General features: G+C 45.6%; 3 protein-coding genes and 1 pseudogene across 3 annotated transcripts; 2 read left to right on the top strand and 2 right to left on the bottom strand.

Moving 5' to 3' along the window:
• Positions 1–2969: 2969 nt before the first annotated feature.
• On the top strand, positions 2970–5666 carry LOC123117907 (4-hydroxyphenylacetaldehyde oxime monooxygenase-like). Its single transcript, XM_044538571.1, has 3 exons — positions 2970–3597; positions 4218–4658; positions 4776–5666. The coding sequence occupies exons 1-3, from the start codon at positions 3103–3105 to the stop codon at positions 5382–5384; spliced, it is 1545 nt and encodes a 514-aa protein (XP_044394506.1). The 5' UTR covers positions 2970–3102; the 3' UTR covers positions 5385–5666.
• Positions 5667–20675: 15009 nt separating this feature from the next.
• On the top strand, positions 20676–23372 carry LOC123117905 (4-hydroxyphenylacetaldehyde oxime monooxygenase-like). The gene is made up of 3 exons (XM_044538570.1): positions 20676–21303; positions 21924–22364; positions 22482–23372. Exons 1-3 carry the CDS (start codon positions 20809–20811, stop codon positions 23088–23090), a joined length of 1545 nt encoding a protein of 514 aa, XP_044394505.1. The 5' UTR covers positions 20676–20808; the 3' UTR covers positions 23091–23372.
• An 11062-nt stretch (positions 23373–34434) lies between these two features.
• On the bottom strand, positions 34435–38079 carry LOC123117904 (4-coumarate--CoA ligase-like 7). Its single transcript, XM_044538569.1, has 5 exons — positions 37023–38079; positions 35443–35629; positions 35203–35348; positions 35057–35124; positions 34435–34903 (listed from the first exon to the last, which is right to left on the bottom strand). Exons 1-5 carry the CDS (start codon positions 38055–38057, stop codon positions 34675–34677), a joined length of 1665 nt encoding a protein of 554 aa, XP_044394504.1. The 5' UTR covers positions 38058–38079; the 3' UTR covers positions 34435–34674.
• Positions 38080–59219: 21140 nt separating this feature from the next.
• On the bottom strand, positions 59220–71248 carry LOC123114508 (putative disease resistance protein RGA1; annotated as a pseudogene).
• Between the last annotated feature and the right edge of the window lie 438 nt (positions 71249–71686).

Genomic DNA, 71686 nt, shown 5'->3' with positions numbered 1-71686 from the left:
CTACCGTTAAGATCACAATTAATAACTTTGAATGTAATGCTCTAAGTGATTTAGGTGCTAGTGTTTCCACCATGCCTAAAGCCTTATACGATGTACTTGGTTTAAAGCCTATGTCTGAATGTTCTTTAAGTTTGCACGTAGATGATTCTACCATTAAGAAAACTTTGGGGAGAATAGATAATGTACCTATCATAGCTAATAGAAATTATGTCCCTGTTGGTTCATAATAATGGATACAGAATGCAATCCTTCATGTCCTATAATACTTGGTAGACCGTTCTTGGGAACGATATGTCATGTAATTTACATGAAGGAAGGTAATATAAAATTTTAGTTCCCTATGAGAAAAGGAATGGAACACTTGCCAAGTTAGATAATTAAACTAGTTTATGAATCCATCATCAGAGCACCATATTCTTTGGGAACACTTGATGAGAAAACTTGAAAACTACACCAAAATTACTATGCCTAGCTAAAAGGCAATGAAAAAAGCGCTTATCGGACGCAACGCACAATTAATCTTTTATTTGTTTTGTGCGCCAATGAGGTTGATGCTACTGTAAAAACTTCATTATGCATCTTTTCTTTCGATAGAGTGCCAGGAATTGCCATTAGTATTGTTAATTTGCAAGTTTATGTGTTGTTGTGCTTAAACGTAAACTTTGCAGCTACTAAAACAATCAGATCAATTCAATAGTATCTGTTAGAATTACGAATTATTTACACAGTACACATTTGCAAGTTCTCTGTCACGCCCTAATTTTCCAGAATGTTTTGAGTTACAGAATTATAAATATTATTCACATATTTACAGACTGTTCCATTTTGACAGAGTGCTGCTGTAGTTTCTTTAACTGTGTATAATTGCCTTTTATTGTTCCTTTTTTTTTGGGGGGGGGGGGGGGGGGTTCAGAATTTAATTTCTTTTGTTCGCATACAGTATCTAATGATGAATTATAATTATACAACCATGTTACAGCAAGGCATGAATATGATTGAACATTGTTTGTAGTAAACCCTCTAATGAAGTTCTGCAATGTTTTGTGTGGAGGAAGTTTTTAAGATCAGCGGTGGAGCTATGTGGTGAGCTGGGGGGGGGGGGTGTGCCCCCCCAGCCTTGTATATATTCCTGAAGAGTTTTTTATTTCAAGGGCTTAGCTTAGGGGAAAATTAGCGTTTGCCCCCCCCCCCCAACTCTTCATCTTTTGCGTTTGGCCCCCCCAATGCTTTCTGTCTAGCTCCGCCGCTGTTTAAGACTCAGGTGAGATAGTGAGATGAGAAGAATAAGGAGATGCAAGCAGTCAAGCTTGGGGGTGCACAATGCACCCCATGGAAATATTCATCCCCTTCTTCATCAACAATTATTGGTTTGTCTCGGTCGGACCTATGTTTTTATTTGTTCACATGATATGTGTTATTCTTGGAGTGTCCTTTACTTTTGTTTGCTGATCATTACTATCATCATATCTAAATAAATATGCTTTTGGAGAGACATGAATGGTCATGAATTTATAGAATTGCTCTTTTGCTTCAATTATACTTGTTAGAGCATTGCGGTAGTCCTAACAGAAACGATAAGAACTCTTTTGCTTCACTTATATCTTTTTAGAGAGTTGAATAGTAATTGGTTGCTGTCATGGATTAGAGTAATGCTAGAGCTACAGGCTTGTTTTACAGGGTTTATCGTACAGGCTGATGTGGAGCAAATTGATTAGCTTAGGATTAGCAGCAGGGCCCCCACCCCCTGAAATCAGGGGGGGCGAGCGAATTAGCGAGAGGGGGTCCGTCACAGACGCGTAAAACACCTGTACGTCTAGGATTGTCTCTAAAATTGATAGGCGTGCATTAGTGGTATGAATAAAAACTTGCATGAATTGTCTCTAAAAGTTAGAAACTTGAAAACTGTATTCCTTGCAGTTGTTTTGAGACATCGAGGAAGTAATAGGTTGGTACTGACTAGTGGAAGGATCTTATTGAAGTTTGCAAGTACTGTACTGATTCTTCATTAATCAATATAAGTTGGGAACTTTAAGTACTATTTAAGTGAATCCATGTCAAAGGGTATATGATAAGTAAATTGGAGACTTTGCTTTAGGTCGGCATGTGCAATGTAATTTATTCCGTCAAACTACCCCCTTGGAGTACTTGATTTCGTAGTCCTATGATAATGCCACAAGATGCTTGTAATATGTAGCCCTGCGCGCGCCCAAGATCAGCGCCATCCATCTCGGCCCCGTGAGAAACGGGTTTACTGTTGAGCCGGCAACGAGGACTACGGCCGCGGGCGCGGTAGAACCGGCTACGACGGCAACAGCCGCGGCGCAGCGGTGCCGATGATGCCGGTTGCAGCCATGGTGGAGGCAGCGACGGCGGCTACGTTGCGGACGTGGCCGAGATAGGCGGCAGTGGAGCCGTCGACGGTAATCGGTGGCGGCACGGTGGATGGAGCGGCGGTGGAGCCGGTGATGGCCACATGATCCAGGGATAGGTGACGGTGATGGCGGTGGCTGTGGGGAGGTGGAGGCGGCGCGGTGACACGGCAGTGGCGGATGTGGGGAGATGAGGTGTGTCGACGGTGACTGCTAGGGCTTTTTTGAGTCGAGGCGTACTCCGCGCATCTGTTATTTGAGGAAGACGAAGGGGCAGGGCTTTGCCGAGTTCTATATTGCGGGTACTCGGCAAAGGTGGGACGCCTGGCCTTCCTCATTAAAGAAAGGAAAATACAATTTTTTGCCGAGTTCCTGCTAGTGGAAACTCGGCAAAGGTCGCCACGCCGTCACGTTGCCTTCGTTAGGTCTGTGTGGGGCCCATCTATCAGGTCTTTGCCAGATCGAGTTTGTCTGGAAAGTAACTCAGCAAATGAAGACGTTGTCGAGTTTCTTTTTGTCATCACTGGGCAAACCTCTCAATTTGCCGAGTTTCCTGTCTTTGCTGAGTTTACAAAAAAATCGGGGTCGAGGGGAAGACAAAAATCAAGACCACCTACTTTATATAGCCAGTCTATCCCGGTGCGCCTGCAAAATCAAAACCAGTGCTGCTAGCATCTCGATTGTTCCCAGCACAAGGACAAGGCGCTAGCTATAGCAGTTAGTAGTGCCAAAAATGTTGGTCACACTCACCACCCTGCTGCTCTCCCTAATCCAGCAATGGGAGCTCATCCTCCTAGCACTCGTTTCTGTTGTTACCCTCCTGCTGTTGACACGGAGCCGGAGCAGGTGTTCCCAGAAAGAGATGAAGCTGCCACCAGGTCCAGCGCCGGTGCCTTTCCTGGGCAACCTGCACCAGCTGGGTCGGCTTCCGCATCGAACTTTGCGTGATCTGGCACGGCTTCACGGGCCGGTGATGCAGCTTCAGCTCGGCAAAGCACCGACCGTGGTTTTGTCGTCGCCGGATGCGGCATGGGAGGGGCTCAAGGTGCATGACCTCGACTGCTGCACACGGCCTGTGTCCCCCGGGCCGAAGCGCCTCACCTATGACCTCAAGAACGTGGCATTCGCACCATTTGGCTCATATTGGCGCAACATTCGTAAGCTCCTGGTGGTCGAACTTCTCAGCGGGCGCCGCGTTAAGGCCGCATGGTACGCACGGCAGGAGCAGGTACACAAGAAATGGATGTCGTTTAAATTTCTTGTTGGTACTGTTACTTAATAACTAGCCGGCCGGATAACCGGTGCACTCGCGTGGACAGATTTAATTTACTATGTGTTGATATATTTGATATTTGGGCGTGACCAATTCTTATTCACTTCAGTTCTTAGTTACTACATAGATAAGCAATGATGTATTAAAATTACTGCTTTTGTAAATGAAACCTCCCTGTACGACCAGGAAGGGTTGTGTTCCATACCAGTTGACTCATCCGTCATGTCATACGGAGCTTTAATCTCAACTAATATAGACAAGAATACACTATAAAAATGATGGAGCATATTATTTTGTCTATGTCGACGAGTGTGGTGTCTCAACCACTATATTATTTCATGGTTTGTATGGACAAATGTGAAGCCTAGTTCGCCTCCTTTTAATAATATGTGGATACATTAGCTATACTGTATTCTTTTTTATGCGGTGGGAATTTTTTTCATTATCTATATAAGGGTTAACACCCTAGTTACTTAGCTAAGTAGTGGCTAAGATTATTCAGTTCACGTCTTAAACTCACGATCGACCAGAACGCAACATGCGTTTGAAATTACATATATTGTATTCTTGATCAGGTGGACAAACTAATAAGCACCCTTATGCGTGCGGGAGGGAAGCCAGTGGCGCTGGACGAGCACATCTTGAGCCTCTCCGATGGCATCATCGGCACAGTGGCTTTTGGCAACATCTACGGCAGCGATAAGTTCACACAGAATAACAACTTCCAGCACGCGCTGGACGAGGCAGCAGAGGTGTTATCCAGCTCCTCGGCCGAGGACTTCTTCCCCAAAGCCATCGGCCGGCTCATCGACCATATCACCGGCGCCTTTGCCCGGCGCGAGCGCATCTTCAAGCAACTCGACGCCTTCTTCGAGATGGTCATTGAGCAACACCTGGACCCTAAGCGCACCAAGCCCGACAACGGCGGGGATCTCGTCGACGTGCTCATCACCCACTGGAAGGAGCATCGTGGCAAACTCAACTTCACTAGGGACCATGTCAAGGCCCTAATCTTCGTACGTTAATTAACTTCAAATCCTCGGGCCATAACCAATTGGTAGCTAATAGTAGAGCTGGTATTCTAGTAATCTCACCATCTTCGTGCTTTAACTGGCATTTTTATTTAATTTCAGGACACGTTCATTGCTGGTGTTGACACGAGCTCTGTGACGATTCTGTGGGCGATGTCCGAGCTGATCCGCAGTCCGCGTGTGCTAAGCAAGGTGCAAGCCGAGATCTGGGCTGTTGTGGGCAGGAACGATAGGGTGCGGTCAGAAGATGTGTCCAAACTCGAGTACCTTAAACTAGTGGTGAAGGAGACCCTGCGGCTGCACCCACCGGCACCACTGCTAGTGCCGAGAGAAACCATGCGGCACATCCAGATTGGCGGCTACGATGTGCCAGCAAAGACACGGATCTACGTAAATGCATGGGCGATTGGTAGAGACCCAACAAGCTGGCCTAACCACCCAGAAGAGTTCAACCCTGAGAGGTTTGAGGGGAACGAGATTGACTTCAAGGGGGAGCATCCTCAGATGCTGCCGTTCGGCACGGGGCGACGGATATGCCCAGGCATATCAATGGGCATTGCCACTGTGGAGTTTACGCTTGCCAATATGCTATGCTGCTTCCAGTGGGCGCTTCCTGATGGGATGGAGCCTGAAGATGTCAGCATGGAGGAGGAAGGAAAAATAAACTTCCACCGCAAAACCCCGCTCATACTAGTGCCCACCATACGTTAGGGTAACTAGCACAATGTCCGTGTATGTGTATTGCTGCGGAGCAATATAATAAGGGTGTGTCTATGGCTCATATAGATGTGACATAACAATGTCACATCTAAGTGATGTCTATGCACAAAGTGTGCTCCCATTTTACTCCGTAGTTCCTCTTTTCTCTTGTCATTTGTAGTTGTTGTGATTGTCCACCGATGTTCTACTTGTTGTCTGCAAACCTTTTGCTGAGCCTACTGGGCTTTTTGTTTTCGGTTGTCTGCAAAAAAAATATGTGAAGTGCTTGTATCATATGTTATCCCACTTGCAGACTTGTAGTGGCAGACACAAAAATGCATGTACCTAGGTGATGTGTAAAACCACTTGTAAATCTCAAGCTACCCAGATATATTGCAGATGGCCAAAGGCGAAAAGGGAAACCATAGGAAAATCAGAACATGTCTTTCAAGAAAACACAAACAAAAACAGGATACCCTCCTGCAATTTTGTCTTCGGAGGGACAAAAAAGTGGTCTAACAAATGAATGAACGTTATGGTGCATGCACGGTTTGCCTGTTATTCTGCAAACAACACCTCCTAATTGAAGCATGCCATAACACATAAGTTATATGTGATATGTGATACCATATTTCTACACATTATGTTGTTTTTTGGTGCTATAATTTTGTTCTAAGATGATTTAAATTAGACTTAGACTTTACATATTACTACCTCCGTCTTGGTTTATTGGTCTCCTTCGTATTTTATGCAAAATTTTGATCTTAAGTTTAACTAATAAATTGTTTAATGCATGTCACCAAAAATAATATCATTGAAATCATGTTCAAATATGAAACTAACTATATGATTTTTGGTGACACACATTAATATTTTGTTAGTTAGATCTATGGTCAAAATTTAGCACAAAATACGAAGGGGACCAATAAACCAGGACGGAGGTAGTAGTACTAAGTTCTCACAACGAGTCACGAAGTGAACCCAATGGCCAAATATTCTGGGTCTGCCCCTGCATAAGTCATTAGGGCCGAAAGGAGGCAACGTTGTATCCATCCAAACCATTTTACCATCAGAAGACACATTGCGATTCTCACAGATTATACTGTTATAGGACAAAGTGAACATTCCCTGAAAGCTCTGCCAAAAAGAAATACTTGTGCTCCCCAACTGTAGAAACAAAACATATAACAAGATTAACACACCTGGTCATTTCTTTTACAAAAACTATCATAGTATCTTTGCTTAAAACATTACCGCACAAAAGTTAACCATACCCATGGAGGTAACGGTGTATGCACAACAGAAAATCTCATGGAAGCAAACATGCAACTCGGTCGGGCACGAGTTGCTTTGGAGGGTGGACATGAAAAAGGGTCAGGGGTAGGTTGCGTGTTGAGGGCGGACTTGCACTGGGTCGGGCGCGAGTTTTATGCCAAGCGTGAACATGCAACTGGATCGGGTGAGTTGCGTGTTCGATTTGGACATGCAAGTAGGTAGGAGAGCACAAGCAAGTTACGTGTCAAGGGTGGACATACAACTAGGTCGGGCGAGTTGCATTTTGGAGTTTACATGCAACTAGATAGGGGAGGGACAAGTTACATGTCGAGGGTGGACATGCAACTGGATCGGACGAGTTGTGTGTTGGTCTTGGACATGCAACTAGATTGGGGACGAGACAAGTTGCCTGTGAGGGTTAGACATGCAACTGGGTCAGGCATGAGTTGTGTGTTGGGGTTGGATATGCGACTAGATAGGTGTTACGTCCCCGATTCAATCGTACACTAATCATACACGCAAATGTGTACGATCAACATCAAGGACTCACGGAAAGATATCAAAACAACTCGAGACACAAATTAAAATAATACAAGCCTTATATTACAAGCCAGGGGCCTCGAGGGCTCGAATACATCAGCTCGAAAACATAAGAGTCAGTGGAAGCAATAATATCTGAGTACAGACATAAGTTATACAAGTTTGCCTTAAGAAGGCTAGCACAAAAGCAACATCGATCGAAAAGGCAAGGCCTCCTGCCTGGGAGCCTCCTAACTACTCATGGTCGTCGGCGGCCTCCACGTAGTAGTAGGCACCCTCAGTGTAGTAGCAGTCGTCGTCGAATGTGGCATCTGGATCCTGGGCTCCACCATCTGGTTGTGACGTCCGAGAAGAATGGAAAAGGGGGGAAAGGGGGGAGCAAAGCAACCGTGAGTACTCATCCAAAGTACTCGCAAGTAAGGATCTACACTACATATGCATCGGTGTCAATGAAATTGGTAGTATATGTGGACTAAACTGCAGAATGCCAGAAGAGAAGGGGAAAGCCTAGCCTATCGAAGACTAGCATCTTCAAGCAACTTCAAGCATCTTGCAAAATCAGAAGAGATAAGAGTAGCATAAAGTAAAGTAGTAGCGGAGTTATCAACCTTGGCCGGAGATCCTTTCTCGACTCCCTGCGAGAAAGCAATCCCAGAGCCATACTATCCAGTTATCACCTCAAGTATCCAGTTTTAGTTGTATCAATCGGGATACAACTCCAAGTGTCCATTACCGTAGGACAGGCTATCGATAGATGTTTTCTTCCCTGCAGGGGTGCACCAACTTACCCATCACGCTCGATTAACTCCGGCCGGACACACTTTCCTGGGTCATACCCGGCCTCGGTCAAACAATACGCCGCAACCCGACCTAGGCTTAATAGAGAGGTCAGCACGCCGGACTAAACCTATGCCCCCAGGGGTCATGGGTCATCGCCCCGGGAACTCCAGCACGTTGCGTGGGCGGCCGGTGAGCAAACCTATTTACCTCCTTAAAAAAGGCAGGAGCTTACCAGTCCAACCCGGCGCACGTCGTTCAGTCGCTGACGTCTAATAAGCTTCGGCTGATGCATGTGACGCAGAACGACCATACTATGCCCACATGATGGTTAGTGCTATCAGGCCAGAGGCCCCTCAGATCAAATATCCAAACCGTTAGTGTGTTGGTAGTGCGGTCACGAGCAGAGACTCAAGAAAGATGTGACCCCGTCGCCCCGTCTCGAGGACTTGCGGCAAGGGCTAGGAATGCCCGGCCACGCCTCGTATTCAGCTCTCGTGTACCGACCAAGTCAACCCATCTCCACATCACTCGTGGGTACCCCTCAGGGTCGACCTGCCTTTCCAAGTAACAGTTGCAAAGTCCAAGTATCCGTGTGTCCAAACACCAAGGGGAAATTCCGAGAAACCACCCTCAGTGTATTCCACTTAAGGGGTTCACACTTGAGGGGTTGCACGACAGAGTCGTATCGGAAGTGGTTAAGGAGGAAATCACCCTCAATGACCACGACCGAAAAGCTACACTACAGAGATCTCATCAGGAGTGATGTATGAGGTTCCACCCTCGGCACTCGATGGTAACTCTGCAGAGTCGAGCAACAAAAGGGGCGTGATGTGATGTAAGGTGTCGGGCTCTGGTCGTCGATCATGTTGATCGAGTCGTCGATGATGAAGCAGGGGCAACAAGGACCAGGTTGGGGTCACTGATGGATCACTAACCAACCTATACTAAGAAGTTTAGGATAAGCAGGTAGGTAACAATAAGTAGGCTATGCATCAGAATAGGAGCCAACAATAACAGTAGCAAAATCTAATGCAAACATGAGAGAATGGAATGGGCGATATCGGGATGATCAAAAGGGGGGCTTGCCTGGAAGCTCCGCTGAAAAGGAAGAAGGGTCATTGTCGACGTAGTCGATCATAGGGGCGGCATCGGTCTCGGGGTCTACCGAGAGAAGAGGGGGAAGAAATAATAAATATAAAGCAAACAAAGCATCACAAAGCATAACATGGCAATATGATGTGCCGGGTGTGACCTAACGTATGGCTACACGATAAAGGTGAAGGGGGAAATCAACCGAGAATGTTTTCCCGGTTCCGGACCTGTGTCAGACAGATGACCGGAGGGGGAATGTTCCATGTTCAGATAGTTAGAAACATCTGACAGGTAAACGGACCGCGTATACGGATTCGTCTCGTTTTTCTGAGCAACTTTCATGTAGAAAACATTTTCATCCGAGTTACGGTTTATTTCCTAGTAATTTTCAAAGATTAAATGATTTTCAGTAATTTCTGGACTTATTTAAATTCGAAAATAAAGTAAAAGGAAAAGGTTAGATGCACCCGAAAGTGTACCCAGCACTGACCAGCAAGGTCAGGTCAACTGTTGACCCAGCAGTCAACAGTTGACTGTTCAGTTGTGGGCCCCAGGTGTCATTGTAACAAGTTTAACAATGTATTAAGGGGGGGGGTTAATTAGAGGAGTGGGGCCACCTATCATACGGTAGTTAGAGTATTTAGAAGGGGGGTAGCTTTTTTTTTGAGACAACCTCGCGAAACTCTTTATTAACCCGTCACCACGTTTACAGGGACGAAAGAGAGGTTTCTGGGATGCCCTAACCAAACATGGCGGCCATCACCGAGAGTAAGAGCATGTTTCGCTAAGTTGTGAGCTTCATAGTTCAAGCTCCTAAACTCATAACTAAATTTACAGAAATCAAAAGACAAAGAGTGGTCTACTATTTCATGAATAATTGCTCCATAATTTGCTGCATTTTTCTTCCGTACTTCCTCGACCACCCCCTTATAGTCCGATGCGACATGGATCCTCCGAAGATAAAGGTCGTCTGAGAGAGCTAAAGCCTCCCTTATCGCAAGCGCCTCGAGGGTGTGTGGATCATCTATATTTATGAAAAAAAGGGAGGACGCTCCCAGGAAAATCCCGTCCTGATCCCTGCATATGGCGCCAACCGCACCGAAGCCGCGTCGAGAGACAGCGGCATCCACATTCACCTTTGCTGTATCCTCAACCGGCCTGATCCATCGAGTGGACCTAGTAGCTGCAGCATCGCTTGGTATCTGATGCTTGGGTTTCATAACAGGGAGATCCCTCAAGTAGCTATTGATGAAACCATTAGTGGCGCTTGGAGACTGAAAAATATCCTCATGGATAGCCTTTCTCCTCACTCCCCAGATTGCCCAAAGTGTCACTATGAGCCTTTCAAATAAATCTGTCGGCAACGTTTTATGTATAGCAAAGAGCCAGTCCTTGGCCCTGTCCTCTTGCCGCTCACTCATGGCCTGCACAAGATCATCAGGGGCCAATGCCCACACACCGCCCGCCATTGGGCATTTCAATAAAGCATGTTTCCAAGTATCCATCGCCCCACACAGCATACAAGTGTCAGTCGTTGCCATATTACGATGCTTTAGAACCTCCCCACAGGGCATGGAATGCCTAGCAAGGCGCCATACAAACATTCTCAATTTGGACGGAACCTGAATGTGCCATATCATACTCCACATATTGCTCTCATTCTGGCCAACTGAGGTTCCCTCCTCTTCGTGTATCCACGCTTCTCGACCCAGCTTCGTCCGCATTATCATTCGGTATGCTGACCTCACACTGAATATACCTCGACTCTCCTCGTGCCAGGCCCAAAAATCTGGAATCCTCCGTGTACATAAAGGTATCTTCAAGATCACTGCAGCATCAAAAGGTGTGAATATAGTGCGTATATACTCCTCATTCCATGAGGCCGTAGCTGCATTGATCAGCTGCGCCACCTTGGTGGGGGGATTAGGCATGAGTGACGTGATGGGCCTCTTGTAGTTATCCCTAGGAATCCAGTTATGCAGCCATATATCTGTAGTCTTCCCGTCTCCAATCCTCCGTACTATCCCCTGTGATAGGATGTCTCGGCCATCAAGAATCGCCCTCCAAATCTGAGACTGATGAGGACCTAGCTCGGCTTCCAGTAGCGAGTTGTCAGGGAAATATACAGCTTTCAGCAATCGTGTACCGAGAGACGACTCGTCATTCATAGTCCGCCATGCTTGACGTGCGAGTAATGCCAAGTTGAAAACCTCCAGGTCACGAAAACCCAGACCTCCCAGGTGTTTTGGCCTAGTCATAATATCCCACGCCACCCAGCTCGGTTTCCTTCTTCCTTGTTTACTCCCCCACCAAAATTGCCTGATAATTGAAGTCATGTTCTCGCACAGTCCTCTCGGCAACCTGAAACATGACTCGGCCACCGACGTGTAGGGGGTTGCTATTTTAATTCTATAAAAAATCGAGGGGAACCAGAAAATCATGAGACTTGTTATGGTGTCGTGATATGTCAATTACACGCTTTTTAAAAATTTGAGAATGTTTCGTGTAGGTTAATCAAAATAGTTTTCACGTAGAGTTCATATAAATAGTACTAAATACCAATGATGGGCATGCCTTTGCCCCATTGCCTGGCGTTGGTAAAGATCCATCTATAAGAAGTTTCCCAGTAGTGACTGCCTACATCATGCATCTTTCAATGTGTCTTGTAAACACTTCTATCGACATGGAGGGACCCCGCGTCGGCTTGCCCAGTGCGGCTCGGGCGTGCCTTGTTGAACCCTAGCGAAGCCCGTGTAGCCAATTGCGACAACGGGGATTCTTCTCGCGGTGGCACCTAGATCTGGTGCACACCGATATGGGCAGCACATCAGCACAAGCTCAGATGCGAGGTCCTGGCGGGACTCGGTGGCTGGGTGGACGCGGGCAGCGGTCCCTAGCAGCGGGTCTTGAACAACGATGGTGAGTGCTGGATGGGGTGTTGTGGCAAGCCAAGTTTGGACTTGTTCCTGGCGTGGATGGGCGAGCGCTGGATGAGGTGGTGCCGTGGCCGGGATTTGATTTGTTCCAGTGGTTGTGTGCGTCCCCCGATGGCGCTTGGGGAGTCAGGCCATGATGGACTACGGCTTGGCCTCCCCTCATCGGCACACGGGGCTTCTGGCGGTAGCGGTGGCTGCAGACTGTGCATCGACCTCCCACGGCTCCATGATGTCGGTGGCCAGTGGAATATCTTTGGGACAATTCGTCTCTCTATATTCGGTGGTTGAGTTCGGCGATTATATGTAAACTATGAATGAGTACTTGACGTAGAGGGATGGTTGTGCGGTGGCGGCGGTCACATCGTATGTACTTGCAGGGATTGCGGAAAATGGTGGCGACATCACATGAGTGACTTCGATGGTGGTGCTTCTCGAGCACCCAATTTCTTAAGGAAAGCCCAGGTTTGACACGAGTTGGTCATAGCTTGCAACGAAGATGTTTATATGCCATTACCTTGTTGAAGTCATTGCTCGGATATGTTTAGATTGTTTCTTCATAAGGAAAACCTTGATTCTGGCAGACTAATTGGATTTAGTGACTGTGGCGATTAATTGTCATTCCCTTCTTGAAGGTGTTGCTGTTGAAGAACCTCATCGTCCATGTGGTGTTATGAAATGGTTGGTTCAGATATGGTCTTTCCTGTAGTTTGTCGATCACATATCATATCACTTTGGGGGGGAGGGGTTCTTTCTTTTTTCCTCGCCTATGGTGTTATGACTTTGCTCTTTGTTGGCGTGGTTTTTGTGTGCGTTGATATTGATTGTGTGCATCCTTGCTATGCAGTGGCAGAAAGTTTGCTCATCATGTTTGTACCTTCTTGATTCTTCACTTTGAGCCAATAAAATCCACCCTTCAAGAATGTCACCTTCAAGAAGGGGGGGGGGGTTCTTTCTTTTTTCCTCGCCTATGGTGTTATGACTTTGCTCTTTGTTGGCGTGGTTTTTGTGTGCGTTGATATTGATTGTGTGCATCCTTGCTATGCAGTGGCAGAAAGTGTGCTCATCGTGTTTGTACCCTCTTGATGCTTCACTTTGAGCCAATAAAATCCACCCTTCAAAAAAACTAGAGATCCGTTCCTTAAGAAATATATTTTCATGGGCTAAAACAGGTTGCCACCTTCTCACCTCTCTTATCTCACTGCAGTTGGCCCTTGTGGGCAACATGGACCAAAGTTATACTATGGAGGAAATTATTAAGGGGAAAATGACATGCCAAGATTTACTTCCATCTCCTGTGATCAAGGTCTCACCACAGCCCCCGCCGTGGCCACAACCCCCTGTAGATCATGTGGCCCTCTCGGTGGACGGAGCATTTTCAGAGGCCGACGGGTCTGCGGCCACCGGTATGGTCCTACGGAGACAGGATGGGAGTGTTATTTTTTAGGCATATAAGTTCTTGTTTAACTGTAATGATGCTTTGGAGGCCGAGATTCACACTTTGATGCAAGGTATGGCAGTAGCAAAACAACACTTTGAAGGCCCGATCATTGTGCAGTCTGATTCGTCGACAGCATTGGCTTCTCTCAAGGGTGATAATCTGGATCGCTCTCCGTATGGTCATCTAGTTGCTGAGATAAAGTTTTTGATGATTGATAGGGAGTTTATTCCCCAGAAAATTTCCCATGACCAAAATAGGGTAGCAGATCGTTTGGCTAGTTATAGTCGCTCTATATGTACTACTATTGTATGGCTACACCGTGGTCCTTTCGTGTATTGAGGCACTACTGCCACTAGACTGTAACCCTATCATTATGGAATGAAACTCCTATTTACCCCGCAAAAGAAAAACATGGAGTGAAGTTACTCTGAAAAAAAAGGACTAAAGTTGAGTGGTCTCTGCTTGCAAACAAAACTACCGCGTTGCATATTCGCAAAAAAGAAAAAGCTATGGTGTTGCAAAACATTTTTAAAGGACGCCACAAAAAAACATTTATAATATCACTGCAACATTTTTCCCATGACTGCCAAAAATCATCCAAGTGTAAATAAAATATTCTTTTGACAGGTGCAAGGTAAATAATTTTGGCAGCGTCAGCGTTCGACCTTCCAGCAGGGGGGGGGGGGGGGGGCAGCTCTTCAGGGCCGAAGAACCGTGATAATCGCTTGCATGTTGTGTGCTTCCACTGACGTAGGTGTTCTCGGCACATTCCCATGTAGCTACGTGGCAATAAAAACGCATTGCTGGCAGAACTCAAAAGGGAAACACGTCAAGAAGCTACGGTCATGGAAACACACCAAGAAGCTACACGAGTTGCGATTCGACAGTTCAGCACGCGACGGTCATGGAGACACATCAAGAAGCTACATGAGTTGCGATTCGACAGTTCCGCGCGCGACAGATACGACAATGGCAGCCGGCTGACACAGATCATTTTCCAGTTACTATATACGATCGATAATGCTTGTAGTTTTGTCGACTGTTTGAAACAATCCAATTGCAGATTATATGATAATAAAGATCGTTACAAAAGTTGGCAACATATGACGCATCATGAACTGGGGCACGTATTATTATTGTCTGTGGCTGCCATATGCGCCTAACATGAAACATTCCGTCATCTAATTAACTAGATGCCAATAGTAGAAAGTATATATCTTATCTGTCATGCCCATGTCTTCTCTTATTCGCCACTCTATAAACAATGTATCCAATTGCAGATTATATGATAATAAAGATCATTTCAAAAGTTGGTAACCTATCACGCACCATGACCTGGCGCAGGTACTTTTATTTTCTATAAACAATAAATGATCAAGTTTGTCTATCATATGCACCTAACACGCAGTATTCCATCATATAACTAGATGCCAAAAGTATGTAGTATATCTTATCTGTCATGCCCAAGTCTTCTCTCATTCGCCACTCTATAAACATTGTATTCAATTGCAGATTATGTGATAATAAAGATTGTTTCAAAAGTTGGTAACCTATCACGCATCATGACCTGGCGCGGGTATTTTTATTGTCTATAAACAATAAATGGTTAAGTTTGGCTGCCCTATGCACCTTTTTTTTTAAAACTGCCCAATGCACCAAACATGCAGTATTCTGTCATATAACTAGATGGCAATAGTACAAAGTATACCTTATCTGTCATGCACAAGTCTTCTATTATTCGCCACTCTATAAGCAATGTATCCAATTGCAGATTATAAGATAATAAATATTGTTTCAAAAGTTGGTAACCTATCACACACCATGACCTATGCGCCTAACTTGCAGTATTCCGTCATATAACTAGATTCCAATAGTACAAAGTATATCTTATCTGTCGTGCCCAAAGAACGTATTATTATTGTCGATAAACAATGAATGGTTAAGTTTTAGCTGCCATATGCACCTAACTTTCCAGTGGAGGTTAACCACAAACGACTAGTAGGGCCCACAGAAGACCAGTGCTATATTGTTCATGTCTTTGTTGGACGAAGAGAATAACACAAACAATATGAATTGGATGCCCTTCCTGCTGCTTAATCAAGTATACTTTTATTTAAAAGAAGAGGACAATACACTTGCCAGCAATCAAGTATACTTTTATTTAATCGCGGTTGAAATTCATTTCTTCTACAATAACGTGTTCATGCAGCGTGCATGCGATCAGCAACGGGACCCACATGCCATGCGCGACTATGACCTGACGGCAGCCAAAATCAAGACAAAACCATGGCGGTGGAATCAAAGGACATCATGTTACTTGGGATCGATATTGAACATAGTAATAGCTTGAGAAGAAATCCGATATATATATATATATATATATATATACGTGAGTATTTTTTTAATGGATCAGATTAGTTGTATATTGTCATAGAGTGGCATTAAGAGTACTCCAACAATAAAAGTTATAGGCCGACAAATAGCAAGGTGTGTGCTTTCTTTGCCGACCAAGAAGCACAGGATTATGCTTTAACTACCACCCAGCATAGCAAAGCTACTTAGCACAAGCTGTTCGATTAAACGGTCATTTGTAAAAACATTATCTGAATCCACAAATTTGCCTAGCGTCGAGTAGTTTGCCAACTGTATTTTATCAGGCGCTTGGCAACAACCCCTCTGTCGATTATGGCAGTAAAACTCTCTATAAAAAAAGGGACAATCGGCATATTTGTGGTTTGTCGAGTGTTTTTCGGACAAAACACCCAGGTGAAAATTTTGGACAAGTGTCCATTTCAGTCGTGGTTGAAGATAGACTTGCAGCGGGACAGGTTTTGACGAATGGTTTTTGTAAAACACTGGGCAAAAAAGTAAAAACAATTCGGGGATGCATCCGTTAGAAATCATTATGTACAACCCAAGTTCCCTGAAATTGTCATGGTGTCATAATATGACCTCAATAGGTTGTGGTTTAAGTTGTGACGTACACTACTTAGATAGTTGCTTCATCGTTTGATCTGGATTTTATTTTCTACACTAACAATATTGTAGGACTTCTTAGAGGTGTGAGATTACTAGGGCGGGCAAGCATGTGCACCCGCCACTGGTAATCTGGTCACTTATTAGTTGTGGGCTTCATTATGCGCTCTCCACTATTAATCTGGGCCCAAATTTACCATGGGCGCCACATACCACTCGTGGGTCCATCATCTTGCCCGCCACTGGTAACTCAAGTATCAGTGGAGGTCAAGCTAACCCACCCTCCACTGATAAGTTGGCCAAGACTAGCCATGGGTGCCACTTACCAGTGGCAGGTGTATCATTGTGCATATCACTGGTAAATGACACCCACGTTTATAAGCCAGGTTGTACTGTCCATTTCTCTCCTTCTTCTTCTCTCCTTACTAGAGGATTGGCTGCTCCTCTTCCACACTCTAGACCTCCCTACTCTCCTCTCCTATGGATCCACTCCTCTAGGTAGCTCCTCTACCAACTTCTAAAGATGACTTTGACTCCCTTGCAAAATGAGTTAAAGCCTTAAAGGTTTCTGAAATCTTTGTGTCACCATATGAGAGTTTACCTGAAATTGAACCTTTCACTTTTGATTACATTAATCTTAATAAGTTGGTGTAGGCTGCGAAAGGCACCCAGAGGGAAACATTAGGTTAAATATAATCTCCCCCGAAAGACACAACTTATATAATCTAAAGTCGAAAGAGAATCCTAATTTATGAGAAACGTCAATCTATGGTGATTGTTGTGAATACTTGTATGCTAGAAGGAAGAGGGAGAGAGGGAGAGCAACAATGAAGAGAGGCTAAAAATGCTGAAATTTATGCTGCCAGGGGTATGGAAGAGGTCAAAACTTTAGGTATTGTTGAAACCCCTTTGGTGGACAGGCTTTCTAATTTGTTTAGAGGTATTAGTTATGTTGACAATAAAGGTGGCTTCGAGAGGTCATGACTATAGGTAGATAATCCCGCGAATTCGAGGAGTGTTCAATCTTGTAATAATAATGTCAAAAGTTTGCTTGAAGAAGTCAAAACATTAGGTAATATTTATCCCACTGCCTTTGATGGTATGACTTTTAGTTATGATAATTGCACTCGTACTGAAGTTATTAAGCTCTTGTAAGCCATGGTCAGTTCACCTAATGCTCTTGAACAAAACAAAGCCTTTACAAAAGATATTGCTGAAGCTGTAATAACGACTAGTGAAGAAAAAATAGAACAACAATCGTCTATCCCTAGGAAAATTGAAGATGGATGGGAACCTACCGTTAAGATCACAATTAATAACTTTGAATGTAATGCTCTAAGTGATTTAGGTGCTAGTGCTTCCACCATGCCTAAAGCCTTATACGATGTACTTGGTTTAAAGCCTATGTCTGAATGTTCTTTAAGTTTGCACGTAGATGATTCTACCATTAAGAAAACTTTGGGGAGAATAGATAATGTACCTATCATAGCTAATAGAAATTATGTCCCTGTTGGTTCATAATAATGGATACAGAATGCAATCCTTCATGTCCTATAATACTTGGTAGACCGTTCTTGGGAACGATATGTCATGTAATTTACATGAAGGAAGGTAATATAAAATTTTAGTTCCCTATGAGAAAAGGAATGGAACACTTGCCAAGTTAGATAATTAAACTAGTTTATGAATCCATCATCAGAGCACCATATTCTTTGGGAACACTTGATGAGAAAACTTGAAAACTACACCAAAATTACTATGCCTAGCTAAAAGGCAATGAAAAAAGCGCTTATCGGACGCAACGCACAATTAATCTTTTATTTGTTTTGTGCGCCAATGAGGTTGATGCTACTGTAAAAACTTCATTATGCATCTTTTCTTTCGATAGAGTGCCAGGAATTGCCATTAGTATTGTTAATTTGCAAGTTTATGTGTTGTTGTGCTTAAACGTAAACTTTGCAGCTACTAAAACAATCAGATCAATTCAATAGTATCTGTTAGAATTACGAATTATTTACACAGTACACATTTGCAAGTTCTCTGTCACGCCCTAATTTTCCAGAATGTTTTGAGTTACAGAATTATAAATATTATTCACATATTTACAGACTGTTCCATTTTGACAGAGTGCTGCTGTAGTTTCTTTAACTGTGTATAATTGCCTTTTATTGTTCCTTTTTTTTGGGGGGGGGGGGGGGGGGGGGGTCAGAATTTAATTTCTTTTGTTCGCATACAGTATCTAATGATGAATTATAATTATACAACCATGTTACAGCAAGGCATGAATATGATTGAACATTGTTTGTAGTAAACCCTCTAATGAAGTTCTGCAAAGTTTTGTGTGGAGGAAGTTTTTAAGATCAGCGGTGGAGCTATGTGGTGAGCTGGGGGGGGGGGGGTGCCCCCCCCAGCCTTGTATATATTCCTGAAGAGTTTTTTATTTCAAGGGCTTAGCTTAGGGGAAAATTAGCGTTTGCCCCCCCCCCCCCAACTCTTCATCTTTTGCGTTTGGCCCCCCCAATGCTTTCTGTCTAGCTCCGCCGCTGTTTAAGACTCAGGTGAGATAGTGAGATGAGAAGAATAAGGAGATGCAAGCAGTCAAGCTTGGGGGTGCACAATGCACCCCATGGAAATATTCATCCCCTTCTTCATCAACAATTATTGGTTTGTCTCGGTCGGACCTATGTTTTTATTTGTTCACATGATATGTGTTATTCTTGGAGTGTCCTTTACTTTTGTTTGCTGATCATTACTATCATCATATCTAAATAAATATGCTTTTGGAGAGACATGAATGGTCATGAATTTATAGAATTGCTCTTTTGCTTCAATTATACTTGTTAGAGCATTGCGGTAGTCCTAACAGAAACGATAAGAACTCTTTTGCTTCACTTATATCTTTTTAGAGAGTTGAATAGTAATTGGTTGCTGTCATGGATTAGAGTAATGCTAGAGCTACAGGCTTGTTTTACAGGGTTTATCGTACAGGCTGATGTGGAGCAAATTGATTAGCTTAGGATTAGCAGCAGGGCCCCCACCCCCTGAAATCAGGGGGGGCGAGCGAATTAGCGAGAGGGGGTCCGTCACAGACGCGTAAAACACCTGTACGTCTAGGATTGTCTCTAAAATTGATAGGCGTGCATTAGTGGTATGAATAAAAACTTGCATGAATTGTCTCTAAAAGTTAGAAACTTGAAAACTGTATTCCTTGCAGTTGTTTTGAGACATCGAGGAAGTAATAGGTTGGTACTGACTAGTGGAAGGATCTTATTGAAGTTTGCAAGTACTGTACTGATTCTTCATTAATCAATATAAGTTGGGAACTTTAAGTACTATTTAAGTGAATCCATGTCAAAGGGTATATGATAAGTAAATTGGAGACTTTGCTTTAGGTCGGCATGTGCAATGTAATTTATTCCGTCAAACTACCCCCTTGGAGTACTTGATTTCGTAGTCCTATGATAATGCCACAAGATGCTTGTAATATGTAGCCCTGCGCGCGCCCAAGATCAGCGCCATCCATCTCGGCCCCGTGAGAAACGGGTTTACTGTTGAGCCGGCAACGAGGACTACGGCCGCGGGCGCGGTAGAACCGGCTACGACGGCAACAGCCGCGGCGCAGCGGTGCCGATGATGCCGGTTGCAGCCATGGTGGAGGCAGCGACGGCGGCTACGTTGCGGACGTGGCCGAGATAGGCGGCAGTGGAGCCGTCGACGGTAATCGGTGGCGGCACGGTGGATGGAGCGGCGGTGGAGCCGGTGATGGCCACATGATCCAGGGATAGGTGACGGTGATGGCGGTGGCTGTGGGGAGGTGGAGGCGGCGCGGTGACACGGCAGTGGCGGATGTGGGGAGATGAGGTGTGTCGACGGTGACTGCTAGGGCTTTTTTGAGTCGAGGCGTACTCCGCGCATCTGTTATTTGAGGAAGACGAAGGGGCAGGGCTTTGCCGAGTTCTATATTGCGGGTACTCGGCAAAGGTGGGACGCCTGGCCTTCCTCATTAAAGAAAGGAAAATACAATTTTTTGCCGAGTTCCTGCTAGTGGAAACTCGGCAAAGGTCGCCACGCCGTCACGTTGCCTTCGTTAGGTCTGTGTGGGGCCCATCTATCAGGTCTTTGCCAGATCGAGTTTGTCTGGAAAGTAACTCAGCAAATGAAGACGTTGTCGAGTTTCTTTTTGTCATCACTGGGCAAACCTCTCAATTTGCCGAGTTTCCTGTCTTTGCTGAGTTTACAAAAAAATCGGGGTCGAGGGGAAGACAAAAATCAAGACCACCTACTTTATATAGCCAGTCTATCCCGGTGCGCCTGCAAAATCAAAACCAGTGCTGCTAGCATCTCGATTGTTCCCAGCACAAGGACAAGGCGCTAGCTATAGCAGTTAGTAGTGCCAAAAATGTTGGTCACACTCACCACCCTGCTGCTCTCCCTAATCCAGCAATGGGAGCTCATCCTCCTAGCACTCGTTTCTGTTGTTACCCTCCTGCTGTTGACACGGAGCCGGAGCAGGTGTTCCCAGAAAGAGATGAAGCTGCCACCAGGTCCAGCGCCGGTGCCTTTCCTGGGCAACCTGCACCAGCTGGGTCGGCTTCCGCATCGAACTTTGCGTGATCTGGCACGGCTTCACGGGCCGGTGATGCAGCTTCAGCTCGGCAAAGCACCGACCGTGGTTTTGTCGTCGCCGGATGCGGCATGGGAGGGGCTCAAGGTGCATGACCTCGACTGCTGCACACGGCCTGTGTCCCCCGGGCCGAAGCGCCTCACCTATGACCTCAAGAACGTGGCATTCGCACCATTTGGCTCATATTGGCGCAACATTCGTAAGCTCCTGGTGGTCGAACTTCTCAGCGGGCGCCGCGTTAAGGCCGCATGGTACGCACGGCAGGAGCAGGTACACAAGAAATGGATGTCGTTTAAATTTCTTGTTGGTACTGTTACTTAATAACTAGCCGGCCGGATAACCGGTGCACTCGCGTGGACAGATTTAATTTACTATGTGTTGATATATTTGATATTTGGGCGTGACCAATTCTTATTCACTTCAGTTCTTAGTTACTACATAGATAAGCAATGATGTATTAAAATTACTGCTTTTGTAAATGAAACCTCCCTGTACGACCAGGAAGGGTTGTGTTCCATACCAGTTGACTCATCCGTCATGTCATACGGAGCTTTAATCTCAACTAATATAGACAAGAATACACTATAAAAATGATGGAGCATATTATTTTGTCTATGTCGACGAGTGTGGTGTCTCAACCACTATATTATTTCATGGTTTGTATGGACAAATGTGAAGCCTAGTTCGCCTCCTTTTAATAATATGTGGATACATTAGCTATACTGTATTCTTTTTTATGCGGTGGGAATTTTTTTCATTATCTATATAAGGGTTAACACCCTAGTTACTTAGCTAAGTAGTGGCTAAGATTATTCAGTTCACGTCTTAAACTCACGATCGACCAGAACGCAACATGCGTTTGAAATTACATATATTGTATTCTTGATCAGGTGGACAAACTAATAAGCACCCTTATGCGTGCGGGAGGGAAGCCAGTGGCGCTGGACGAGCACATCTTGAGCCTCTCCGATGGCATCATCGGCACAGTGGCTTTTGGCAACATCTACGGCAGCGATAAGTTCACACAGAATAACAACTTCCAGCACGCGCTGGACGAGGCAGCAGAGGTGTTATCCAGCTCCTCGGCCGAGGACTTCTTCCCCAAAGCCATCGGCCGGCTCATCGACCATATCACCGGCGCCTTTGCCCGGCGCGAGCGCATCTTCAAGCAACTCGACGCCTTCTTCGAGATGGTCATTGAGCAACACCTGGACCCTAAGCGCACCAAGCCCGACAACGGCGGGGATCTCGTCGACGTGCTCATCACCCACTGGAAGGAGCATCGTGGCAAACTCAACTTCACTAGGGACCATGTCAAGGCCCTAATCTTCGTACGTTAATTAACTTCAAATCCTCGGGCCATAACCAATTGGTAGCTAATAGTAGAGCTGGTATTCTAGTAATCTCACCATCTTCGTGCTTTAACTGGCATTTTTATTTAATTTCAGGACACGTTCATTGCTGGTGTTGACACGAGCTCTGTGACGATTCTGTGGGCGATGTCCGAGCTGATCCGCAGTCCGCGTGTGCTAAGCAAGGTGCAAGCCGAGATCTGGGCTGTTGTGGGCAGGAACGATAGGGTGCGGTCAGAAGATGTGTCCAAACTCGAGTACCTTAAACTAGTGGTGAAGGAGACCCTGCGGCTGCACCCACCGGCACCACTGCTAGTGCCGAGAGAAACCATGCGGCACATCCAGATTGGCGGCTACGATGTGCCAGCAAAGACACGGATCTACGTAAATGCATGGGCGATTGGTAGAGACCCAACAAGCTGGCCTAACCACCCAGAAGAGTTCAACCCTGAGAGGTTTGAGGGGAACGAGATTGACTTCAAGGGGGAGCATCCTCAGATGCTGCCGTTCGGCACGGGGCGACGGATATGCCCAGGCATATCAATGGGCATTGCCACTGTGGAGTTTACGCTTGCCAATATGCTATGCTGCTTCCAGTGGGCGCTTCCTGATGGGATGGAGCCTGAAGATGTCAGCATGGAGGAGGAAGGAAAAATAAACTTCCACCGCAAAACCCCGCTCATACTAGTGCCCACCATACGTTAGGGTAACTAGCACAATGTCCGTGTATGTGTATTGCTGCGGAGCAATATAATAAGGGTGTGTCTATGGCTCATATAGATGTGACATAACAATGTCACATCTAAGTGATGTCTATGCACAAAGTGTGCTCCCATTTTACTCCGTAGTTCCTCTTTTCTCTTGTCATTTGTAGTTGTTGTGATTGTCCACCGATGTTCTACTTGTTGTCTGCAAACCTTTTGCTGAGCCTACTGGGCTTTTTGTTTTCGGTTGTCTGCAAAAAAAATATGTGAAGTGCTTGTATCATATGTTATCCCACTTGCAGACTTGTAGTGGCAGACACAAAAATGCATGTACCTAGGTGATGTGTAAAACCACTTGTAAATCTCAAGCTACCCAGATATATTGCAGATGGCCAAAGGCGAAAAGGGAAACCATAGGAAAATCAGAACATGTCTTTCAAGAAAACACAAACAAAAACAGGATACCCTCCTGCAATTTTGTCTTCGGAGGGACAAAAAAGTGGTCTAACAAATGAATGAACGTTATGGTGCATGCACGGTTTGCCTGTTATTCTGCAAACAACACCTCCTAATTGAAGCATGCCATAACACATAAGTTATATGTGATATGTGATACCATATTTCTACACATTATGTTGTTTTTTGGTGCTATAATTTTGTTCTAAGATGATTTAAATTAGACTTAGACTTTACATATTACTACCTCCGTCTTGGTTTATTGGTCTCCTTCGTATTTTATGCAAAATTTTGATCTTAAGTTTAACTAATAAATTGTTTAATGCATGTCACCAAAAATAATATCATTGAAATCATGTTCAAATATGAAACTAACTATATGATTTTTGGTGACACACATTAATATTTTGTTAGTTAGATCTATGGTCAAAATTTAGCACAAAATACGAAGGGGACCAATAAACCAGGACGGAGGTAGTAGTACTAAGTTCTCACAACGAGTCACGAAGTGAACCCAATGGCCAAATATTCTGGGTCTGCCCCTGCATAAGTCATTAGGGCCGAAAGGAGGCAACGTTGTATCCATCCAAACCATTTTACCATCAGAAGACACATTGCGATTCTCACAGATTATACTGTTATAGGACAAAGTGAACATTCCCTAAAAGCTCTGCCAAAAAGAAATACTTGTGCTCCCCAACTGTAGAAACAAAACATATAACAAGATTAACACACCTGGTCATTTCTTTTACAAAAACTATCATAGTATCTTTGCTTAAAACATTACCGCACAAAAGTTAACCATACCCATGGAGGTAACGGTGTATGCACAACAGAAAATCTCATGGAAGCAAACATGCAACTCGGTCGGGCACGAGTTGCTTTGGAGGGTGGACATGAAAAAGGGTCAGGGGTAGGTTGCGTGTTGAGGGCGGACTTGCACTGGGTCGGGCGCGAGTTTTATGCCAAGCGTGAACATGCAACTGGATCGGGTGAGTTGCGTGTTGGATTTGGACATGCAAGTAGGTAGGAGAGCACAAGCAAGTTACGTGTCAAGGGTGGACATACAACTAGGTCGGGCGAGTTGCATTTTGGAGTTTACATGCAACTAGATAGGGGAGGGACAAGTTACATGTCGAGGGTGGACATGCAACTGGATCGGACGAGTTGTGTGTTGGTCTTGGACATGCAACTAGATTGGGGACGAGACAAGTTGCCTGTGAGGGTTAGACATGCAACTGGGTCAGGCATGAGTTGTGTGTTGGGGTTGGATATGCGACTAGATAGGTGTTACGTCCCCGATTCAATCGTACACTAATCATACACGCAAATGTGTACGATCAAGATCAAGGACTCACGGAAAGATATCAAAACAACTCGAGACACAAATTCAAATAATACAAGCCTTATATTACAAGCCAGGGGCCTCGAGGGCTCGAATACATCAGCTCGAAAACATAAGAGTCAGTGGAAGCAATAATATCTGAGAACAGACATAAGTTAGACAAGTTTGCCTTAAGAAGGCTAGCACACAAGCAACATCGATCGAAAAGGCAAGGCCTCCTGCCTGGGAGCCTCCTAACTACTCATGGTCGTCGGCGGCCTCCACGTAGTAGTAGGCACCCTCAGTGTAGTAGCAGTCGTTGTCGAATGTGGCATCTGGATCCTGGGCTCCACCATCTGGTTGTGACGTCCGAGAAGAATGGAAAAGAGGGGAAAGGGGGGAGCAAAGCAACCGTGAGTACTCATCCAAAGTACTCGCAAGTAAGGATCTACACTACATATGCATCGGTGTCAATGAAATGGGTAGTATATGTGGACTAAACTGCAGAATGCCAGAAGAGAAGGGGAAAGCCTAGCCTATCGAAGACTAGCATCTTCAAGCAACTTCAAGCATCTTGCAAAATCAGAAGAGATAAGAGTAGCATAAAGTAAAGTAGTAGCGGAGTTATCAACCTTGGCCGGAGATCCTTTCTCGACTCCCTGCGAGAAAGCAATCCCAGAGCCATACTATCCAGTTATCACCTCAAGTATCCAGTTTTAGTTGTATCAATTGGGATACAACTCCAAGTGTCCGTTACCGTAGGACAGGCTATCGATAGATGTTTTCTTCCCTACAGGGGTGCACCAACTTACCCATCACGCTCGATTAACTCCGGCCGGACACACTTTCCTGGGTCATACCCGGCCTCGGTCAAACAATACGCCGCAACCCGACCTAGGCTTAATAGAGAGGTCAGCACGCCGGACTAAACCTATGCCCCCAGGGGTCATGGGCCATCGCCCTGGGAACTCCAGCACGTTGCGTGGGCGGCCGGTGAGCAAACCTATTTACCTCCTTAAAAAAAGGCAGGAGCTTACCAGTCCAACCCGACGCACGCCGTTCAGTCGCTGACGTCTAATAAGCTTCGGCTGATGCATGCGACGCAGAATGACCATACTATGCCCACATGATGGTTAGTGCTATCAGGCCAGAGGCCCCTCAGATCAAATATCCAAACCGTTAGTGTGTTGGTAGTGCGGTCACGAGCAGAGACTCACGAAAGATGTGACCCCGTCGCCCCGTCTCGAGGACTTGCGGCAAGGGCTAGGAATGCCCGGCCACGCCTCGTATTCAGCTCTCGTGTACCGACCAAGTCAACCCATCTCCACATCACTCGTGGGTACCCCTCAGGGTCGACCTGCTTTTCGAAGTAACAGTTGCAAAGTCCAAGTATCCGTGTGTCCAAACACCAAGGGGAAATTCCGAGAAACCACCCTCAGTGTATTCCACTTGAGGGGTTCACACTTGAGGGGCTGCACGACAAAGTCGTATCGGAAGTGGTTAAGGAGGAAATCACCCTCAATGACCACGACCGAAAAGCTACACTACAGAGATCTCATCAGGAGTGATGTATGAGGTTCCACCCTCGGCACTCGATGGTAACTCTACAGAGTCGAGCAACAAAAGGGGCGTGATGTGATGTAAGGTGTCGGGCTCTGGTCGTCGATCATGTTGATCGAGTCGTCGATGATGAAGCAGGGGCAACAAGGACCAGGTTGGGGTCACTGATGGATCACTAACCAACCTATACTAAGAAGTTTAGGATAAGCAGGTAGGTAACAATAAGCAAGCTATGCATCAGAATAGGAGCCAACAATAACAGTAGCAAAATCTAATGCAAACATGAGAGAATGGAATGGGCGATATCGGGATGATCAAAAGGGGGGCTTGCCTGGAAGCTCCGCTGAAAAGGAAGAAGGGTCATTGTCGACGTAGTCGATCACAGGGGCGGCATCGGTCTCGGGGTCTACCGAGAGAAGAGGGGGAAGAAATAATAAATATAAAGCAAACAAAGCATCACAAAGCATAACATGGAAATATGATGTGCCGGGTGTGACCTAACGTATGGCTACACGATAAAGGTGAAGGGGGAAATCAACCGAGAATGTTTTCCCGGTTCCGGACCTGTGTCAGACAGATGACCGAAGGGGGAATGTTCCATGTTCAGATAGTTAGAGACATCTAACAGGTAAACGGACCGCGTATACGGATTCGTCTCGTTTTTCTGAGCAACTTTCATGTAGAAAACATTTTCATCCGAGTTACGGTTTATTTCCTAGTAATTTTCAAAGATTAAATGATTTTCAGTAATTTCTGGACTTATTTAAATTCGAAAATAAAGTAAAAGGAAAAGGTTAGATGCACCCGAAAGTGTACCCAGCACTGACCAGCGAGGTCAGGTCAACTGTTGACCCAGCAGTCAACAGTTGACTGTTCAGTTGCGGGCCCCAGGTGTCATTGTAACAAGTTTAACAATGTATTAAGGGGGGGGGGTTAATTAGAGGAGTGGGGCCACCTATCATACGGTAGTTAGAGTATTTAGAAGGGGGGGTAGCTTTTTTTTTTTGAGACAACCTCGCGAAACTCTTTATTAACCCGTCACCACGTTTACAGGGACGAAAGAGAGGTTTCCGGGATGCCCTAACCAAACATGGCGGCCATCACCGAGAGTATGAGCATGTTTCGCTAAGTTGTGAGCTTCATAGTTCAAGCTCCTGAACTCATAACTAAATTTACAGAAATCAAAAGACAAAGAGTGGTCTACTATTTCATGAATAATTGCTCCATAATTTGCTGCATTTTTCTTCCGTACTTCCTCGACCACCCCCTTACAGTCCGATGCGACATGGATCCTCCGAAGATAAAGGTCGTCTGAGAGAGCTAAAGCCTCCCTTATCGCAAGCGCCTCGAGGGTGTGTGGATCATCTATATTTCTGAAAAAAAGGGAGGACGCTCCCAAGAAAATCCCGTCCTGATCCCTGCATATGGCGCCAACCGCACCGAAGCCGCGTCGAGAGACAGCGGCATCCACATTCACCTTTGCTGTATCCTCAACCGGCCTGATTCATCGAGTGGACCTAGTAGCTGCAGCATCGCTTGGTATCCGATGCTTGGGTTTCATAACAGGGAGATCCCTCAAGTAGCTATTGATGAAACCATTAGTGGCGCTTGGAGACTGAAAAATATCCTCATGGATAGCCTTTCTCCTCACTCCCCAGATTGCCCAAAGTGTCACTATGAGCCTTTCAAATAAATCTGTCGGCAACGTTTTATGTATAGCAAAGAGCCAGTCCTTGGCCCTGTCCTCTTGCCGCTCACTCATGGCCTGCACAAGATCATCAGGGGCCAATGCCCACACACCGCCCGCCATTGGGCATTTCAATAAAGCATGTTTCCAAGTATCCATCGCCCCACACAGCATACAAGTGTCAGTCGTTGCCATATTACGATGCTTTAGAACCTCCCCACAGGGCATGGAATGCCTAGCAAGGCGCCATACAAACATTCTCAATTTGGACGGAACCTGAATGTGCCATATCATACTCCACATATTGCTCTCATTCTGGCCAACTGAGGTTCCCTCCTCTTCGTGTATCCACGCTTCTCGACCCAGCTTCGTCCGCATTATCATTCGTATGCTGACCTCACACTGAATATACCTCGACTCTCCTCGTGCCAGGCCCAAAAATCTGGAATCCTCCGTGTACATAAAGGTATCTTCAAGATCACTGCAGCATCAAAAGGTGTGAATATAGTGCGTATATACTCCTCATTCCATGAGGCCGTAGCTGCATTGATCAGCTGCGCCACCTTGGTGGGGGGATTAGGCATGAGTGACGTGATGGGCCTCTTGTAGTTATCCCTAGGAATCCAGTTATGCAGCCATATATCTGTAGTCTTCCCATCTCCAATCCTCCGTACTATCCCCTGTGATAGGATGTCTCGGCCATCAAGAATCGCCCTCCAAATCTGAGACTGATGAGGACCTAGCTCGGCTTCCAGTAGCGAGTTGTCAGGGAAATATACAGCTTTCGGCAATCGTGTACTGAGAGACGACTCGTCATTCATAGTCCGCCATGCTTGACGTGCGAGTAATGCCAAGTTGAAAACCTCCAGGTCACGAAAACCCAGACCTCCCAGGTGTTTTGGCCTAGTCATAATATCCCACGCCACCCAGCTCGGTTTCCTTCTTCCCTGTTTACTCCCCCACCAAAATTGCCTGATAATTGAAGTTATGTTCTCGCACAGTCCTCTCGGCAACCTGAAACATGACATGGAGTAGACAGGTATAGCTTGTGCTACAGATTTGATCAATATCTCTTTACCTGCCGGTGATCGTAGCTTCTCCATCCACCCTTTTATCTTCTCCCAAACACGGTCCCTCAAATATCTGAAAGTACCGTTCTTTGAGTGGCCAACCTCAGTGGGCATGCCCAAATAGCGCTCGTTCAAAGTTTCATTATGGACTTGCAAATTGTCCTTAACAATATCCCTCACTGATCCTGGGCAACCTTTGCTGTAAAAAATTGATGACTTCTCATTGTTGATCCTTTGTCCCGATGCACTACAATAAGTAGCTAGCAGGTTTGACACCGCTAGAGATCCCTCCCCACTCGCCTTGAAAAGTAGCAGGTTGTCATCTGCAAACAAAAGGTGGTTAACGGTAGGCGCCGTTGGGGCCACCTTAATACCTGCCAATGATGATTGAGAACTGGTTTTGAGTAGGCACGAAAGGCCCTCTGCTGCTATCAAGAATAAATAGGGGGAGATTGGGTCTCCCTGCCGAATACCTCTCGTAGGTTTAAAAGAATCAAGCTTCTCTCCATTAAATAAGACCGAAAAAGATACTGATGAGACCATACCCATAACAATGTCAATCCACTGTACTGCAAAACCCAGCTTTGTCATGATGGCCCTCAGATATGTCCACTCAACCCTGTCATAAGCTTTCATCATGTCCAGCTTCAGGGCGCAAAAAGCATTCGTTTTCGATCTTGAGCGTCTCATAAAGTGCAAACACTCGTATGCACAATTTATGTTATCAGTAATCAACCTCCCAGGCACGAACGCTGACTGCTCTTCCGATATGATGTCAGGCAAGATAACCTTTAATCTGTTAGCAACCACCTTCGAAGCGATCTTGTATAAGACATTACAAAGGCTAATAGGCCTGAATTGAGATAGCACCGTGGGGTTTGTTACCTTTGGGATCAAAACTAGCACCGTGTCGTTGATGCTTGCCGGACTCTCCTCTCCACGGACTATTCTCAGAACAATCCTTGTGACCTCCTCTCCACATACATCCCAATGGCGCTGGTAAAAATGAGCCGGAAAACCGTCCGGGCCAGGGGCTTTGGTGGGAAACATCTGGAACAAGGCTACCTTAACTTCCTCGTTTGTGTATGGAGCACACAGAGACGTGTTCATCTCCTCCGTCACCTTGCGTGGGACATGATCCAACACCGCGTTCATATTCTGGACCCCCTCAGACTGGTATAACGTTTGGTAAAAATTGTTTGCTAGCTCCCTCAATTCTGCCGGGTCGGATATCTCCACTCCGAGCGAGTTTTGTAAAGCTTTGATCATATTCTTCTTGCGGCGAAGGCTAGCTCGAAGATGGAAGAATTTCGTATTCTTGTCTCCCTCTGAAAGCCACTCAATTCTAGCTCTTTGCCTCCACATTATCTCTTCCCTATGGTACAACTCAATCAGGCGTTCGTTAATTTTCAGCTCAACATGCGTTGGTTTGGTCCTCAGCGGGTCACCTTTAAGGCCCTCCAAGGCCTTCTTTAACTGTTTTATCTCCTTCCTCGCACTGCCAAAAGGGGGGGTAGCTAACAGGGGATTAGCTCCTGATCTAAACAGAGGGCCGGCCCCAACGTGCGGTGGCCCAGGGCCATGGCCGGAGCGCACACACGCTCGACCAGCCAGAGGCAGGGACTAGCCCTGGCCGAGCACTGCCTGGGAGGCGCACAGCGCGGGCGGCGCGGGGAGAATGAAGTAGTTAGTGCAAATTTAAAGATATACTCCCTCTGTCCCATAATGTAAAATGTTTTTTGACACTACACTAGGGTCAGAAAAACGTCTTACATTATGGAATGGAGGGAGTAACATATTTCGCGAAATAGGAAGTATGGACCGACGGTGCTTTATGCAATGATGTAATAGGCAGTATGGACCGACGAATCTTAATTAATGAAATGATTCAAAAAATATTTCTCAAAGGCACAGCTCCGGCGAGTTGCTTATTGTTGCCGACTCGGATTTTGTATCAAACTCGGCGGACAGAAGTTCGCCGAGTTCCCGATAAAATAAACTCGGCGAACTCTTGGAACTCGGGACAAAACCAGATTCTAGTAGTGGGGGAAGGTAAGGAATAAACAGACGTCCTACTTACATCCATCTAACACATCTTTAGTTCAAAGAGTTGTGGCGCTACTAGGTTCTGCGACAACTAATATTTAGGGTCTTGCCCAAAGCACTGTGATAAACGCTTGCGTCATGGCATAAGAGGAGCTCCTCTTCAGGCCCGAAGCACCATGATAAACACTTGCATGTGGTGTGCTTCCACTGACGTTGGGTTTCCATGGCCCATCACATACGTGGCAACACAAATGCAACAGATACGACAACGGCAACCGGCTGACACAGATCATTTTCCAGTTACTATATGTGATGATGGTTGTAGCTTTGTCCACTGTTCGCTGTCACTCTATAAACAAGCTATCCAATTGAAGATTATATAATACTCCCTCCGTCCGGAATTACTTGTCATCAAAATGGATGACAATGGATGTATGTAGAACTAAAATACATCTAGATACATCCATTTCAATGACAAGTATTTCTGGACGGAGGGAGTAACAAAGATCGTTACCAAAGTTGGTAACCTATCACGCATCATGACTGGCGCGCGTATTATATTGTCTATAAACAATAAATGGTTAAATGTGGCTGCCATATGCGCCAGACATGAAATATTTCATCATATCACTAGATTCCAATAGTACAAAGTACTATATCTTATCTGCCAAGCCCAAGTCTTCTCTTATTCGCCACTCTACAAACAATATATCCAATTGCAGATTATATGATAATTAAGATCGTTTCAAAAGTTGGTAACATATCATGCACCATGACCTGGCACTGGTATTTTTATTTTCTATAAACAATAAATGGTTAAGTTTGTCTATCATATGCACCTAACATGCATTATTCCATCATATAACTAGATGCCAATACTACAAAGTATATCTTATCTGTCATGCCCAAGTCTTCTCTCATTCAGCACTTTATAAACAATGTATCCAATTGTTGATTGTATGATAATAAAGATTGTTTAAAAAGTTGGTGACCTATCACGCACCATGACCTGACGCGGGTATTTTTATTGTGTATAGACAATAAGTGGCTAAGTTTGGCTGCAATATGCACCTAACATGTAGTATTCCGTCATATAACTAGATACCAATAGTACGTGGTATATCTTATCCGTCATGCCCACAGAACATATTATTATTGTTGATAAAAAATGAATGGTTAAGTTTTGGCTGCCGTTTGCACCTAACATTCCAGTGGAGATTAACCACTAATGTTGTCTTCACTGTGAAGTCTATGTACGTGTATCTTACAGATTCTTGACCTATTTTTCGCAGAAAACACATTTGGAAGACAAAGGTTTCTTTCAAGATCAAAGTTTTCATGTGGTCTTTTGCAGAGAAAGGTAGTTCTTACCAAAGATAATCTTACTAAGTGTAACTGGCATGGCAGCAAAAAATGTTATTCTGTGATCGGGAGGAGATAATTCATCATCTATTTCTGTCGTGTCCTTTTTCTACATTGATCGGACGTACGGTTCATGTTTCATACAATTTAGCACCACAAAGGAGTATTTCAAATTTATTCGCAAACTGGTTAGATAGTATTCATCATAAGCTGCCGGTCCTCGCTGAAGACCTCTTGTGAGCAACTGTGCCGAGACCGCATTCGTTAATTTGTAGTCTTGGAAACTACTACAAGCGGCACCTCTCCTCGGGCCCAAGGGAATGCCAGCAAGCCACAGCATTACAAGCAGCCCAACCAACGTTATGGTGGCTCGGAGTGGACCCGGTGAGCAGCTTGCCTCTCTCCCTTATAGCATGTGGTGGTGGTGGTGGTGGTGTGTGTGTGTGTGTGGGGGGGGGGGGGGGTCGAAGATCGGAACCCTGAACCAACCACCTATAGCGTCTACCTCTTCACCCACCTCTCGGCTCTTCTCTTCCAGATCCCCTTTCTTGGTGCTACTTGAACTACATGTACCTTATATTCATGATAGATAGATCACTAATCCGCTTGAGGTAGTTAGATATGTGTCGTAGGACCCCTCCTCTAACACTCCCACCCCCACTTCCCCATGTCTTCCTATTATTTACTAGTAATCATGCACGTGCGACGCACTTGTCGACTTATATGTTTGAATTAATCATATTCGAAGGATATGAAATTTAGAAGCCATATTTATGGCACATTTATTTAAAAATTAATCGAGCGAAAACATATAGGACATACAGTTGTCTTTTTGAGAACCATATCGTATAGTTCCTCCGCCCGGTTTTATTGGGCCCCCTCGTATGACCATCTATATGACTAAAAAAATATGATGTATATTTTACCAAAAATATAATATTGGATTTGTATTTGAAAGATTTTTCACACGGTATATTTTTGGTGACATGAAGCTTATATATTATTAATTAAATCTTTTACCAAAATTTGACACAAAATACAAAAGGTCTTAATAAACCAGAATGGAGGAAGTAATACGCAAGTAATATTCGACATATCATCAATTACATCAGGTTGTGAATTTAAAAGCCTTTAGTCCCAAATAGGTTGGGATAGGCTAAAGTTAAAACCCATAAGATATTACAACCAACTCATGGTTCTGGCACATGAATAGCAAGCTGTAAAATACAGGAATGTAATAAACATCACCTCCACTAATAGTAGCTTTAAATTAGCACCTGATATACATGTTCTCGGGTTTCTTTTTGCCCTTCGCCATCATTAGTTTAATCTGCAATACCTCTTTGGCGGCCACATTGTCCCTTCCGTGGGTGTTGAAGCAAACATGGAAGTAGTTAACTAGAAAATAAGGGCTCTCTCAACAAAACCAGTAGAATTCTAAAGCAAGCGGATCCTTTCTTTTTCCTATGTTTCACCAGATATGATGCATGATTTCTTTCCTTAATTAAGGTGTTTTATTCCTAATTAAGGAGTTTTCATGTGATACATCATTTGGAGGACCTGGTGCGTTGGTGTTCGGGTGTGAGGGGTTAGGATTTGTTGGATTCACACAATTCCCTCCTTTTTTACGTGAGAATTCGCTCTTTTATAAGTAGTGGAGATTTTCTAAGATGTTTAACGACCATCAACCTGTGGCATTAGTTTAGCCTTGCGCAGCTGCAATCAAACAAGACCACTATGCCCGTCGCCAGCAAACTATGCCCACCCTCATTTCTTTTAAACAATATATCTCCACTCTCGTGGTCAGCATGCGTCTACGTACGCAGTGTAGTCCTGGCGATTTGGAAGTATAAATTAATTCTAAGGAAAAAAATAATTCGAATACAGCACTGCAAGGTTTGAGCAATAACTTTGAGCAGTCCACAGTTTCAATCTATACAACATATACAATGGGATGGAAATGGAATCGTGATTTACCATCCATTTAAATTTTATTGTATCGGTTTAGGACCATGCATGCCTGCAACTCTTGTTTTTGCCCATTGCAACACATACGGAAGATGGTCACGATCGAGCTTCATCACAGTCTTGACACATGACACGACGGCACAAGGTTTGACAACTGCCTCCTCAAGATCTTCCCAGCCGGCGATTTGGGTATGGAGTCGACGAACACCACCTTGCGCACCTTCTTGTACGGCGCGACCTGCTTCGCCACCTGCTCCATGACTTGTGCCTCAGTGACCTTGCTTCCGGGTTGCCTCACCACGAGCGCCATTGGTATCTCTCCTGCCTCTTCATGGGGATATCTGCAGATCCACTCGCACGGTCAGTACTGCATGACCGACCGACCGACCGAGTAGAGTCTCCATGTTCATTGTCAAATTCACAACATTTATATTATATGGTATGCGGTAAGCTGTCACGATCCTTCTCGGAATTAATAATTTCAGTGGACTTACGGCATAACAGCGGCATCAGCAATTTCTGGCAGTGATTGCAGGACAAGCTCCAGCTCTGCAGGTGCGACCTGCAGTATTCAGTTTATCTAGGTAAGCATCGTATCCACCATTAGAGGTAAATTGTTCACGAGCTAATAAGAGCAGACCTGATAGGCCTTGTACTTGATGAACTCCTTGAGCCTATCCACAATGAACACAAACCCATCCTCATCAATGTAGCAAAAGTCGCCCGTCTTCAGCCAGCCTTCCGAATCGAAAGCGGCCGCGTTCGCCTCGTTGTCGCCTACGTAACCTGCACCGACATAGAAGATAGAACCATAAGTGATCTCAGTACACCTGAAATAACCAAGCGAGGGTGACGTGCAGGAAGATGTTCGTGGGGTAACCTGTCATGATGGAAGGACCTCTCACGCACAGCTCCCCTTTCTGGCCGACCGACAAGGGCTCGCCGGTGACGATGTCGACGATCCTCACCTCGACGTTGTGGTAGATGCGGCCGGCGGAGCCTACGCGGGAACACTCCTCCTGGTTGCTCATCAAGGATATGCCCCCAGTCTCCGTTGAGCCATAACCCTGAAGCAGATTTACAGCACAAGATTTTAGAATATGTACTGAAAATCTCTTAGACTTGCACAAATTTGACACGGTGAGCATATCTTATCGCTGCGGATTGCAATCGTCATAGGGTGCCATCTTATAATGGTCTGTGTTCAAAAGTAACACAACATTCTGTGGTCAAAAGCGTCTGGGATCATGATCAGGATGGATCCCAGCAGTCCAATCACATGGTTGGTAATCCGTCATCGAAGATTCAGGCAATTGCATGAGTCACGCTGAGACATGGGAAGCCAGTAGCATGGGAGCATGCGAAGCCCGTAGCGCCTACCCTTTTACATGTTCATGTTCAAGTTGTTTAAAATTTTCAAATAGATTCAGTTTGTGCCTGGTTCGAAGGATCAATGGCTGAAAATGGAAACCGTGGTTCCAGAGTTTTTTGTTTATGAGATATTTCGAGAAAAGTTGAAACACCGAAATTTTGGTTGTTGCGGTTTTCAACACAATCAGTGACCAAATGTTCACATCAACTTGACTGAATTTCAATAAAAAATTCAAATTACTAGATTATAGTTCTAGTATTGTTTGACTATGTCCCGAACTGGTTTTTGTGATGTATGCCTAATTTGCATGCCACATTTCTTCTGTGAGGGAACTCCCACATTGAGTGGCAGTAGGCTTGGTGGCTTGAGATATACCAGGAGTCACAGTTCCGCCTCACGCATGTTGAATGTAAGATTTAATTTAGTTTTATCTTTTAAAAAACGGAGGCAAAATACTGCTACAGAGCCATAACAATAGTAAACACATTTCTCTTCCCAACATGCATGCTGCACTTTTGGTCCATATATATGCATTTGCTAGCTTACGACATATTTTAGGTAATTTATTTTTACCCGTATGTGTGCATGCTTAGTTAGCAATAGCAGCTTCTGATGGCGTGATGTATGTTCTTATCAGATCTTTGTTGAATAATTAATAAAGGTGGTTGTATGCATCGATTGATGCAGAGGCCGGGGGTTTAACCTCCTTATCAAAAAAACAAAGTTCCTATGGCATACCATATACTTCTTCGGTCGGTCCCATACCTCACTTGTCATAAACTCGGTTGCTAGTCACTTTTTGCGGCAAGAGTGGCTACCAATTTGGTGCGAGAATTTGCAACACTTGTGTCATAAAAATGTGGCAAAGTGTGGAGGCCAACCAAGCATGCACTTGAAATTAATATGGCCTTTCTAAATTAGAGTACCTTTATAGTATTATCTCTTTCAAAAAACAAAAAAGGACATTTAGTTTATATGTAGGTGCTCTAGTGCGAGAATGTTACGATGCATTTGTCTATTCTTCCATTTAATTTAATTTAAATTAATGTGATTTTTCGTTGTCAGAGAATAAGAAAGGAAATACTGACCACGCAGAGATCCACGTGAGGGAACCGCTGCCGGAACTGCTCCGCCACCGATCCCGGCAGAGGGGCGCCGCCGCAGATCACCCGCAGCAGACTCGGCAGCCGGCGCGGGTGTTTGGTTATCCCCAGCACCACGGGAGGCGACGCCATTATCTCCGTCACCTCCCACCGCTGTGCTGCCCCCAGCATTCCCCTTAACCCCGTCCCCGTGTCTGTCATCACAACGGTGGTGAGTCCCCGCGCCAGCCCGTTGAGCGCGAAGAAGAAACCCATGGCGTGGAACATGGGAGCACCCATCAGAGTCCTCTCCTTGGCCTTCCGCGACTTGACGTGCAGGTGCAGGGCGTGGAACCCCAACGCCTGTGCGATCAAGCTCCTGTGCGGTACGGCCACCGCCTTCACCGGCCCTGTGGTGCCAGAGGAATAATGGATCGTCGCTGTCGCCGACTGGCACACTACTCCATTGTCCAGCTCCAGCGGCTGGAGCACCGACTCCTTTTCATCCCTGCCGTCGTGGAGGTGGAGGAGGGAGCGGAAGTGCGTGGAATCCAGGAGGACCGTGGGGAGGCCGGCGGGGAGCTTGGCGGCGGTGGAGGAGACAGCGAAGGCGATGGACGCGCCGGACAGGGACACGAGGCGCGCCACCTCGCCGCCGGTGAGGGCCGGGTTGGCGGGGGACACGATGACGCCGGCGGCGAGGAGGGCGAAGTGGAGCACGGGCACGTCGAGCCGCGCGGGAGCGAGGACGAAGGCCACGTCGCCGCGGCCGAGCGGGAGTAGACGCGATCGCAGGGCGCCCACAAGCGCGCGCACCTGGGACAGGAACGCCGGGTAGGAGATGGCCTCGCCGGTGGCGGCGTCCAGGAGCGCGGGGTGGGCGGGGAGAGGCGACGGCAGCAGCGACAGCACCAAGGCCGGGAATGTGAGTGGGACTTCCGCCGCCGGCAGCGGCTGCGGCGGGCGAAGGCTGGCAAACGATTTGGTCGTTGCGCAGTAGCCGGCGCCGCTGATTCCCCCGTGGCCGTGGGTGCTCGACATTTTGGACTGGGAAACTCGTGGGTCGTCGGAGTTGGGTGATGGGGAGGAAGGAGGCTGCGGCAATATATATATATATCTATAGATCGATGGAGGTCACAGGAGCAGCAGCAATTGGAACGTGGATTTTTCCTAAAGCTTTGCGCGCAACGCGAATCCCTGCGAGAGTGGATTTTCTACCATGCACGGGATCGCATTTTTTTTATTTATGTGGGACCTCTTCTATAGTGTTTTCTCTCACCTAATGTTACATTGTGTGTCAATCTATCAAACTGATTCTTAGTAATCTAAAAGTTTGTAAATATTAATATATTTTATTGCAACAAAACTTTGAACTTATCTAGTATTTAACAAAACATAACATAGTTATGTGTACTTTTATAGTATGTTTCAGAATGTTAATTTTTTTTGAAATTATTCAAATGAGGTCTCGTTTCAAAGATCTCGTTGTAAAAAACACAAATATGAAAACGGATCTTAAAATGTACTTTTGGATCAAATGATAAAATAGATTTTAACTTGGAAATAAAATGATAAAGCATAGGAAGGTGGAGCTTAGGTGGAACAGTGTGCTTGCATGTGATGAGAGAAAGATCTAACTAATTAACTGAGCACCATAAATGCATGGCATCAGATATCAAGCAAAATCAACGGCGCATGCATGCACGGTACCTCCCGTGCATGGGAGATTAGCTTTTCTCGAATCCCTGCCGCTCATCTTACGTGATATCCAATTGATGTGGGCCATCACTATGTCAGCCATGCAATGTATGATACAATACTTTATATTTTTTGTCACAAGTCCCTGCATTTATCAGGTTTTGGGGCGGCATGGTAGACTGCAATTCCTTTTAGTTGTGCCCGTAAAACTACGTGGATGCTAATTAAGATCTGACATACAAATTAATATTCTGAAGATTCTTTTTTTAACGCGCCACAAAGCAAAAATCACGCTGTGTATACAAAGTTCTTCTAATTTTTATGGCAAAGTTCGGAGACCATGTTAACAAAGTTCTTTGGTTTTAGATAAAAACTCTAGCAAAGTTCTTTCATATTTCTAACAAAGTGTAAACCAACTATTCAGAAAGTTCTTCACTGTTTGAAACAAAAATGTGTTTCAAATGTATCCAAGATTGGTCTTGTTCTAAAGGGCTTGGCGTCACGAGTTCAAGTATGTAAAAGGAATCAAAAACGCAATTTTGGTTTTAAAGATATGAGCCATCTAAATTGTCAAAAGAAAATAAAAAGTGATGGAGTTAGAGGATGGAGGAAAGATAAAGTAGGCATGCATGTGTTGATGTAAGACATGCATGTGTCAGTGTGCACTGGAAGAGAGATAGAGAGAAGTACCATACACATGCAAGGGCGCACATCCACATGAAGTAGCAACGACAGGGATTGGAGTTGTGCGCCTAACCAGTTGGGCATAGACATATTCGCAGCAATTGACTAGTGATCAAGCTAGCGGGCAGGCTTTTTTTCCTTTTTAATTATCAAGCGCCAGCGGTAGCAGAGTAGGCGAGTAAACAGTACTACTACACAATTCGGGCTAGTGCTTTTTGAAAAAAAATTCAAAAAGCTACCACAAAGTTGAAAGTTGGTTGGCTGTTTCAGAAAACCCAAATGGCCGTGTGGTTTAAAATCGTTCTGGTTTATGACAGGTCGGGCCCGCTAAAGACGAGGTGCTTACCGCAGCTAAAGACAAGGCAGAGGAGGACATGCAGGGCAGGATCGGTGTGGCCGTGCAGCTCCGCGGTGGCGGTCGGACGGGCATTGAGGGGGAAGGGGCTCAGGGTAGCGGAGCTTGACGCGGGTATGTCTTGAGAGTCGGCGGCGGCGTAGCGAACTCGAGGAAGGTCAAGGCAGGAAAGTACAAGGCGTGGCCACGTTGAGGAATTTGACGACGACGACCTCGGGCCGAGGAATTCGACATGTGGGCATCGTCTACAATGCACACCGGCCCGATTCATCACGTGAGCCAAAGCTGTGGTCTGTGGCGATAGGCGAGGAAGTCGACAAAGGCACGGTGGTGTGGCTCATGGTGGTGCCCGGCCATGTCGACAACAAGTGGAGGCCATGGCAATGCCCCAGGAGCTCTCTGGAGATGGAGGAGGGTCTCTTCCCACTGAACGCACATCGCGTGAAGGCCTGAAAAAATTCAGGAAAATGCGAGCACCGATGTCAAGTCAGGACTTGAACCCTGGTGGACCGAGGATACCACTATCCTCGTAACTGTCCAACCACATGTTGGTTCGTGTGGTGCCACACATTCTAATGTGCTTTAAAGCTCTCTTTTTTGCGGGGAAAACTTGCATTCTATTCATTAAACATCATGGTGGTACAAAGAACATCAGAAGTAACATAAATTACATCCAAGTTCATAGACCACCTAGCGACGAGTACAAGCACTAGAGCGAGCTGAAGTCGCACCACCGTCATCGGAGTCGGGCAATCGGAAAGTCGTCATGCTAAGGCCCCAGAGGATTAGCGCACCAGAACAGCAACTGTCGTTGATGAAGAGAAGCGTAGATCGTAGGGATCCAACCTATAGACACACCAACACAGACGAACGAGGACTGAATCCAAGCAGATCCACCAAAGACCAGTGGCGAAGCCACGCTATAGCTGGGTAGTCAAGCGACTACACAGCAATTTGCTACCACGTCTGCCCACCCCACCGCTGAAAAACAGGTTCTATGACAGGCCATTTGTTATCTGTTTTGCGTGACATCCTAATTGTATAACTTCCCTAATCAGCCGATCTTCATTACTATTACTACTACTTCTTCTCTCTTTTTCATCTTCCTATGTAATCCCTAATTACCAACGGGGGCACAACGCCGGCAGGTCGGCGCACCACGAGCTGATGCCGCGCCCCGCCTGGAATCATCACAGTGAGCACGGCGGCCTCCTCAGCCAGTCTCCCACTCTCTGAATTACTGTACCTCCGGCGATCGGTGAGTGCAACAGGAGTCTAGCACAAGTCCTTTTTCTTCTATTTTTACACCACATCTTCTTCCTCTTCCAATTTTTTCTCCTCTTATTAAAAAATTAAGATCTTGTTTTTCATAGTAAAAGGCTTGTTTTATCACTTGTTAGGTCTTATATTTGGTAATGACACCAAGGATAAATGGAGAAATTTGTCAAAGGGCTGCAACCGGAAATATGTGTAAAATGAAGTACGGTCTTTTCCGTTCCTGTTTACTTTGTCCATAAGAAATTCCATTTAAAAAGCTTGACAACACAAGGTTTGGACCCTGACACCGCTGCTGCCAAAGAGAAACGTCGACCGAATCCAGTGAGATTCTTTGGAGACACACCTCCACATGCCCTCCAATGACACTAGATGCACCACCGGGATGGGGGCTAGTGGGGAGAACTTTATTTCATTTTCAGGAAGTCACCACAGTCTTGTCTTCCCGAGCAGAATACAAACCCTAAGCAGACTAAAAACACATCTAAAAACGGAGGAAGAGCCCTTCCAGAGCCCTTCCACCGGCAAGAGACAAGATCCATCGCACCTTCTCATGGCTCTAAGAGCATCTCCAGCCGTCGCCCCCGCAGTGGGCGCCTAAAATCGCCGCTGGGGGCGAGCCGGTGCAAAAAACGGCCTGGGGGCGAGTTGCCCCCCAGTCGCTGGCCCCAGGGCCGCCCCCAGGCGCGTCTAATTTTTTCAAAAATAAAACGTTCGACGAAGTTCGGTTAAACACGGCTAAATTTCGGTAAATTTTGGCATATTAATAGACATGCTCGCGACGCGTTACATAGCATAACTAAAAAAAGAAATCGCTAAACGCGGAGTAGTCGCCGTCGTCGCCGCCATCCTCGCCGCCGTCGTCGGCAGCGGCCTTCTCCTCCTTGACGCGGCCGTCCCCGCTGGACCTCTGCCCGGCGTCGCCATGGCAGACTAGCAGCGGCAGCGGCGCGTCGTCGTCGCTGTCGTCGAGGACGACGACGACTCCTTCTTCGCGGAGCAGCGCCGCAGGGCGGCAACCTGGCGCTCCCTCTCCATCTTCAAGAAGTCCTTCCGCGCCCAATTCAGGGCCGCCTCGTCGTCGAGCTCAACGTCGCCAGGCTCCGTCTTCACGGCGGGGAGCCCCGGCTCCGTTTTCACCGGCGCGAGCTCCGGCTCCGTCTTTGGCTTGACGAAGCGTGGAGGAGCCGACGAGGAGGCGTGCCGGCCGCCCTCGTTGATGACGATGCCGGCGCTGCGAGTGTGCAGGCCGAGCGGCGTCTCCGCCGCGGGCTCGGCCTTGACGCCGAGCAGCGCCGGAGAGCGGGAGGAGTGGGAAGAAGACCGCGACGAGGAGTGCGAAGAGGAAGACGAGGAAGTGACGAACCTCCTGGGCATCCATTGCCCGGCGCGTCGGCGGTGGGCCGGGGCCGCTGGGGGAGGGTATGCCAACGGTGGGTCGTTATCGCCCTCAAGGTGCGCCAGCACGCCCTCAAGTGTGCGGTCGGGGACGCCCCACCACACGCGGCACCCCTCGCTGTTCTTCGTGCCGCCCACCACCGGCGCCCCGTTGGTGGACGCCAGCCGCTGCTCCTGACGGCGCTCGAAGTACTTCGCCCACGCCGCGTGGTTGTCGGCGGCGTACTAGGGGAGGGCGAGCTGCTCGTTGGTGAGGGAGGCGCGCACGAGCTCGACCTCGGCGGCGAAGTAGGGTGGGCGCCACGACGTCGGGCAACGGGGGAACGGGCACTCCCCCGTTGCTGAGCCTCCACCCCGTCGGCCCGGCGCGCATGTTCGGCGGCGCCGGGATGTTGGCCTCGAACAGGAGCCACGATTCTTGTTCGTGGAGCAAGCGCGGCCGAAGCCATTGGCCGCCGCAGGGTTGCCGGGGAAATGTGCGGCCATCGGGCGCACGGGAGAGGAGAGGGAGGGGGCTCGGCAGCGGCGCACGGAAGAGGGAGAGGGAGGGCTCAGCGGCGGCGCACGGGAGAGGGAGAGCTCGGCGGCTAGGGCTGGTGTGGCCAGAGGCAAGGGAGGCCACCGGCTTAAATAGCCGCACCCGTGTGTATGCATGGCGGTAGGGGAGGCGTCGTCGCGCCGCCCCGTGACGCGCCGACCGCGAGGAATCAATGGCAAGGCTGACCGGCGGCGGCGGCGCGTCAGCCTTGGCATTGATTCCTATGGGAACCGAGGCGATGAGGGCGACGAAGCGCCCGTCTCGCTGACTCAGCCCGCGGCTGCTTCGCACCGAAACCACTCGCCCCGGCGCCCCCGGAAGCCCCCCCCCCCCCCCCCCCCAGCGCGCCGGGTTCGGCATGGGTCTGCCGGCGCTGATTTCGGCCCAGGCCGGCGAAAATCGGTTTACTGGGGGCGTGACTGGACCGTTTTTTCGGCGCCGACGCAAAAAAAGCGTCTGGGGAGGCCGTTCTGGAGGTGCGGCTGGAGATGCTCTAAGACCACGCCAGGCGAGGCAGATCCGTGGCGGCGCTAGCAGGAGGGGGCTGGAAACCTTCATCCGTACGTAGGAGCGCTCGTATACGAGGAAAACGTTTCGCTCGTCATGTGCTTTAAAGCTCTAGGATTTAAAGATGAATAGTTGTATGTATGCACCCCAGGATCCAAACAACCAATAAAAATCTAGTTACTTAACAAAGGCTGGCTGTAGATGACAAAGTCGTGCTTGCTAGCATGTACGTTCTTTTTCTTCTATACTTTAATTAGGTGATATGCCCAATAATTTCTCACAAAAAAAACCCTTAAATTTTAAGTTATCAAGAAGTTACGAGACTCATTAAGTTATCAATAATTTCTTCTATACTTCTAATTTTGCATTGTGTTTGCATATTTGTGACACAAATTAACCCATCTAAGGATTCTTGCCAATGTATGCCCTTAGTTGTCACAAAATGATTGGTTTTATCTTCCCAATTATGTCAAAATGGACCCAACCTTGGTGGCATATTTGCGTGTTGTGACATTAGAGAGGTTGGTTTGATCAGGCCCGAGGCACTCGGCCGGTGGTTCACTATGGTGGAAGTAATAGTTTCCATGATTAAAGAAAACTGAAAGTCCACAACTGAAATAAACATGCTAAGAACGAATGTAGATCCAGGATTAAAGAAAGAAGGAATGTAGACCACACATGCATAAAGCGACCTGATGGGCCTCTTTTCTTTTGGGTATGGGTCTACTCGCAGTGTGTCTCCTACAAGCTCAATTTGTGACAATGATAAAGACAGCTAAATTAAACCGAATTATTTTGATATAAGACATGATAAATGAACAAACCAGTTGGGTTTATGCATCAATCGATGCACATGCCAGGAGTACACGGAAAGACTATATCCCGCATGCTGCGAGATATAAGTTGCGCTTGCCTCTAGCGCCCCGACATGGGTCATTGCCCAATGGCGGATAGGAAAGACATGGTTTTGTGTGATTTCCTTTTTCTAATGTGTTTTTTCTGGCTTTCTACCATTTTATAGGACCGGTTTCAGCCCACTTTAGCAGACAAACACAAAACATTGTTATAACATATTATTTGAAACACGATCATTTAAAAAATAAACATGAAAATTTATTGAAAATGTGAATTTTCTTAATTTGAGAACATATTATGAAGAAGGAAACATTTTTAAGATTCCAAAATAGTTTTTACATAGCGTAAGCACTTTTTGAAAATGCAAAAAATATTTTGAAAATGAGAACATTTTTTCAAAAAATTATAAAATAAGATTATTATTTCAAAAAATCAATACATTTTGAAATTTGTATACTTTGAAAGATCATGTACAAAAATTTGAAATTTTGACCTATTTTGAGAAGGCGAAGAAATTTAAAAAATTGCAAACTTTTTTTATAACACAAAAAAATCGAACCTCCGAAAATTATTTATAAAAAGAACAATGTTTTAAGATTCTGAACATTTTTAATTTTTGTTTATTTATGGAAAATATAAATAAAATAAAAAAGAAAAGGAAAAAAGCGAAAAATGATATGAAAAGAAAAAACAATGAAAACCAGTAAATGAAACAAAAACCTACTATAAGTTTCCCAAAATCGGCTGAAAAGATATGCATACAGCTGAAGTGGGTTGGCCCAATCGCAATAGATCGACCGCAGGTCGTCCGGCGAGGTGCGGCACCACCTATAGAGGCGGCCGAGCTTGCTGGTCAGAGCTTGCAGAAGAGGGTGACCCAAGGCTGGAGCTGGTGGGCGCGACGTTGCGGCTGTGCTGGAGCCGAGAGGCTGGTCGGGCATGGATAGGAGGCAATGGAGGGTAGTAGTGGCGGCGCAAGGGAAGCTCCGATGGTTGGCTTGTGGCTCGCCTGAGGCGAGCGGTGGCCATGCGAGGTGGTGGTCATCGGCCAGCCCTATGACGCGTAGGTGTGACGAGAAGGGGAGAAGTCAGAGCGGAGTCGCGGTGAGGGGTTGTTGTCAGGGGCATGAGGCTCGATCTAGGGATTTTTGCCGCTGGTGGGCGCGACGTTCCTGAGATTTTTCATAATTTGGTAACTTGCAATTAAACTGCTAAATGTAGGTCTTGATATTTTACAACTGAAATGAAATAGAAAAGGGAAATATTTGCCGTATTCCAATTTTGTTATTTTTACTAAAAACTACGTCACATGTAATGACCTAATGCGAAGGTATTCCACGTTTATGATGTATATGAAGATAACAATTTTAATCACACAAGTGCATCATCTGGTATACATTGGGCCTCTTGATGGCCCCCCTGAGCCTCCTCTCCGCCTTTTTCTTGATCTTGACTTGTCGTAAAACTCCTCAAGCTCGTCGAACCGTAAGCAGCCACCAGATAACAGAAAAAAAAGAATTCAAGTAAGATATATTGAACTAATAGGAATTAAAGGAGTTGACCCATGGGTACAGACTACACTGTACTGCATCAATTAATTTTTCCTCGGCATTTTCAAGAACATGCCTACCAAATTATTTCAGTTATGTCTAGTCAAGTATCTAAATTAGAAAATGTACTCTATACAATAGGCTCCATTAAGGTTATCGTCAATCCTTGGATCTACCTCCAGCTCCACTAACATCACAACATCACTCTGTTGTTAAGATCCGAAACAATAAACAACTCAATCAAGGCTGGCACTCGACTAAGGAATTATAACCAACTTTTCTTGTTGCCGAAATTTAGCCGTGTTTAACCGAACTTCGCCGAACGTTTTTTTGAAAAAAATTAGACGCGCCTGGGCGCGGCCCTGGGTGTAACGCCCCGGATCCGTTGCGCCAGGTGTCTGCCAGTTATTCGTCGTCTTTGCCATGTCATTTGCTTGCGTGTTGCATTTTATCATGTCATCATGTGCATTTCATTTTGCATACGTGTTCGTCTCATGCATTCGAGCTTTTTCCCCGTTGTCAGTTTTGCAATCCGGCACTCCTATGTTATCCGGCGTCCCCTTTTGGCCTCTTCTCTTGTGCGGGTGTTAAACGTTCTCGGAATGGCCCCAGGTTTGCCAAGCGGCCTTGGTATAGCACCGGTAGACCGCCTGTCAAGTTTCGCGCCATTTGGAGATCGTTTGATACTCCAACGGTTAACCGGGTAACCGTTAAAGCCTCTTTTGTTTGCAGCCCAACACCCCTTCCAAAGTGGCCCAAAACCCAGCAAACTCCCCTCCATGCTCTCGGTCATTTGATCACGATCGCATGGCCGAAAACCGCACCTCATTTGGACTCTCCTAGCTCCCTCTACCTATAAATACACCTTCCCCTCCGAAATTCGCGGTGCAAACCCTAGCCTCTTCCACCTCCGCGCGCCGGACATGTCCACTCCGCCGCCGGACACGTCCACCGCCCCGCCACCACGTCGCCCAGCCAATCCCAGGGCGACACATCGCCTCCGCGCTGCCCCCGCAGCAAATCCGCCGCCGCCACATGGCACTCCGCCACCGGCCATGCCGAAGCCCGCCGGGGCCCATCGCGAGCCCGCCCCGGGCCGCCCGGGCCCGAGCTGCCCGCCGCCGCGCCCCGCAACCCGCGCGTCCGTCAGACCCCGCCGCCGCGCCGTGGCCCGAGCTCCCTTCCGCGCCTCGCTCCTCCGCGCCGGCGTCCCGGCTTCGCCCCGCCGCCGCCGCCCCGGCGCTGCGCCGCCGGTTCCCGTCGGCGTCCTCGCCGCGCCGCCTCCCGCCGGCGAGCTGCCGCACCCGAGCGCGCCGCTCCCTCGCCGGCCCTGGCCCGCGCCTCCTCGGCTCCCCTCGCCGTAGCCCCGCCGGCGACCGTCTCCGGTCATCTCCCTCCTCTCCGGCGTGCTCCGGCCGTCCTCGGCATCCGCGCCGGGATCCCGATCCAGATCCGGATAGGTTGACCTTCTCCCCTCCCTCGTTTTTCGCTAAGTCCCGTATATTTTTGCACATTATCATGCCATGTTCATCGCATTGTATCTCTGCATCCGTAGTCCCGTATATGTCAAATTGTTCGACTCGACGAGTACATCATTTCATTCCATTGCATCATGTTCATTTGAGTTCATCTTGATGCCCGAAATGCTGTTGGAAGAGTGCTAGTTGATGTTAATCTGCTGAAACTGTTATAACTTGCTCATTTGTCATTTTTGCCATGTTTGGTGTGTGCATCCTATGTCTACATGTGTTTTGATCTATGCCATGCCATCTTTCCAGAGGTGCAATCCATGTATTTTTGTGAGTTGTGTGCTGAGTGCATCGAGCTTGTTAAGGAGGGTACTTGCTGTTACTGTTTTGCTAGGCTGATTCTGTTATATTTTGTTGCTATGTAAACATGCTACTACTAGTCATTTCGTGCATTATTCTGGAGATGTTCACTAAGGATGTTTTGTTATACATGTTATGCTCTATCCATTCATGCCCCTGGTTTCATTTATAGACTACTGTAGCTTGTTGTAATCTTGCTCCAAAGTTGCTAAATAGTGTTGCTGTCAACCTGTTAACATTAAGTTCAATGTTTCCATGATTGATTGCTAGTGATCCATGCACCCTATGAACTTGCTATTGCCATGCTTAGCTTCACAAACGTGTCTTCTTACTGTTGGTTGCCTTTCCATGCCATGTATTTCTCTGTGGTGAGTGGTTTAAGCTCACCAACATGCCTACTTATTGTTGTTCCTACCATGTATGAATCTGTTATATAACTTGCCATGTTTACATGGGTGCCATCATATTTTCTGATCTTTTTTGGGCTTATGGTCAGTAAGGGACTCTTGTTCTATGCATTTAGTAGTATCATGTCATGCCTTTGTTTGCCATGATAAGTTCTTATAACATGTTGTTTGATAGCTCTAAACATTGCAACCTGATGTTATTTCTGCTAATGGCTGAAACTGTTATTATTTGCAATCTTTCCATGTCATTTTGAGCATGTTCTAGTGATTTCTGGAGATAGCTCAGTGTTCATGTTTTGTTATTCTTTACCAGTACTTCATGCCCATGCCTTTTGTTATCATGTTGAGCTGCTGTAGCATATTGTTTTGATGCTTGCAATATGCCTAGTTGCTGTTTTGGACAGATTGTTGTTATGCTTTGTATAGTGTATGTGTTGAACCGTGCTCCGTTTTGAGTGTGCTCTATATGAAACTTGCTTGATTTTGCATGTAGCTTCATATTACCATGTTGCATCCTTATTTTGGTGTGTTTGCTTGATGTTTGTATGCATTTTGCATCAATGCCATGTTTAACTTGTTTTGCTCATATCTTCTAGGCCGTAGCTCCAAATCTAATGAACTTTATATGTAACTTGACTAGAATCTCGTGTAGATCATCTTGGTGCATCTTAACTTGTTGTTTAACAACTTGAACATAATGTTTATTCAGATCTGGACCAATTTCGAAATATGCATATGAGGACTTACCGGAATTGTTATATGTTGTTCCCGGCTTCATTTAAACTTGCCTTGATGTGTTGTTTTTGTTTGCATCATCTCTTGCCACGAGTAGCTTCATGTAGCTTTGCCATGCATCATGCTTGTTGTGCATCAAGTCTTGTTCATGTGTGGTGTGTTTACCATGTTGTGTGCTTCTTCTCGATAGTTCATGTTTCGTTGCGATCGTGAGGATTCGTTCGTCTACGCTTGGTTCGTCTTCGTGGCTTCATCTTCTTCATGGACTCGTTCTTCTTCCTTGCGGGATTTTAGGCAAGATGACCGCTACCCTGGATCTCACTACTATCATTGCTATGCTAGTTGCTTCGTTCTATCGCTATGCTGCATTACCTACCTTTTGCTCATCAAGCCTCCCAAATTGCCATGAACCTCTAACCTTTGACACCATTCCTAGCAAACCATTGATTGGCTATGTTACCACTTTGCTCAGCCTCTCTTATAGCGTTGCTAGTTGCAGGTGAAGTTGAAGATTGCTCCATGGTGGACAGGATTTTGGTTGGGATACCACAATATCTCTTATTTAATTAATGCATCTATATATTTGGTAAAGGGTGGAAGGCTCGGCCTTATGCCTGGTGTTTTGTTCCACTCTTGCCGCCCTAGTTTCCGTCATACCGGTATTATGTTCCCGGATTTTGCGTTCCTTACGCGGTCGGGTGATTTATGGGACCCCCTTGACAGTTTGCTTTGAATAAAACTCCTCCAGCAAGGCCCAACCTTGGTTTTACCATTTGCCTCACCACCACCTATCTTTTCCTTGGGAGTAATTAACCCAAGGGTCATCTTTATTATAGCCCCCCCCCCCGGCCAGTGCTTGTCTAAGTGTTGGTCCGAACTGAGCAGCCTGCAGGGCCACCTCGGGGAAACTCGGAGTCTGGTTTTACTCGTAGCTTGACTTATCCGGTGTTGCCCTGAGAACGAGATATGTGCAGCTCCTATCGGGATGTCGGCGCATCGGGCGGCTTTGCTGGTCTTGTTTTACCATTGTCGAAATTTCTTGTAAACCGGGATTCCGAGACTGATCGGGTCTTTCTGGGAGAAGGTATATCCTTCGTTGATCGCGAGAGCTTATCATGGGCTAAGTTGGGACACCGCTGCAGGGTATAAACTTTCGAGAGCCGTGCCCGCGGTTATGTGACAGATGGGAATTTGTTAATGTCCGGTTGTAGATAACTTGACACCTGATCCGAATTAAAACGCATCAACCGCGTGTGTAGCCGTGATGGTCTCTTCTCGGCGGAGTCCGGGAAGTGAACACGGTTTATGTATTATGATTGACGTAAGTAGGAGTTCAGGATCACTTCATGATCATTGCTGGCTTCACGACCGTTCCTTTGCTTCTCTTCTCGCTCTCATTTGCGTATGTTAGCCACTATATCTTGCTTAGTCGCTGCTGCAACCTCACCACTTTACCCCTTCATTTCCCATTAAGCTTTGCTAGTCTTGATACCCATGGTAATGGGATTGCTGAGTCCTCGTGGCTCACAGATTACTACAACAACAGTTGCAGGTACAGGTTATGCGATGATCTTGACGCGAGAGCGATGTTTGGTTGTTTGGAGTTCTTCTTCTGCTTCTTCTTCGACCAGGGGATAGGTTCCAAGTCGGCAGCCTGGGCTAGCAGGGTGGATGTCGTTTGAGTTTCTGTTTGTGTTTCATCCGTAGACGGATGTTGATTTTATGTATGATGTGATGTTGTATTCGTGTGGCATTGTACGCCTTATGTATGTATCCCCATCTATTATGTAATGTTGATGTAATGATATCCACCTTGCAAAAGCGTTTCAATATGCGGGTCTATCCTTGGTGGGACCTTCGAGTTCCTTTTGGATAGGGTCGCATATTGGGCGTGACAAGTTGGTATCAGAGCCTCGACCGACCCTAGGAGCCCCCTTGATTGATCGTGTAGTTTGGCCGTTGTTGAGTCTAGAAGAAAACTGTTTTCGGAGTCTAGTTATATCGGAGAGTAGGAATTCTTTTTACTCCTCAGTCCCTTCGTCGCTCTGGTGAGGAATCTTGACGTAGGTGTTTTGAATTACTCCTCTTCCCCTTCAAATTTTTCCTTAGGATCACGTGGTTAGTTTCGTGAGTTGTCCATCCTCTTTTTCCGGTGCATTTCTCGTCAAGTTGACTCGAGCCTCTTCTTCTTTGCCAAGTTCAATCCTTAGTTGTTTTATTTTCCCACCCGCCCACCCTTTTTCTCCTCGGAACCGGAGTTCGTAATCGGGTATCCATCCTACTCGTGCGAAGTCTTTGCTTTCGTTCCTCAATTATTTCAGCCGGTGTTTTCCCTTCAAGATATTCGTTGGTTCCCCGTCCAAGTTGCCTTTGTTTTTCCCGCCCTCCCACCCTTTTCTTCCCGGAGTCTGAGTCTATTTCAAACATCAATTTCATTCATGTGGAGCATCTTCAGTCTTCCCTCAATTATTTCAACCGGTGAATTCTCGTCTCGGTGGACATTCTTCATCTCTTTTTCTTCTCCGGTGGATTCAATTCCAATTTTCGGTAGTGATTATAATCTTTCCCTTGGCTCAAATGTTTTCCCCTTGCTCGTTCGCCTCTCGACATTTAATCATTCCGGAGTTCGGAAGACATCTCAGGAGATTCGTCCGTGTTCCAATTAATTCGAGGTTGTCACCTCATTCGAATATTTCAATCATTCCGGTGCATCATATATTTGTTCAACAATCCTTTGCAACGGTGCTTTTCTCTTTAGTGGGCCCTAACCTACATGTCTTTTCCCAGGATCTTACCTGACTCTTCTAATTCCCCCAGAGTTATTCTCAATTCTTTTCAAACTGTGACGTAAGAATGATCCCATCAGTCACATGCTTTCTTCAAGTTCGTTTTCAAATTCTTTTCATTGTTGGCTCAACCTCTTTGCTTTTCATCCTCCCGGAGTATCTCAGTAATTTTGGTGGTGTTTCTCGTCATCATTTGAAGATTGAAGAAGAGTTTTTCCTCTAAATCTTGCCCGTTCTCTCAAAGTTTCGTGGTTCTAGCTTCATGTTATCCTCTCGAATTATTCCATTTGTCAGTTATTCTTTTTCATCCATCCGGACTATGTCAGGAGTTGTTTTTCCATCGCTTTTCACCGGAGGACATCGTTCCAGAAGAATTCTTTGTCCTCACATTTCAGCTACCGTCATCCATTTATCCAGGTGCTTCATTCAAGTGTTCTTTAATCAGCTCATGATCTCTTTGTTCTTTTGCATCTAAATCCCCTCAAGCATATTTGTTCTTCTAATTCTCCCCGGTGATTCATTCTCTTTCATCAGTCATTTTCAATTCTTACGGTGGTTCGTTCAGATTCTTTTCCTTCGTTTATCATATTAATTCATTCGTTCTTTTCAATCCTACCGGTGATTCATGAAGACCTTCTCAAGTTTGCGATATGTCACTTCTCAATCCTTTTCAAGAAGAATAAGTAGTATGTAAAATCCATTGCTTCTCATCAATTTAATTTGATGAAGGATAAACATACAATAAATCTTATTCTTATTTCATCCAAGTGAGTAATCCCTTCCTTCGGAGTTTGTTCTTGATGAATAAATTCTAGTTCCAAGTGTTCTCCATCTTTTCTTTTCCGGAATTCAATAAATTTCCTCGGCCATCTCGTCGGAACCTCCATCTAAATCATCTCAAGGCTCATCTTATTCTTTCATCTTTCATTTCTATCTCATCATCTTTTGTCACCGGAGTTCTTCATGGTGGTTCTTCATGATTTAATTCATTTTTCAAGAGTTCATCAAGATTTTGTTGGTGGAGTTCAAGTATCTTTTCTTCTCGCATCTCGAAGTGCATTTAATTCTCCATATTCTTTTGAAGTGGAGTTTTGCATTTCTTCGTTCTTCTCAGCTATCCAATCATTTCCGTCTGTGGCCGGTTATCACCTTATGATCTTGAGATGTTACCTATAAGTCCACAACAAGCTTATTCTTTTCGTTGTTGATTTTCTCAACAACTCCGTCTAAACCTTCCTCCTAAAGTTGCTTTCTATTTCATTCATGGCACAAGTTGTCATTTTTCTTCTCCATTCGTTTCATTCAACTCTTTCAATTCTTTCCGGAGGTTTTGTGTCATGTCTTCATCAAGTATCATTCCATCCTCTCGAGTGCTGCCTAAATCCTTTCAATCTTATCCGTTTCTTTTCTCATTCTAACCACTCCGGTTAGAACGAGTGATTTCATAGTCTATCTGATTCCGTGAGCTTTTGATTCTCGTCATTCTAGTCGTTCCTCTCTTCTTCTCGAGTGCTCTCGATTCTGTGCTTCTTCTTTTGAGTTCCTGTTTCACCTCATCCCTTTTCCCTTCCGTCTCGGTCCTAAGATCTCGGGACGAGATCTCTTGTTAGTGGAGGAGTGTTGTAACGCCCCGGATCCGTTGCGCCAGGTGTCCTCCAGTTATTCGTCATCTTTGCCATGTCATTTGCTTGCGTGTTGCATTTTATCATGTCATCATGTGCATTTTATTTTGCATACGTGTTCGTCTCATGCATTCGAGCTTTTTCCCCGTTGTCCGTTTTGCAATCCGGCACTCCTATGTCATCCGGCGTCCCCTTTTGGCCTCTTCTCTTGTGCGGGTGTTAAACGTTCTCGGAATGGCCCGATGTTTGCCAAGCGGTCTTGGTATAGCACCGGTAGACCGCCTGTCAAGTTTCGTGCCATTTGGAGATCGTTTGATACTCCAACGGTTAACCGGGTAACCGTTAAAGCCTCTTTTGTTTGCAGCCCAACACCCCTTCCACAGTGGTCCAAAACCCAGCAAACTCCCCGCCATGCTCTCGGTCGTTCGATCATGATCGCGTGGCCGAAAACCACGCGTCATTTGGACTCTCCTAGCTCCCTCTACCTATAAATACACCTTCCCCTCCGAAATTCGCGGTGCAAACCCTAGCCTCTTCCACCTCCGCGCGCCGGACATGTCCACTCCGCCGCAGGACACGTCCACCGCCCCGCCGCCAAGTCGCCCGGCCAATCCCAGGGCGACACGTCGCCTCCGCGCTGCCCCCGCAGCAAATCCGCCGCCGCCACATGGCACTCCGCCATCCGCCGCCGCCGAAGCCCGCCGGGGCCCACGCGAGCCCGCCCCGGGCCGCCCGGGCCCGAGCTGCCCGCCGCCGCACCCCGCAACCCGCGCGTCCGCCGGACCCCGCCGCCGCGCCCCGCCGCCGGTCGCCTTGCTCCGCGCCGCGCCGTGGCCCGAGCTCCCCTCCGCGCCTCGCTCCTCCGCGCCGGCGTCCCGGCTTCGCCCCGCCGCCGCCGCCCCGGCGCTGCGCCGCCTGTTCCCTGCGGCGTCCTCGCCGCGCCGACTCCCGCCGGCGAGCTTCCGCGCCCGAGCGCGCCGCTCCCCTCGCCGGCCCTGGCCCGCGCCTCCTCGGCTCCCCTCGCCGCAGCCCCGCCGGCGACCGTCTCCGGTCATCTCCCTCCTCTCCGGCGTGCTCCGGCCATCCTCGGCATCCGCGCCGGGATCCCGATCCAGATCCGGATAGGTTGACCTTCTCCCCTCCCTCGTTTTTCTCTAAGTTCCGTATATTTTTGCACATTATGATGCCATGTTCATTGCATTGTATCTCTGCATCCGTAGCCGTTTCGTGCGTGTAATATGTCCAATTGTTCGACTCGACGAATAAATCATTTCATTCCATTGCATCATGTTCATTTGAGTTCATCTTGATGCCCGAAATGCTGTTGGAAGAGTGCTAGTTGATGTTAATCTGCTGAAACTGTTATACCTTGCTCATTTATCATTTTTGCCATGTTTGATGTGTGCATCCTATGAGGTTGATGTCTACATGTGTTTTGATCTATGCCATGCCATCTTTCTAGAGGTGCAATCCATGTATTTTTGTGAGTTGTGTGCTGAGTGCATCGAGCTTGTTAAGGAGGGTACTTGCTGTTACTGTTTTGCTAGGCTGATTCTGTTATATTTTGTTGCTATGTAAACATGCTTCTACTAGTCATTTCGTGCATTATTCTAGAGATGTTCAATAAGGATGTTTTGTTATACATGTTATTCTCTATCCATTCATGCCCCTGGTTGCATTTATAGACTACTGTAGCTTGTTGTAATCTTGCTCCAAAGTTGCTAAATGATGTTGCTTCAACCTGTTAACATTAAGTTCAATGTTTCCATGATTGATTGCTAGTGATCCATGCACCCTATGAACTTGCTTTTCCATGCTTAGCTTCACAAACGTGTCTTATTACTGTTGGTTGCCTTGCCATGCCATGTATTGCTCTGTGATGAGTGGTTCAAGCTCACCAACATGCCTACTTATTGTTGTTCCTACCATGTATGAATCTGTTATATAACTTGCCATGTTTACATGGGTGCCATCATATTTTCTGATCCTTTTTGGGCTTATGGTCAGTAAGGGACTCTTGTTCTATGCATTTAGTAGTATCATGTCATGCCTTTGTTTGCCATGATAAGTTCCTGTAACATGTTGTTTGATAGCTCTAAACATTGCAACCTGATGTTATTTCTGCTAATGGCTGAAACTGTTATTATTTGCAATCTTTCCATGTCATTTTGAGCATGTTCTAGTGATTTCTGGAGATAGCTCAGTGTTCATGTTTTGTTATTCTTTACCAGTACTTCATGCCCATGCCTTTTGTTATCATGTTGAGCTCCTGTAGCATATTGTTTTGATGCTTGCAATATGCCTAGTTGCTGTTTTGGACAGATTGTTGTTATGCTTTGTATAGTGTATGTGTTGAACCGTTGCTCCGTTTTGAGTGTGCTCTATATGAAACTTGCTTGATTTTGCATGTAGCTTCATATTACCATGTTTCATCCTTGTTTTGGTGTGTTTGCTTGATGTTTGTATGCATTTTGCATCAATGCCATGTTTAACTTGTTTTGCTCATATCTTCTAGGCCGTAGCTCCAAATCTAATGAACTTTATATGTAACTTGACTAGAATCTCGTGTAGATCATATTGGTGCATCTTAACTTGTTGTTTAACAACTTGAACATAATGTTTATTCAGATCTGGACCAATTTCGAAATATGCATATGAGGACTTACCGGAATTGTTATATGTTGTTCCCGGCTTCATTTAAACTTGCCTTGATGTGTTGTTTTTGTTTGCATCATCTCTTGCCACGAGTAGCTTCATGTAGCTTTGCCATGCATCATGCTTGTTGTGCATCATGTCTTGTTCATGTGTGGTGTGTTTACCATGTTGTGTGCTTCTTCTCGATAGTTCATGTTTCGTTGCGATCGTGAGGATTCGTTCGTCTACGCTTGGTTCGTCTTCGTGGCTTCATCTTCTTCATGGACTCGTTCTTCTTCCTTGCGGGATTTCAGGCAAGATGACCGCTATCCTGGATCTCACTACTATCATTGCTATGCTAGTTGCTTCGTTCTATCGCTATGCTGCGTTACCTACCTTTTGCTCATCAAGCCTCCCAAATTGCCATGAACCTCTAACCTTTGACACCATTCCTAGCAAACCATTGATTGGCTATGTTACCGCTTTGCTCAGCCTCTCTTATAGCGTTGCTAGTTGCAGGTGAAGTTGAAGATTGCTCCATGGTGGACAGGATTTTGGTTGGGATACCACAATATCTCTTATTTAATTAATGTATCTATATCTTTGGTAAAGGGTGGAAGGCTCGGCCTTATGCCTGGTGTTTTGTTCCACTCTTGCCGTCCTAGTTTCCGTCATACCGGTATTATGTTCCCGGATTTTGCGTTTCTTACGCGGTCGGGTGATTTATGGGACCCCCTTTCGCTTTGAATAAAACTCCTCCAGCAAGGCCCAACCTTGGTTTTACCATTTGCCTCACCACCACCTACCTTTCCCTTGGGAGTAATTAACCCAAGGGTCATCTTTATTATAGCCCCCCCCCGGGCCAGTGCTTGTCTAAGTGTTGGTCCGAACTGAGCAGCCTGCGGGGCCACCTCGGGGAAACTCGAAGTCTGGTTTTACTCGTAGCTTGACTTATCCGGTGTTGCCCTGAGAACGAGATATGTGCAGCTCCTATCGGGATGTCGGCGCATCGGGCGGCTTTGCTGGTCTTGTTTTACCATTGTCGAAATGTCTTGTAAACCGGGATTCCGAGACTGATCGGGTCTTTCTGGGAGAAGGTATATCCTTCGTTGATCGCGAGAGCTTATCATGGGCTAAGTTGGGACACCCCTGCAGGGTATAAACTTTCGAGAGCCGTGCCCGCGGTTATGTGGCAGATGGGAATTTGTTAATGTCCGGTTGTAGATAACTTGACACCTGATCCGAATTAAAACGCATCAACCGCGTGTGTAGCCGTGATGGTCTCTTCTCGGCGGAGTCCGGGAAGTGAACACGGTTTCTGTATTATGATTGACGTAAGTAGGAGTTCAGGATCACTTCTTGATCATTGCTAGCTTCATGACCGTTCCTTTGCTTCTCTTCTCGCTCTCATTTGCGTATGTTAGCCACCATATCTTGCTTAGTCGCTGCTGCAACCTCACCACTTTACCCCTTCCTTTCCCATTAAGCTTTGCTAGTCTTGATACCCATGGTAATGGGATTGCTGAGTCCTCGTAGCTCACAGATTAGTACAACAACAGTTGCAGGTACAGGTTATGCGATGATCTTGACTCGAGAGCGATGTTTGCTTGTTTGGAGTTCTTCTTCTTCTTCTTCTTCGACCAGGGGATAGGTTCCAGGTCGGCAGCCTGGGCTAGCAGGGTGGATGTCGTTTGAGTTTCTGTATGTGTTTCATGCGTAGTCGGATGTTGATTTTATGTATGATGTGATGTTGTATTCGTGTGGCATTGTATGCCTTATGTATGTATCCCCATCTATTATGTAATGTTGATGTAATGATATCCACCTTGCAAAAGCGTTTCAATATGCGGGTCTATCCTTGGTGGGACCTTCGAGTTCCTTTTGGATAGGGTTGCATATTGGGCGTGACACTGGGGCCGGCGACTGGGGGGCAACTCGCCCCCAGGCCGTTTTTTGCACCGGCTCGCCCCAGGCGGCGATTTTAGGCGCCCCCTGGGGGCACTACAAGAAATATGTTGAATTGTGACCTTTGATAACGACCCTGAGTCAAATTGTCATAAATCCATGACCATTTCGAACCAATTGGTCGTAAGCTGTGTGGGAGGGTCCAAACCTTAAAGCATAACGATAATTTTGATTAAAAAGGTCATAATTTCCTTACACGAAATGGTCATGAGCAGACAACACTGATTTACTTCTCTATTTCTACTTGATTACGACCAATCTAGATGGTCATATCTTCTAATTTGTAATGCTTGAAGTGATTGGATGGCCACCTCAGCAATTTCGGCTATGTGTAATGTCCATGTGTCAGCCAACTCACCAGTTTCATCTATGTGTTATGTCCATGTGTCAATTTCCGCTTACATTTCTCTATTACAAATGGGACCCACCAGCAACTTGACATGCAGAAACGACCACATACATGACACGTGGGCCCCACCAAACCTTACATGCGGGACCGACACGTGGGCCCTACCTAACTGCCATGCGGGACCCACCATCGACATGAAACGTGGGCTCACCAAACGGCCATGTAGGACCCACCGATAAATTGACACGTAGGCCCAACAGAACAGACAAGTGGGACCCACTAGTGACATGACGAGCCGGACCAGAAAACTGAAAAAGAAATATGTGTAATGACGAGCCAAACCACCACGCCAGCATAGAACTGGTGGCCTAAATCCGCACTCGGCCCTTTTAAAGTCGTGCTTGTTTCCTGGGCTTGGGCCTCGGTCGTGCGAAGCCTTCCCTTCTTTTTTTTAGAAGAGCCTTCCCTTCCTTTTTTTTCTTTCACATTGTGGTCCGCCTAGTGGGCCAACGGTCCATAGCCTATTAGAAGGTGTTTTTAGTGGAACATGTGCGATTTTTTTACTTTAATTTTTTGTTTTTATTTTTCTTCTTTAAAATAATTCAGGATTTCAAAAAAATCATTTTTTTTCAAAAAAGTGATTTTAGAAAAATGTAAAATTTTCATGGTTTTAATAATTGTTCGTGATTTTGAAAAAATGTCCACGTATTGAAATAATGCTCGTAAATTCGAAAAACTTTATGTGAAATCAAAAAATGTTCATCATCTTTCCGAAAATGTTCACAAAAAATGATGAATTCCAAAAAAATGTTCATTGATTCAAAAAATGTATTCACCGAAATTCTTTGTAACTTATTCACAAACTATTCCCATTTTGTCATTTTAAAAATGGATAAACTACTAAATATAGGTCCTGAGATTTTTCATAATTTGGTAACTTGCAATTAAACTGCTAAATGTAGGTCTTGATATTTTACAACTGAAATGAAATAGAAAAGGGAAATATTTGCCGTATTCCAATTTTGTTATTTTTACTGAAAACTATGTCACATGTAATGACCTAATGCGAATGTATTCCACGTTTATGATGTATATGAAGATAACAATTTTAATCACACAAGTGCATCATCTGGTATACATTGGGCCTCTTGATGCCCCCCCCCCAGCCTCCTCTCCGCCTTTTTCTTGATCTTGACTTGTTGTAAAACTCCTCAAGCTCGTCGAACCGTAAGCAGCCACCAGATAACAGAAAAAAAAAAGAATTCAAGTAAGATATATTGAACTAATAGGAATTAAAGGAGTTGACCCATGGGTACAGACTACACTGTACTGCATCAATTAATTTTTCCTCGGTATTTTCAAGAACATGCCTACCAAATTATTTGAGTTATGTCTAGTCAAGTATCTGAATTAGAAAATGTACTCTATACAATAGGCTCCATTAAGGTTATCGTCAATCCTTGGATCTACCTCCAGCTCCACTAACATCACAACATCACTCTGTTGTTAAGATCCGAAACAATAAACAACTCAATCAAGGCTGGCACTCGACTAAGGAATTATAACCAACTTTTCTTGGGAGAGGGTGGCGAGTAGCGATGTGATTTTGTCCTAGGCCTTATGCGGACAAGATTTTTAATGGGCTGCCAAAATATTTCATGTTATTCGGGCAATTCGTGTACCATGGCCTTTTACCCGAATTACCCGAATTCCTAGGCCTTATATGCAATTCGAGTTTTTTTGGATTCAAGCTTCAGGTTTCCGGTTTTATGCCCACCATGAGAGCACACTGCTGGTATTTTGGGCAAACACCAGTGGTGTGCCTCTTTTGGGCAACACTACTGATAAGGATTGCATATAAGCATTGCACAAGTGTGATCAACACCAATGGATGTGGACGATCACACAATATATTACATAGGTGAGTTATGCATATAAGCTAAAAGAAAAGATAACATAATGTAATTTGTCAATAAGTGTGATATAAACTTTACCATATTATTTTACTCATGATAGTGAACAACCACCACGTTTACAAAGTGCAATGCTCCCCAAGTAGTGCTAGCAAAATTTTCAAATCTAACTTGATAGTTAATAATTTTTTCCAACCAGAATTATAGTTACCTACCATTGACCTGCAAACCATGTGTATGAATATTGTTTTTCAACCAATCTTGTTGTCAATTCGTCATATATTTCTTCCATGCATCACAGAGAACTTTAGGATTAGGTGGTCCAAGATATATCTTGTATCACCATATTACTCAGTATACTCGAGTGCTAGCGAGTAGTTCTGGGTTAACAGATGATGGGAACTGCATTACACATTCCTCATAGTCGTGGTCCTCATCTCCATTTTTCTCCAACACAGAAAGAGCTGGGAAACAGTTTAACACTTTTGGTGATGATGATTTGCTACTGTAAGATGAGATACATCCAAGTTGAGACTCTTAACTGAATGGAAGACAATACTGCCATCCAGCTCTTCTGGGAACAAACCATCGCATCTTCCGACATCCATATCTTCTACTTTATCCAGATTGTGGTAGGCTAAGGCACCGCCATACCCTCTAACAACCAATTTCTTTCCGTCATAAGACAAGCTTTCTGAATCACATCTTTTAACATCCAGATCTGTCAGTGTGGATGTGTGAGGCATGGAGGGCAGAGACATCTTAGGGCACCTGGAAACTTAAAGTCTGCGCAAATTAGTGCAAGATACCTCCGACAAGGGCATCACACGGAGATTGGGAAAATCGATGCATATGATTTCTTCAAGACATGGAAAGGAACAACAATTAGGTTTCACAACCCATTCAGCAAGTTCCAGCATCTCATAAACTCAACTGTCTTCAAGCGCATAAAACATTTTCCTGGAGCGCCACCACATCGAGGCCCAAACTGATGCATTCGACAAATGTTTGTCAAATTGAGTCCCTTAAGATTTGATAGCATCCCAAAAGGTGGGAGGGTGCTCCAAAATATGCCTTCTAGACTGAGTTGTAATTAAGAATACCAGCATCTGTAGTTGGTCCATCTCCGCCCCGGTACCAACTAGGACCAACTTGTTAACCAGATGTTTACCAGAGTGTGGTTGAAGAGCATCAGGAATACCAGCATCTGTATTTGGTCCATCTCCGCCCCGGAATAATTCCAACTCCTTCAGATTCCTTTTCAACAACAGTTTGGCTGCAGTAGCTTCCTCCTTGGTTGCCACGTGTTCAAGACCACATATATTCAAGCCCCAAGTTCTATTAGTTCAAATCCTATGCTCTCCTTTTTAACATGGAATTGTTTTAGCTCCTGCAGATGCTTCATCTTTCTGACATTGCGAATATTTGAGTGGAGTTCACTTTCAGCACAGAAATCATGTAAATTCTCAAGGTGGCTAAAGTCCTCAGGCAAATCAGAACTACCATGCCAACCAACTAGGTCCAAAAATTTCAAGTGATAAAATCTTGATAGTGGACTAGGTAAACTCATTTCACGATCACCGTAGTAAGATGAACTAATTTTGAGGTATTGGAGATGGATAAGTTTTGAAAACCTATATGGAAAAGATTGTGCAGACTTCACCACTATAAATAGGACACGCAGACTATTTATTTCCTTGAAGCTATCTTTCAAAATCTTGGCGATTCTTTCTTCTTCATATTCTCTAAAAATGATCAAAGTCCGCAGATTAGCAATATCTATCCTCTCCCTTAGTTTACACATTTCTTGCTCAAAATTTGCATCATATCTGTCTTCTATGTTGATGGATAAGTGTCAAACAGATTGTGGGATGGCATCAGCTCTGAATTCTCCTTTTCTAAAAAATCAGCTCTGAATTCTAAGCCACTTATATAGAGGCATTCTTGTGCAGAAACACTCTTAGATAGCTCATGCATTACATAGTAGCATCGAAACAATAAATGCTACAACCAATGCCTACAGCCAGCTTTACTGTATGAGTTTTTTTAGGAAGGCTAAGAGTGACATGGCAACCGTACAAAGCCGATAGTCAGCTCTACTATTAACCATGCTCTTATGTGGAAGGGAGAAATGTGAAAAAAACCCAATAAAGTGAACGTTCATCCAAGAGTTTAGCTATATGCATATTTCTAGGCAAATACAATAAATGTGATGAAAGAGAGAAGAGAGAGAAAAGTACTAATGTCAACCTTATAGCCCGTACTATTGTATGAGCGATTATAGATAATGGCATTTTTATATAGCCAGTGGCTAGCTACATTATTAACCATGCTCTTAGCCCCCGTTGCAGCAGGAAACACACCTATTAATGATCGCCGCCACATGTCCACCTGCCTGTGCCCGTTCCCGCCGTCCGCGGCTATAAAAAAGGTCGATGCCTCCCGTCTCTACCCACTTCTCCGCTCCCTCTCCGGATACTCCAGTTCCCCTCTCTGTCTCTTCTCTCTCTCTTCTCCGGCTCCTAAACTCCCTTCCCCTCCCCTTCTTTGCCTTCTCACCATGCCGCCTCGCCCAAGCCCAGACTGGGTCAAGCTAATCGAGGAAGAGGAATGGAACACGCTGGAATTGGCTCTCGCCACCAAGGTGGAGGAGGGCGCCCAGTACGCGTTGGACCCCGCCAATGACGAGGACGATACCAACATGACGTGCAAGACTCATGCGATTCTTTTGGTGCAATGTTGTGTAGCAGCATTGGATGTGGTACTATGCAAAAAAAATGCTAGGTTTATTTTGCTAAATCCATTTCCTATGTTTGATGGTAAAAAACGAACGACCTGGACCAAAAGTGTCGCCCCGTTGGGTTCACTACCCAAGGAAGGGTGGACAAGTGGCGAATGCCTGCCCTCTTGGCGGCCCAAATAAACAAAAAGCGGACATATTTCACGTCTGTTTGGATTGGCCCATTGGAGTTGTCCTTGGAACAAGTCCGACCTAGTGGTGTCTATTCTGGTAATCCTATTTGACGCATTTTGCGTCAAAATTGTCGAGGATTCATAGAGTCGATCAACTGAGCGAGAGATGGGCCGACCCAGCAGCAACAATATGAATCCAATTTTAGAAACTTCTCTAGTTTTTACCAGTTTTGAGAACCTTCTAGAAGGTTCCATCCACTTTGTTTTCTCTTTTGTTTTAAATCTTTTTTGGATTTTTATTATTTTATTTATTCAAAATGCTAGGATATTTCAAAAAATGCTTTGACTTTTTTTTAAAATGGTTGGAAATACAAACAATATTCAGATTTCAGAACATGTTCGTGATTTCAAAAATTGTTCCCACTCTTATAAAAATGTTTGGGAATTTTAAAAAGTATTAGCAATTTTTCAAAAGTGGATCGGGAATTTAAAACAATGTTCATGTTTTAAAAAAAGTTGAATTTAAAAAATGTTAAGAACTTTATAAAATATTCATGTTCTATTTTTCACAATTTAAAAAATGTTGTGTTTTCCAGAAAACACAAAAAACTCAAAAAAAAAAGTGTGCTACAGTGCCTGGAGTCACCACAGTGTTGCCGGGTCGCTACTAAGTCACTACTGTACGTGCAGGAAAAAAAGTGTAATGGGCCTGCCGGTTCGCTCGTACAGTGTGTTGTGATTGTGGTCTGTTTTTATAGGAGTTTCCGTCTTTTTAGGTCCGGGTCGACTAATGTCCTGCAATGAACAAACGATACACAGGCCGGGAGTACACATATCATTTTCTTGAAGTAAATGATGATTAATATTTTTAAATAGCTAGAAACATTTTAATTAATTTAACATCATTTGATAATGTGTGAATATATGATATGATTTAAGACATGATAATGGGAGCATTACTCGACAATATGTGAATAATTAAAAAAATACATGAGCCATTTAAAATATACGTCAACATTTAAAACAATTACATGGACATTAAGAGAGAGAAAAATGTAAACACTAATTTTGAAGATTAAATGACAATTTCTAAAATAAAAGAACATTTATTTAAAAAACTTGCATCGAGAAAATTTTGCATTTTGTGTTTAACGAGGTTACGAAACATTTCAACATGTTTTTTTTATTTTAAAGAATGCATGTACATTTAGACCACTTTGAAATATATCCATATATAAAAGGAAAAAAATGAAATGGAAAAACTGCGTTGCATTTTCGGGCTTGGCCCATTTAGGGGCGCGCGAGGCAAGACATAACACCACCCAACCGGAAAATCCTATATGCCGCTCGTTGCGTCAAACTGCGGGCGCTTCGCACAGGCGAGCGACCGAGCAGCGAGGCAACGGGCCGGCTCGTTTAACCGTCCAGCGCTCCCGGTTTTGGGAACCTTCTAGAGGTTCCCAGCTGGGTTTTTTCCGGTTTTTGGAACTGTTTAACACTTTTGATGATGATGATTTGCTGGTAAGATGAAATACATCTAATTTGAGACTCTTAACTGAATGGAAGACAATACTGCCATCCAGCTCTTCAGGGAAGAAACCGTCGCATCTTTCGACAGTTAGTTCTGTTAGGGATTTAAACTTTTCAATGTCTGTCAATGATATGTGTGATACATTTTCAATAGCCATATCTTCTACTTTATCCAGATTGTGGTAGGCCAAAGCACCGCCATACCCACTAACAACCAATTTCTTTCCATCATAACGCAACCTTTCTGAATCACCTCTTTTAACATCCAAATTTGTCAGTGTGGAGGTGTGAGGCATGGAGGGCAGATACATCTTGGGGCACCCAGAGACTCGAAGACTGCGCAAATTGGTGCAAGATTCCTCCGACAAGGGCATCACACGGAGATTGGGGCAATCCATGCATTCGATTCTTTCAAGACTTGGAAAGGAATGGCAATTAGGTTCCACAACCCATTCAGCAAGTTCTGGCATCTCATAAAACCCAACTGTCTTCAAGCGTATAAAACATTTGCCTGGAACACCAGCACATCGAGGCCCAAACTGATGCATTCCAGAAACTTTTATCAAATTGAGTCCCTTGAGATTTGGTAGCTTCCCAAAAGGTGGGAGGGTGCTCCAAGATACGCCTTCTAGAGTGAGAGTCTCTAAACTTGTTAACCAGATGTCAAGACACAACCAACTAGGACCAACGGTACCACCTTGATTTGCAATTGTAAGTACTCTAAGATTAGAATGTGGTTGAAGAGCATCAAGAATATCAGGATCTGTAGTTGGTCCATCTCTGCCCCAGAGTAATTCCAGCTCCTTCAGATTCCTTTTCAACATCAGTTTTGCTTCAGTAGCTTCCTCCTTGGTTTCCACGTGTTCAAGACCACGTATAATCAGTCCTCCTTCAAGCTCTGTCAATGCCCCAAGTTCTGTCAGTTCAAATCCCATGCTCTCTTTCCTGACATGGAATTCTTTTAGCCTCAGTAGATGCTTCATCTTTCCCACATTGCGAATATTGGAGTGGAGTTCACTTCTACCATGGAAATCATGTAAATTCTCAAGGTGGCAAAATTCTCCAGGCAAATCAGAACGACCATTCCAATAATCTAGGTCCAAGAATTTCAAGTGATAAAATCTTGATAGTGTACTAGGTAATCTCATTTCCCTGTGACCGTGAGATGAAGTAATTTTGAGGTACTGGAGGTGGATAAGTTTTGAAAACCTATATGGAAAAGATTGTGCATACTTCACCACTATAAATAGGACACGCAGACTATTTATTTCCTTGAAGCTATCTTTCAGAATCTTGGCGATTCTTTCTTCTTCATATCCTCTAAAAAACATCAAAGTCCGCAGATTAGCAATGTCTATCCTCTCCCTTAGTTTACACATTTCTTTCTCAAAATTTGCATCATATCTGTCTTCTATGTTGATAGATAAGTGTCGAACAGATTGTGGGATGGCATCAGCTCTGAAATCTAAGCCACTTATATTGAGGCATTCTTGTGCAGAAACACTCTTAGATAGCTCATGCATTAAATCATGCATTACATACCAGCATCGATCACCCTGATAATTGAATTTCTTCATGAGAAAACCACTGTCCACTAGTTCTTCCAAGTAATTCCTGTTGCCTTGGTGATTAGAGTCTATGATGCCAATTGAAACCCAGAAATGATTGATTTCAGAAGAAGTAAACCTATGATCTTCAGGGAAAAGACCACAATAGGAAAAGCATTTCTTCAGATAAAAAGGGAGGCAATCGTAGCTAATCTTTAAAGATGGCATGATATCATAATTATTTTGCTGCTTTAGCCACTCATTATTTTCAAGAACTCCATTCCAATGTTTCTGAGAAAGGTCCTTGTGCAATAGTCTACCAACAGTTTTGGCTGCCAACGGGGAACCCTTTAGCTTGTTTGCAATTTTTCGTGCAATACTAGCAAACTCATCTTGGTAATGCTCAGGCTTGTCTTCTTCACCAAATATACATGCTTCAAAGAATGTGAAGAAGTCATTAGACTCCAAACCTGCCAGTTCTAGTGAGTCAACTGTTCCCACCATTTTTGCTAGATCTGGGAATCGAGTTGTGATAAGTAGCATGCTTCCGTCAACTTCCCCCTTTGTGAAGGGAGCTAACAGGGTTTTCCACTGATCCTCACCATCACATTTCCATATATCATCCAAGACAATTAGAAACCTCTTGGAGTTGAGACGGTGCGCTATGGATTTCTGAAGCTGGTCTAAATTGGTTGTTTCATTTGCAACACCGCTGCTTCCTTCTCCTTCAGTTGTAGGTATGCAGGCAAGGATCTCCCTGGTGAGCTTAAGCACATTGAACTCAGTGGATACACATATCCAGACCCTGACCTGGAAGTGCCCTTCAGTCCTTGCATCATTATAGAGGTGAGTGGTGAAAGTTGTCTTTCCAATACCCCCTGGACCAACTATAGGAAGAACAGAAACAGTTTTCGTGGTACCCGGTATCGGTGATACGGCTGACAGTTTTCTCGAAAGCGTCTCTCCTGCCATACAATGTGTCTTGTATAATCATGGAAGCAGTCAGAGGCCGATGTAGGACAACTGCCGTGCTATTGATTGGGGTACTGCTGAGCAAATTGGAGACTGAATCACAGTGAGACTCCATGCCCTGTAACAGGGACTTGATTCCTCTGGAGATGGACACTCGGTCGAAATGCAGCGCAGAGTTGGAGTTGGTGAGGCCGGCAACAGCAGCAGAATCACCACCATTACCAATGCCGGCAGCAGCAGCATCACTCCCACCATCCCTCTTGCTCTTGGGTGTAGAGGAGCAAGAAAAGCAGTGGAGCAAGGTGACGCGGCGTGGTGCACCGCCAACAGCAGCAGCATCATCACTCTTGCTCTTGGGTGTACAGGGGGAGCAAGAAAAGCAGCGGAACAAGTGGCGAAGAGCACTACCGGCATGGAGAGCTTGACGGCCGTCGAGATCTTGGGTGGTGGCGTAGGTGGTGCCGAGGAGCCTGTCATGGATCTGGAAGTAGTGGAGCTCATCCAGCAGGTCCTCTGCCTGGTCGGCGTCCCTTCTCAGCTTCTCCAGCAAGCGCTGCAGGGCAGGGTTGTCGCCGACGTGGCTCCCCTGGTCCTGGGCGTTGTGCAGCAGGCCTTGCGTGTGCAGCAGCTTGTCCTTGATCTGCTCCGAGTTGTGGCCGAGCTGGAGGCTGTCCACGTACGCCGCCACCAGGCCGTCGGACAGCGTCGTCAATACATTGCCGAGGAGCGAGGCCGCCGAGCCGAGAGCCAACTCCATCTCTCTGCAGACACTACGCCGGCCGCCGCGCCGGAGTAGTGGTGGAGTGGAAACAGCAGGCAGCAGCAAGCGCAACTGCTAGCGGGATCCGAGTGGCCTGCGAGGAATGTGGGTGGCAGCTTCGAGCTCGGATCTGCACTGGATGGGATGGCTGCTGCCTGCTAGGAGGGGAGTGGATGGAGAGCAACGGCACGGACAGCTTGAAGCTCCAGGGACGGATGGCCGCTGGGGAATTTACTGATGACCACATGGGATGCTCTGCCCTCAGTAAATTCTTGATCGGCCGTTGTTCACACCATGGGATGGGATGCTCTGCTGCGCCTCCTGCGCCCTATAGGCTATAGCTAACGCCACATGGGATGCCCCACCTCAATAATGCGACTCTTTTTTACAAAAATACACCCCCAACCAAATGCAACGTCTACATCCTTTAATCAAGTACTGACGCCCGGGTTTACCTGCAAATTTGGGTACGGTAATTCGGGTGGTTTTCAGAAATGACACCCGAAATTTGTCCATAATTAATTTGTTGCTACCCAAAAATTCAGGTTCGGGTTCGAGTAATCCTGATTTACCAGAAATATATCACAGTGAAAGAAAAAGGAGACATGCAACTAGAGAACGTGCGGGCTTCTCGTTGCTATCGCCTCTCATCCTAACGATAGCAACTGTGGAGTCTATATACATCCGAATGTAGTCCGTATTGAATTCTCTAAAAGGTCTTATATTTAGAAACGAAGGGAGTATAATCTTATGGAGTAATTAAACATGCATTGGTTAGCAAATGTGGCGAGAAATCGAGGAATGCAGTTTTTTTTTCTTCACATTTACACCTCCGACGCACATCTGAGACTTTCTCCTCTTTTTCTGAGATGGCAACTAAAGATGCCAACATACGGCTGAGTGCTTGGTTTACATGGAAACCGATATGCAATTGGTGCGGGCAATCGGCTCCAGAGATCAACAACGGGGGTTTTTCGCTTTTCTTTTCTAAGTTTCTGCGCAAGATACAGAGAGCTTCTTAGTTTCGCAAGATATTGCTCATCACTGGAAACGAAACAAGATGGCCACAACGGCAAACTTCAGTAGTATAAGGGGAGAAACAGAGGGGGGGGGGGGGGCGAACTTACTATACATGTAGACAGGGCTGTTGCTCCCCAAGACAAGCAGGAATGCAATGCTGAGTGCTGGGACATTTGGCCACTGCAGGTATGAGACTTAGAGGTACTTGGACTGCCAAGGAAGATGTGGGGACTCCTTGAGCTAGGGCATAGGTCACATCGTCACTGCCAAACAACAAAACGAAGAGTATATGTTTAACCAGACAATAATAATAGCTTTCAGACTTCCCCGTGGATCTAGGGTATCGGTTCGGATGAGTAAAAGGGGGAAAGCCTCCTTATTCTTATTCGATGGAAATTGGGTATAAAACAGTAATCTTCAAAGTTCCAAACCTTTCTAGAAGCAAACTCGATAGCTTGATGTTCAAAGGCATCGATACCCTTAAGACGGCTTGTTATGATTTCCTGCAGTTGCCGATGATTATAGGGGCCAAAACACAGCCGCTGAATACCCATCCTACTTGAGATACGCGGCAATAGTTTCTCTGGATGATCCATTGTGTTTGCTATACCTGCATTCAGTAACAACACACCAAAGAATAAATAATAGGCTAGAGATCAAACTCACAAACAAAGACATAGTTATAGGTACCTATAATAACTAGGTTTGAATTTGGCTTGGTGGGCCAATCAAGAATGTAATACAGGACCTGACAGAAAGATTAATCCAAATGTCAATGAACATGAACATATATCACACAGCAATCAGAAGGCCAAATGATAGCAAGATTGGGCATTTTCTCAAAAATAAACTATAAATTTGTACAATTATTTAATTAAGTCCAGCTAGATTGTATTACCGACAGATTTCTTGTCAAAAGGAGATCAAGATCGTTGATGGTTTGCTTGCTTTCTAATGTTCTTGCCATCTGAAAAGTGCTCTGTTAAATAATGAAGAGCTTTTTTCCATCCCACCCTATATATATGCTCACTGAACTGTTCATATATAACCTGCATGCATATTCCATAAAGTGGACCTGTTATAAGTCTATGTGGACTGATAAGGGAATGTATATGCTATGCTTCAGTAGGAATTCGCTATCTCTTAACTAACTTACAAGTTTGCATACCTTGTAGATATTCTCTGGAGAAGCTAATTTAATTTGAGACCATTGATTTCTGTAAAACAATAGGGCCTCGGAGCTCCAGAATCAAATTCAGATCTCAACCTCCTCATGACTGCAAGTAGAGCACTCATAGCCTGCCAGTCAACAAAGTAGCAGGTGCAGAAAATGCAGTTTAGCATTCAGCCACAGCAGAAGAAATCAAACCAGCACGACGGCCATGAAATAAGGTTGGTTGGTTACCTTGCCAGTACCAGGCACACCATGAATATAAAGGCAGCCCCCTAGACAATGGTCATTGCAAATTGCATCCTTAGAAAATGTTGCACTTCTCTGGCACAAGACTTGTACTACTCAGTAACAGTTTGCATAAGAAGCTGACGAAACATGTAACAAACATGAATAGCCATGCTTATCCCTGCAAGGCAATGAGTTGGGAAGAGTAGCCAATAGCAAGGTAGCTTTCGCCTTCTCCAGAGCAGTTTTTTGATGACACCGAACATGCATGCTCAGGTATATATTTTTCGGATTCCAAACTTTTGCAGGCCATTATATATCCTCCCTTTCCATGAATTGAATTATACAAACAAACAAACAAACAGGCATTTCAGTAAGGTAAAGCGATGCAAAACTATAGAGGGAAAGGGAGGAAAAGGTAGTACAGTACAGAAGCCAAAATTTTGTCATTAGATTGGTTCTTTCTGGCTGAGCAATGTGCAGCCGGTTCATCCTCCTCATCATGCTATTATGAATCTTCATCGGTATCACTGTTCACTGGGATGTTCTTTTGACAAGGACAAGATTATTCAGTATACCAAAATGATGATCAAGATTTCTATAAGCAGAGTTTCACAATGACGTTTCAGAAGATATACCTCAGGCTCAGGTTCATCATCCTCCCCTCACGCTCGGCCTCGCAGTCCCCCTCCGGCACAAGCCGCAGCGGCTGGCGCACGTACCGCAGGTGGAACGGAATCCGCTGAGGCACGCGTCAAACTGCACCATGACCCCGCCGCCGCCGCGGAAGCACACGCCGCCGCTTGGGCTCGGCCTGGGTCCGGGTCTTGGGCGACGGCGCGGCCCGCTTCCGCTTCCGCTTGAGGGTGGGCGCGGGCTTGGGCTTCGCCGGGGTCTGAAAAGAGGTCTCCAGGAGGCGGCGGGATGGGGCGCCGGAGACATTGGCGGCGGCGGCGAGGCCACGGATTTGTGTCAGCAAGGAGACTCGTCACTCTCTAGCTTTTCACACAAATAAGAACAGAGGACAAACTTTTTTTTTTTGAGAGAGAGAGCCCAAAATCAAGAAACAGAGGAGCAAATAATCCATCTTTTTGTCCTTCGCTTTTTTTAAAAAAATGACTGAACTGTCACATACAATAGCTCACCTTATGTGGCTGGTATACTTGACCCGGCAATCCGATCCATTGGCGGCCGCACCCATAGACACCCGACCCGAATGGATAGAATATAGGTTGAGCATATTCACCCGTGGGTAAGTCTAATGGGTAACCCGATTAGTCACGAGTAAGGCATGGGCCTAAGGTCTTGTCCGTGCGTCGCCTGACATGTGGGCCCTTTTATATCTAAAAAAAAGTAGTAGCATCCCACAGTCCAGTCTTGCCAGCCAGCCCACCGTCCCCGCCCTGGTCTAGTAAGTCAGCACCTTCGG

Source organism: Triticum aestivum, chromosome 5B, assembly GCF_018294505.1.
Source record: "Triticum aestivum cultivar Chinese Spring chromosome 5B, IWGSC CS RefSeq v2.1, whole genome shotgun sequence".
Lineage (NCBI taxonomy): Eukaryota > Viridiplantae > Streptophyta > Magnoliopsida > Poales > Poaceae > Triticum > Triticum aestivum.
The sequence above is the reverse complement of the archived record's forward strand: the minus strand, read 5'-3'. Positions and strand labels throughout refer to the sequence as shown.

Coding starts and splice junctions, on each gene's coding strand:
- LOC123117907 (XM_044538571.1), top strand. CDS start 3,103: ATGTTGGTCACACTCACCACCCTGCTGCTCTCCCTAATCCAGCAATGG. Junction 3,598..4,217: donor GGTACGCACGGCAGGAGCAG/GTACACAAGAAA, acceptor ATTCTTGATCAG/GTGGACAAACTAATAAGCAC. Junction 4,659..4,775: donor ATGTCAAGGCCCTAATCTTC/GTACGTTAATTA, acceptor ATTTAATTTCAG/GACACGTTCATTGCTGGTGT.
- LOC123117905 (XM_044538570.1), top strand. CDS start 20,809: ATGTTGGTCACACTCACCACCCTGCTGCTCTCCCTAATCCAGCAATGG. Junction 21,304..21,923: donor GGTACGCACGGCAGGAGCAG/GTACACAAGAAA, acceptor ATTCTTGATCAG/GTGGACAAACTAATAAGCAC. Junction 22,365..22,481: donor ATGTCAAGGCCCTAATCTTC/GTACGTTAATTA, acceptor ATTTAATTTCAG/GACACGTTCATTGCTGGTGT.
- LOC123117904 (XM_044538569.1), bottom strand. CDS start 38,057: ATGTCGAGCACCCACGGCCACGGGGGAATCAGCGGCGCCGGCTACTGC. Junction 35,630..37,022: donor CTCACGTGGATCTCTGCGTG/GTCAGTATTTCC, acceptor AATCTGCTTCAG/GGTTATGGCTCAACGGAGAC. Junction 35,125..35,202: donor TCAAGTACAAGGCCTATCAG/GTCTGCTCTTAT, acceptor TGAATACTGCAG/GTCGCACCTGCAGAGCTGGA.